Source organism: Fundulus heteroclitus, chromosome 21, assembly GCF_011125445.2.
Source record: "Fundulus heteroclitus isolate FHET01 chromosome 21, MU-UCD_Fhet_4.1, whole genome shotgun sequence".
NCBI classification, from domain to species: domain Eukaryota; kingdom Metazoa; phylum Chordata; class Actinopteri; order Cyprinodontiformes; family Fundulidae; genus Fundulus; species Fundulus heteroclitus.
Genome location: NC_046381.1, coordinates 41624331 through 41695171, shown reverse-complemented (window position 1 = coordinate 41695171; position 70841 = coordinate 41624331). Strand labels below are relative to the sequence as shown.

Genomic DNA, 70841 nt, shown 5'->3' with positions numbered 1-70841 from the left:
TAGTTTTACAGTCCTGAGGCTCTACAGGGTTTAACATTGATTTGATTAAAACTAAAAACACAAAAGCTACAGCATTATTGTGAAAATAAGAAACTTATTAGAAACAATTAACAGTTTACAAACGATGATAGAAAAGGATGAATAAAATGGAATAACTCAGGTATTCCTACAAGAAATTTATTTATTTCATAGAAGACCAATACGGTTGTATTTAAACATGTTCTTGTCATCATACTGACAAAGATATTCATCTTAATGTCTTGGGATGACAGAACAACAGACGTGTGAAAGAAACATTTAAAAAAGGAGGTCTTAGAATATAAGACTGAAAACCACATTGACATTTAATATGAAAACATAATGTTAGAGCAACAAACAGACCAATGAAAATAAAATCCTCTTTTCCTGCTGTGTGTATTAATGTGAGCCATAAATTGTCTCTTCTGTCTTCTCTGTCCAGCTTTAACATTTAACAGCAAGAACTGCAGCAGCTGTTTTCTTTCTGCTTCTCACATGGCTGAGGATCTTCTGCTGCTTTTCTCTGACCTTTAAAGACTTTTGTTTTCTGGACAAACCACTGAACGTGAGCTAGACCTGATAGTCTGTGGGAGCTTTTAGTTCTGATCTGATGTTTCTCCAAACATGGAGCTGCGTACTATGAACAAACATCTCTACTTTGCTCTCATCTGCTCCTTCATCCAGATGCAGCTTTGTTAACCTGAGTCCTGCTGCCCTCTTGAGTTTAACAAGAAGAGGCTTTCTCCTTCAACCCTTCCACACAGCCAGACTGGCTCAGTGCCATGACCTTTAACCTTTAGCCTGCTGCCTGTAGAGTCCTGGACAGAGCTCCTGGCTTTCTGCTCATTTCTCAGAGCTTCACTCTCTGAAAGGTTGGAAGCTCTCTGAGATGTTCTCGTCTTGGGAATAATCTTCCTCTCTCCATGATGATGGACTTCCTCTGGTTTGGAGATGACCTTCTGACCCTTCTGGATTGATGGGCAGCAGCTGTTGCTTCGTTAAGGTCATTGCTGATGTCCTTCCAGCTTGGCGTTGTGTTAACACACACCTGTCTGCTCCAGGTGAGCAACCTGACAAAACTGCTGCTTTGACAGATGTTCCCAAGGACTTCAACTACGTCCTCAGCACGGATCTACAGAGTTTTTAACACAGCTTTTCTGTTTTTGGTTCATATTTGTTTAGTAAATAATGAATGTGTTGAATGTGTTGTGACTATGAATTGTGCAACTTCAGATGGAGAACTTAGCTTCAACTGGAAGCCTCAACTTTCATTTACCAGCAGATTTGGAAAAATACAGAATGCTAACAATTTTGCACACCTAAAGTGTCCTCAGTTTGCCTCTATTTTGAAAGAAGGGCATTTTTCAGTATTTATAGCTGAGATTATTTATAATTTAAATGCAAAATGTTGTCTTAAATATCTTTTTTAAAGGATGCAAACATAACTCAGTGCTTTCACAAGGGGGATGTGACGTCTTACAAACAGGCATCAATGGAAAATCCTGCTGAGTAGTGTTGAGAAAAATAAAATATCTTAGTGGGGGTTGCTGAGGAATGCAGAGTGTCCCTGCTCTCTGTTGCTGGGTAGAATAACATGGCGTTTTATTGCCCCCGAGGGAGGTGGTCAGAACGAGAGGGGTTTCTTTGTTCCAAACAAAGGGGCAAAACCACCCCTCTGAGCTTTGCAGGAGGAGCTGTAAGTTGATAAAAAGAATATTTTTCCAAAACTTACTTCAGACAGACTTCTACATTGCGCTGTTAAATCATCTTGTAATGGTAATGTAATACTCTGTCTCCATATTTAATTTCTGATCAATTAAATATGAATATTACACTGTTCTACCTCTTGATCAATGTTTTCTCATTTATTGTCAAATAAAAAACACGATTGAGAGGATTGAATGAAATTTATGTTGAAACCGAGAAAGGACTGAATGGGATTTATGTGTCCGCGTCAGGAAAACGTAAAATAAGATATAGAAAATAACAGCCAAGAAACCTTAAATGGTGAGGCTGTCGAAAAAAAAAAATAAAAAAAAATAAAAAAGATAAAAAAAACAAAGACAAAAAATATGTCCTGAGGATTGGCCACATGCAAACCAGATTGACAAACTGGTGATTTTAGGGCTGAGGGGCTGCGCTACCTCTTAAGAATTTGGGACGCTCATAAAGAAGCATGGAATAGAGAACGGCAGAGAATAGACCAGTTCATTGTTATTGTTTTGATCCGGGGTTTTCGCGCATGCGCGCCGGACTGATTGGCAAAAGACGAACACAAAGGCGGACGCAAACAGAGGAAACGAAGAGTTCTCGACGTATTTTTCTTCTTTAGATAATGTATCACAAGATCGTTTTAAGAGTAAGTTGATGGTTGATGGTATCAGATTGCCAGATCCACACAGCAAAAGCCTCAAGGGACGGAACGAGTCTGTGAAATGCTGGCCAAGTGTTCCTTACCGCGACATATACAGCTGCCTTATAAACACGCAGGCCAGTACAGACGAGAGAGCATGGAAGCATGAAACCACTGGACGGCTACAATTATTTCATATCGGGACATAGACCGCAACCCCCGCGACCACATGAGGGATTAAGCGGGTCAGAAAATGGATGGATGGATGGATGGATGGATGGATGTTCAGACATGTTTGTGTAACATCAAAAAGCGTATCTGACACACAGCGCCTCAGCAGAGAGGAAGACCCGCCTGGTAGGTTAAAAAAAACATTGTTCACTACGAATTATTTTGGTGTTTTTGTCTTATTAAAATGGGTGAGTGTTGTCATGTCAAATAAAAAGAGTGCGCTGAGTCAAACTGTGTCATCGTTCTTGGTTTATTCCCAGATCATCAAACTTCCAGCATGGCCTCCTGATAGCAGTCAGTGTCACCTGAAATACCTGAGTCCGATGCTCTCTTATGATGTCATCACAGGTGGCCATTTGTAGTTTCTAACCATGTGTAACATTAACACCACAAGTGTGTCGACAACGTTGCAGCGTAAACAGGCGCGTAATGCAGACGCTGTCTGGTGCACATTATTGCACACTGATTGCACGAAGAAAACTAAAATGACGCTCTAAATCACCCGTTTTGTAATGATAGTAGACGGGAACAGTTCTGCTTTTGCCCACCCGCAGGACCCGGATGTAGCGCGTACGTCACGCATGAACTGGTCTATACGTAACATCTTTAAAAGTTGAGGCTAAAGAACAGTAAGACCCTAAAATGGTGAACTGTTATAGAAGAAAGAGATTTTAAAGGGGCCCCAGGAGAACAATAGGCTTGTTTTCTAGCATCAGTACAAGGTTCTGATGCAAGGCAGTTAGACGAGGAGATATTAAAATAGGAATACGTTGCGTCGAACGGACAGGGCAAAGAGGTCATTCTGTGTCGCGCTAGGCTGTCTGTGTTCTGTCTTGTCCAACATTTTGAATGTCTCGGTTGTGAATGGGATCCATGCTGTGTGAGAGAGTGTTAGAGAAACTGGTGGGGCCTGCGGATCTGCAAAGTGTGGGTGTCTCTGTGTGTATTTCTGCTTGGGTGTGTGTGTGTCATCATGATAGTGTAAAATTCCCCATGTGCGTGGTCCTCAAGATAAGAGAAGTGACTGTGGAGCAGATTCGGTTAAGTAAAAAGTGTTCATTATGGAGCAAGAATCTGGCTAAGATATGGGTAAAAAACTAAGGGGAATTTGGAAATCATTGGGGGAAAAAAAGGTTGCTGTATTAATGTTGTTTGTTGAAGTGCAGGAGCAGTTTGAATGCAGAAAGTTGATTTGGGGTGATGGGTGAGTTACATTTGAGGAGAGAACGGCCGGCTGCATCTTGGTGAGTTTTGGAGAATTTTTTTATTTTAAACTTTAGCCTAAAATTTAGAAAGAGGTTAGAAGTTTGGAAGAGTTGTTGGAAATTTGGGAGAACATTAAAGGCATTAAAAATTGGGAAAAAACAAAAAAGGGAAGATACCTTTTGTAAGAGTATTATTTTAATTAGCGTTATCTATTAGAAAATAGCATTTTAACATGCCTAATGAACGTATACACTTTCAGAAATAAAATATAATTTGTGATTAAATAGTGATTAAAAGGTTTTCATTGTTTGATAGCCCTAGTTATAATAGATAAATAAATAGATATAATTCGTCAGACTTAAATGTAGCTGATTAATAGAGAGCAGAAGATAGCTCCCTATCAGCTTCTACTCATTTGCAGGCCTGGGTAAACATGAGTATGCAAAACTAAAAAAAGTTAAAATTTAAGGTTAAAATGAAGCTTAATGGTGTGGGCAAAAGGATATTGCGGTTGATTTGACAGATTTTGTTAACCCTGCATTTAGTCATGAGTCAGTTTTGAAGTTATTCTCAAATGAAGCAGCTAAAATTGAGGAATCTATGACAAATGTTAATGGCTTGCATAATTTTATTATAGATACTGGTATTGCAGAATGGCAGAAATGAGTAGAAACGGAAAATATTACGGGATAATCACAGGACGGTCCCCAAAGTATTCATTATATGTAACCACATTTTCATAGTCCCACAAAATGTAGATGCCCTTGTTTCAAAGTAATTTAGGGGCCGAGGAATCTTTTTTCTTTGTTAATTTGGTGATATACACTTTCTGGTGAATAAATTTCTCAACATCGTTGCTGGTGATCGATCGTGGCTGGCTGAATTAAAATTTTTCTTTTTAAACAAAGACACACAACTGATTTTAGAGCCATTTTAGGATGTAATTTTAGTGTTTTTTATAATTTCTTCCTTGATAGATGTAGTTACACAGCATTTTCTTTATACACATTAGCATAGCTGCCTAAATTTGACTGGGACTCAAAACATCTACCGGAAAAAATCAGTAGGATGGATCAAACACACAGGTGTGGATCCTAAAACAACTCAATCCATTATGGGTGGATTATTTGAAGAAATAATGTTAGACAGCGTGTTCTCTTCAGTGTCTCAGCTGATGAACTTAAATCCTGATAAGCTCGCTGGGACAATATTTGATACACCATTTGCCTGTGACTCAAAAGGAGGGGAGAAACACAACGATTGTGTTTGTTAATTACTAAAAGATACTACACTTACAGTTATTGGAAACTAAGCAGAGGGGGAGTAACAGTATGCAGCAGATTGCACCTAGCAATGTCTCTAATTTAATTAAAGATGGGGGCTACCTCCTCCTGTTCTGTTTGTCCTTCAGTTCATTAGAGGTCTGTGGATTCTGTAGCATGGACCCAGGTGGCATTGTGACAAATCAGCGCAGACATGGGGGAAGGAGCAGAGGATCGAAAGGACGAGGTGGACATGTCAGAACTTTTCAAACACCTACAGCTGCTTACACTTTGCCCTGGGCATGCGGCTGTTTAACATCATCAGCCAGTCGGCCTGGCATAGAGTCACCGACTCCTGATATGACCTCACCTCCAGAAGGTCAGTACCCCAGCAAGGGATAACGCTCCTATGAACAATGTTTCCGCACCCTGGAAAAGTGGCCAATGGTCATGAACAGTGCTGATCCCAAGCTGTCAGGGGAAATGACTGTATGAACTTTCTGCACATATTGGAGCCACTTGATTCATCAGCATCTGAGTTGTGAAAAGGGGACTTTGACATGGAAGCCTTAAATGTGAAGTCTTATGCAACAGATCAGGCAAACAGAAGATTGGAGCTGTCAATCTGAGTCCATCTCAGGAGCCACACAGACTGATACCATAACATCTTTAAGGTAAAACACAGACAGTTATTTCTAGCCATATACTACTGAATAATTTTAATGGGATGTGATCTGGATGGCCTGTGTTTTCATATTTTTTCTTTCACTCCATCTTTGAGCACCTAGGCGGATGGATCAGGAGATGGTTATACATTTCTTAAGGCGGCCGATTGAGTATATAACCAGCAGTACAGGTTTGCTGTTTTGTAAATATACTAATATCTATTAATTTTTTGCTATCTAACTGATATGTTCCTTTTAAACATGAGTTTTGGTTCTATTATGTCAAGGAGTATATTGCTCATGATTAAACAGCAGAAGGTGTACCTTACCATCTCATCTATGAGCAGGGACTCCACAGGGGTGGGAATACTTTCACGTGCTACACTCACATTTAGGTTTCTGTGAGTTGTCTCTCTGGTTAACAACTGCATGTCATAAATTTACGTAAGGGGGGTTGCAGACTTCCTGGGGTGACGGTTATACGACTCGGTTTTGTGATGTGGGGCCTCTCTCTGGTATGCACAGCGGTGCTCTGGGTGAGACGTCTTGTTTTTAGTCCAAATATTATTCATTACCAGACACACATTTTAGGTTACAAGAATTAGTTAGGTTATTCCTTATAAGCTCACAAGTATTGAGATTTTTCTATTGTACATATAACAGTTGCCAGCTCTGATATACCAGCTTTTCACCAGGATTTGCTATATTACCAGGTGTTTTATTCAGGTTAAACACAATGTTTTATAGCAACACTATCCTGATGTAGTATATTTTTATTGATCTCACACAATCTTTGAAGGACCTCTTGCAGATACATTGCATGGTTAACTCAAATAATGTTTTGATTTGAATTCAGAGTATAAGGCAGTGTTTTTCATACTTCAACACAGATGAGCACTTGCAGTTCAGTTTTTGTAACAAAATTATTTTTGATTACAAAGGAGGGAAAGAGGGACAATAAGTAAATGTTAGATAAAATAGAGTAAAGGGTACAGAATTTAATAGAGTGGTGACATACTATTAGATCTGGGGTGCTGAAAGGTTTTGTGTGGAGTGGTGCGATGTGTGGTCACTTTAATCCAAAGAACATTCTGACATTCTTACCGGAAAATGTACTTTAATTTCTTAACCAAATTAACTAATTTTTAATTCCACAGACACAGCGATCCCCACCAGAGGTCTAAAGTATTTGTGTGTGCTGCATGCATCCTCTTGCAGGACAATCAGAGGCCCGTGCAAGGAGAGGACAGAGAAATTGTGATAAAATGTCTCATTAAATATTAAAATAGATTTGCCGATAGGATGAAGATGGAACAATGGAAGGTGGTAAGGAGTAATGGGAATCTAAAAAAAACAGTTGGCTAAAATCTGTGCACAGACTAAATTGATACGGGGTAAAAAGCTTTGATGTTTGTTTTTTGTCGGAGTATTCAGTTAATTTCATTACAGGATACAATTCCATTTGACTGAAAGGAGTTTTTCGGGGCCGAAGTCAACCTCCGGATTTACAGGTAGCAAACGACATTTGATATCTAAAGATTGTCATGTAAGTTTCAGGTTGTGTTGGAGACATAAAAACTTGGAGAGTCCAGGAATGTGAAGGGAGTCAAATGTACCCTCGACCTCAAATGAGTGCGCGCTAAGGTGATCGGAAGACGGATGTGGGGGCCAAGGACCAGGGGCCCATTACATTCCAGAGTCATGTGTGGCAGCCACAGAGGGTTCAAGGAAAGATCACCAGAGCAACTTGAAGCGCCGATAGCCACTCACGGATGAGGCAGCTGGATTTTTATTTTGTTTCAGTTTTTTATTTTTAATAAAATGATTCACATACAGATGTGTGTGTCATAGTTTGAGTTCCTGCCTTAGTTTTAATTTCTGTTTTTAGGTTATTGTTTTCTATTTTAGCTTGTGTCCTGTTTCAGTCTTGGTTTGAGTTCCATCTTAGGTTGGGTCTTGTAATTTATTTTGTTTCAGATTGGTTCTTGAACTGTTTTAGATTAACCTGTTTTCACATGGCAGTTATTCAGTCAGTTCAGTTCCACCTCCAGCCACTTCCCTGATCAGCTCCACTTAGTCTGGTAATTAGTTTGATTCCTTTCACCTGCTCACTCCCCTACTTATGCCTGCCTCTGTTCCTTGCACTCTGCCCGATCATTGTGTTTGTGTTTCCTGCCTGGGGTAAGTCTGATCCTGTCTGCCTGTACCCAACCTGATTCTGTTAGTTTTTACCTGGATTATTTGACCTGTTCTGCTCTTTTTGTTAATAGACCAGCCTGACTTCTGACCAGTTTATTTTAGGTTGTTGGCTGTGGACTGTTTAAGTTTTTTGGACACTGCCTCTTTGCTTTTGGGCTTGGTGCCCTCTTTTGGTTTTTTGCTTTGTTAATAAATCACCTTTTTATTACAACCTTTTGCTTGTCTGGCTGAATTCAGGGTCCTCCGTTTCTGATTCATGACAGTGTGGGGATCGGCGGATGGAACAATTACTCTATAAACCATCTTTAAGGGCGAGAAGAAGACATCTCTGAGACGCAAGACATGACAACCATTGAATGCATTGTGTAAAAAAAGAGAATTTTGTAATCACTGTATTTGATTTATAAGTTACATATTCCTAAGATGTTAAATGCTAGTATTGTTAGAATCTTGGTTTTGCATTGCATGATAATTTGGTCTTTTATTCTGTGGTTTGATCGGAGTGTAGTGCTTTCGCAGGTTATATTAATTTCTAAAAACATATCTTGTTAATCTAGGTTAGGACTCTTAGAGTCGTATTTAGCTAATATAACAGTTTCTTGGTAGCTGCAAAGTTATTTTAGCCTTGCACCTCCCAGATAAAGAAGCTTACTTTTCTTAATTCTAGTATGCTTGGGATTCAGATAGGTTTAGTAGCTTATTAGCTTATACTTGGGTTATTTTACATTTAAGGGGTAAATTTGAACATAATTTGACTTCATAAGTCACCAACAGAGGGGACAGTAGGTTACATTATTGCATCTTACCATTTACACTTTAAGGGTTTCAAGACATGGACTTAGTTTAGCCTAGTTTTTGGTTTGATCTATTGGATCAAAACAGAGGGATTGTTGAGAAAAATAAAATATCTTAGTGGGGGTTGCTGAGGAATGCAGAGTGTCTCTCCTCCATGTTGCTGGGTAGAATAACATGCCGCTGTATTGCCCCCGAGGGAGGTGGTCAGAACGAGAGGGGTTTCTTTGTTCCAAACATAGGGGCAAAACCACCACCCCCCCTGAGCTTTGCAGGAGGAGCTCTAAGTTGATAAAAAGAATGCTTTTTGAAAACTTACTTCAGACAGACTTCTACATCGCACTGTGAAATCATCTTGTAATGGTGATGTAATACTCTGTCTCCATATTTAAATTAAACATGCATATTACACTGTTCTACCTCTTGATCAATGTTTTCTCATTTATTGTCAAATCTTAAACCGGGGAAAAAAATGGGCCTTTATTAGCTAAGCAGGATTAGGCCAATAATACTACTTTAACACTAGTTTTCTATGGAGGACCAAGTCTTCCATAATTAAAAATAAATACAGAAATAAATAAATGCTCAATAAATAAATATGCATACAATTATGTGCCACCAAAAATATAATAAACAAATGTAGGTAGAAAATAAATTATACAGTGAGACAAAATGTATATATCTCCTTTAATTAGCCACTTTATTTATTAATTACTTATTTTTTTAAGTATTTATTTATGTGCATGTTATAATATTTTTGTCTGTTTTATTCTTTCTTTGTATTTTTTTGTCCTATTTATTTCTCCGATGCTATTTATTTCTGCCTGTCCTTTTTACATTTCTGTTTGTCTTTTTTACATTTCTGTCTGTCCTTTTTACATTTCTGTTTCTCGTTTTTACATTTCTGTCTGTCCTTTTTACATTTCTGTTTGCCGTTTTTACATTTCTGTCTGTCCTTTTTACATTTCTGTCTGTCCTTTTTACATTTCTGTCTGTCCTTTTTACATTTCTGTCTGTCCTTTTTACATTTCTGTCTGTCCTTTTTACATTTCTGTTTCTCGTTTTTACATTTCTGTCTCTCGTTTTTACATTTCTGCCTGTCCTTTTTACATTTCTGTATGCATTTCTGCCTCATTATGCAAATGAGGAGGGGCTGTGTCTTAAGGGCTCAACTTCTTCCCATTGGTTGGTTAGCATTTTACTGCATCGGTCAAATCTACATGGCTTTCCCCCGCACTAAAGAATTGTTTAGTAATGTCAAACTCAGCAGGCAGACGTTCAGTGGCCGACCTCTTACGGGAAGCTGCTAATAGACTGGAAGAATTAGAACGCTGTACATTTGGGATCTGAAATGTTTTTCGGTGGTTTCAGATTCGGCTTTCCAGATCAATAACTCATCGGCGGATGATTTATTCTACAAAACAGACACCTCAGTAAAATGCTAACCAACCAATGGGAAGAAGAAATGGGAAGAAGAAATAATTCTAAAAGGATCCAGTGATAGTCTCTTTATTGTCAAACTGCTGTATCTTCAACCTCTGGATCATCAGGACAGCTCAGCTTTTCTCCTCTACTAAGATCATCACCTCCGACTCCTCATCCTGCAGAGAGAAGAAGGAGCAACAGAGGAGATCAGTGAGTGTTTCCAGCCTCTGGAAGCTGAACATGAACATCTCAACTGTTTGTGAAACATCAGCTGACTAAGAAACATGGAGGCTGTCCCTGAACACATCTGGATGAAACTAATGAGAGAAGGACTCATGTCCAGATGTGCTGAGTGGACTTCAGCAGAGCTTCTGCTCTGTAGAAAGACCACATGGTGACTAAATGTAATGATGGGCTGTGAAATCAGTGATTTCCAGGCTGCAGTCAGATTGATCTCAGAGCTGTGACTAAGAGGAAACTGATCAGCTGTTTGCTGTTGAAATGAGAGAACAAAGAGTCTGAGATCAGATCTGATGCTCCACAGCTTGATGAATGAGGACCAATGTCTCTAGACATGGTGGAAGGCTGTCAGCTGGAATCCAGCTGCATTTCCTGGAGACCTGAACACAACAACAACAGTCATCTTCACATGGACACAAAGACAGTACCACAACAAGCTGCTGGCTCCTCTGATTGGCTGATTGTTGTCTTTGTGTCCAATCAGGAAGCCTTTCACCATTCTCTTCCCACTGAGAAGCTGCAGCTTTACTGGAAACACGGGATCTTTGCTTTGGTACCAACTGGGTTCAGAACGGTTCTGATGACAGCAGCTGGACTCACTCCACCCATCTACTTACACAGATTCCAGTTTGTAGTCTGGACTCTTTACAAGATCCTGCAACTGCTGAACATCTGACTCCTTCAGGTTGTTGTACATCAGGTCCAGTTCTGTCAAATGGGACGGGTTGGACTTCAGAGCCGAACACAGAGAATCACAGCTGATCTTTGACAACCTGCAGCCCCACAATCTGAGTAAAGAATAAAAGATGTTAGCTGAAGCCACCAGGATGCAGGTTCTAACAGTCCAACAGAACCAGTTAAAGAACTCTCATTAAAATTAATGACAACAAGCTGCTGCTTCAATAAAGACCTGCTGACTTCAGCTCTTCAACAATCAACAATATTAGAACTTTCAACAGTTAAAACTTGTTTAGCAGTTTTTACAGTCCTGGGGTCACATTTATAAAACTTTGCGTATAGCAAAAATATTCAGATTTATAAAACCATGTCCACACACACCAGCAGCCATTTTCCTTTATAGGACACAGCTGTACCTGTACATTTGGTACCAGGTTCTGGCTCAGGTTCTGCCCTCTACACACCCAGATTCAACCATAAACGGTCGATGCAAAGCACCTCATGAATGTTAATGTGTATATGTTTTTCTGTGACGTGGCAGCCACAGAGAAAAAGCAAAGAAACGTTGGGAAAATTTCCCAGAGAGGCGTTTATTAAATGTGGAAATCAGAGGTAAAAGCTCAGATGTTGTCCACATTAAAACATGTTGTTAATAAGCTGTTAAAATAAGTTGTTAAAAAGTAAACCACGCTGTGCTCCGTGTTGAAATTCCCCTGTGGCTGTGGGTTCAGATCCATATTCAGAGAAGAGAGGTTTCCCCTCTATTATTACCCCCCCCCCCCACCCTAAAAAGGTTATGACTGCCTGGGTGTGAGCAGAAATCCTCCTTCTCTGCTTTCTGGGGTTTGGAGAGCTGCCTTTCAGCTCCTCAGAAGGAGGTGTAGCCACTTTCCCCTGTGGGTAACAGCAAAATGCATGCTGGGAGTCAGAAGAAGGATATTGGCCAATCCTCATTATTGGCCAGGAAATATTTGATCCCTGAAAGCGCGTTTCCTCACTTCTCCATCTGCACGGTCTTCCAGCAGTGCCAATGCATCCACCGAGCAGCATTACGCACGAGTGAGTTTTATTTAAGATTTAAGATGGCTTATGGGCATTTTTATTTATTTGAAATGTCCCGTGTGTATTTAAGGATAAGAATCAATAATACTGTGGGTATGAATGCTTCTGATCAATATGATCTATGATTAAAGTCTGATATGGAATGAAACTGGACGTCTGAGAGGAATCCTCATGCAGGTTGGCTGTAATTCACCACTTCACCATCTGCGTCACCAATTTCCCTGTCTCCAAAATGAGTGTATGCCTGGGTCAGAGTTGGCATGAGGACCACACATTTTCCCCTCAAGTTCATTTTTTATAGATCCCAACCTTTGCGCCGAAAGTGGTGTACGCACATTTCAGGTCAATTTTGTGCATAAGCAAGCTTTCTAAATGACAGCCCTGCTGACTTCAGCTCTTCAGCTCTGTCAGCTCCACCAGCAGCTCCATCAATACAAACTCAGGTTCTGCAGCCAAATTATTCAAGTTTCACAAAAAAGTCAGCAGCAATTGTGGAATATGAAGACGTGGAGATTAATGAAGATAAATTAACTATTTTAATTATTCCACACCCATAAAACATGATGTCATGGAGAATATTTAATGTAAAACTGACTTTAGGAGCTGAAAGCCCCAGAACCAGAACCTGGTACTGTGACATGTTGTGTCTGAGTGTTTTAGTCAGTAAAATCCTTCCAGAGCTTCTAAAAGTGCTGAAGCATCAATCAGGGATTATAGATTTGTTCCTGTCAGACAGATTCCAGGAGCTGAAATTCACTTTTCTAAACTGGGTTGAATCCCCTCTGACCCGCTTCACATGAGGGGCATTTATACACACTGGGGGTCCAAATGCTGTCCGGTTCTGACCTGAGATCAGGGCTCAGACTCAGTTACACAGAGACAACATGAAAAACTGTCTCCAAGTCCAGGAACAAACTCAGAAAATATTTATTAGAATAGAAGATCTGAACTTTGTTTTTCAGCTGAATTTTATCCAATAATTCAGAGAAATATAAATGTAACTATTTTAAAATCAACTTAAAATCAAATTTAGAAAAACTGATCTGATGAAGTTTTAAAGAGATTAAAAACCTTCAGATAAATGAAACATCAGTATTGTTAATTTTTTTCTATCTTCCTCTTCCTCAGTCCTGGATAAAAGTTGAAACCCTAAAATGAAATTCAACTCATTGTTTCGTGTTTTCTGCTGATTATTTAATAAATCCTGGAATAAGTTGAAAAATAAAGAAACTTTAACTGGACCAAAATAGTGAAGAAGAAAGTAGACTTTACCATGAATATCCTCAGTGTGGATCAGTAGAATATTAATCAAATGTCTGCAGTTTAGTGTCAACACAACTTTCACATCACAAATATCAGAACTAGAACTAAAACATGGAGTCTGACCTCAGTCTCTGTAGTTTGCAGAGGGGAGTCTGGAGAAAACCACAGAGCTCCTTCACTCCAGCATCTTTCAGGTCATTGTAGCTCAGGTCCAGTTCTGTCAGATGGGAGGGGTTGGACTTCAGAGCCAATACCAGAGAAGAACAGCTGATCTCTGACAAACTGCAGCGCTCCAATCTGAATGAAGAATAAAAGATGTGAGCTGAAGCCACCAGGATACAGGTTAAAACTGAAATATGAACAAATAAATAATAAAATGTAGAAAATTAATTTCCCTGAATGTAAACGTTCCAGAAACATGATGAACTGATGTCTGATATTTGATCCAGTAGAACTGATTTAAAGAGTTAAACCCAGCAGAACGCGAACCATGCTCCTGGAAGGCAGCATATGGGCTCCGACTCCCCTGGACTCTCCTGTGATGGAACCTGGCTCTCCATCCTTCTGATTAGGTCCACATCATATAAATCAACTGGACTCCCAGAATTTGCTTTTTCCTCCCTGGTGGTTTCCACTTTCCCTCAAGTAAGCAAACTCAACCAAACACATTCTCCAGATTTTTCAGCATTTTCATTAACTTACATGTTCTGTTTGTGAACAGTTGAGGATCCACTCAGTGTTGCCGGTTCCTGACAACATCTTCTCAAACCTATTTCAATAAACCTTTTAATCTTCACCAGTCTCCTGACTGTGTTCTGCATCTGGGTCACAGCTCTTAAAACCATGACACACACCAAATGTGATCTTAGCAGTGTCACAATAGTTTCTAACAGTATTCACCTCTCAGGTTTATCATGTCAAATGGCTCTCAGTCCAAAACCTCACTTATCAGGTCAGCTAATATTGACTCAAATACGGATAATTGAAGCCAGAATAAAGCGCTGCAGGCATGAGTCGTTGCTTGGGTTTGTTGTGGCTAAAAACAAACATCCAGTTTACTTGCTAAGCAAACCAACTAAAATCACGTGAACTTGTTTGGTTCATGGAGCCCAAATCCTTTAGAGTTTGGACTGGATGGGGAAGGGTAGATGGGGGATCCTTTTAATGTGCAGCTGGTCCAGATGAAGAGGCAGGTGAGGGAAAAGGTCCACTCTCAAGGTGGTCCAGGGCAGCAACATGTGAAGCCAAAGCAGCTGATTAAATCCAGGGTTAACAGACTTTCACTCAGTTTCTGTGAAAACGTTTCAACACCTGATCCAGGAGTCGCTGACAACCCCGGAGGCTCTCAGTTGGGCAACATGGAGTTTAGGAGTTGCTGTTTTAGGCAGTTGGAAACAGAAAGAAACTTTAACTGAGCCAAAGCAGTGAAGCAGAAATCAGACTTTACCACAAAGATTCTCAGTGTGGATCACTAAAATATCAGCCAGATGTCTGCAGTTTAGTGTCAACACAACTTTCACATCACAAATATCCGAACTAAAACATGGAGTCTGACCTCAATATCTGTAGTTTGCAGAGGGGGGTCTGGAGAAAACCACAGAGCTCCTTCACTTCAGCATCTTTCAGGAGGTTGTAGCTCAGGTCCAGATCTGTCAGATGGGAGGGGTTGGACTTCAGAGCAGAGACCAGAGAACAGCTGATCTCTGACAACCTGCAGCTCCATAATCTGAACAAAGAATAAAAGATGTGTCCTGAAGCCAACAGGATGCAGGTTAAAACTGAAATATGAACAAATAAATAATAAAATGTAGAAAATTAATTTCCCTGAATGTAAAAGTCCCAGAAACATAATGAACTGATGTCTGATATTTGATCTAGTAGAACTGATTTAAAGAGTTAAACCCAGCAGAACAAGAACATGTTATCATGACGTGTGAAGGTCAGGATCAAGGTGTATTTCTCAGCAGTGGCGGCTGGTGATGAAGATGTTCTGGGGTTAGGGTTGAGGGTCATTAGAGGTTGGAGATTACCACACAACTATAAACTCTACTTGAACATAAATCCATCTATGATCACTTCCTGCTGCTGGATATATAAGTCTGATCGCTCTGGCATCTGTTTAAAATGCTGCTGTCTTCTAGTCTGGGTCACGGTTCTGGTAGAACAGTGGTGCTCAGACCCATAATGTTCTAAACATGGATCATTTAACAGTTTCAGGTAGGGGTGGGTATTGCCAAAGAAGTCACGATTCGATTCACCATTCACATGTCATGATATGATTCTATCACGATGCATCACGATACTTAATTATTGCGATGCATTGTGATATTTTCCCTGAACACTGTTAAAAAAATACAGACATTACCAGTGGCTGACTGGCTATGTATGATCTGAATAGTGTCTTCAATTGATACATAACTAAAAGCAACTGAATTCATACATAGCTGTATTTATTGAAACAACTTTTGGAGGTATTGCCATGAAAAAAATATTACTGTTACTGGACACAAATATTACTATTATTGGTGTGGAAACACTGACAAAAAGTGCTTAGGATTTATAAAACTAAAAATAAAAAAATAAGGATAATTAGTGCCGTCCTTTAAACCAATGAAATGAAAACACTCAAATGTATGCGCATGTAGATGTTGGGGCTAGCTTGCAATTGAATGTTGTTTCTTTAATCGGTGCTTGCGGCACTGGCTGCAAGGGTGCTTGGAGGGTCCAGGTTTTCTGGACCCTCCAGAAAACCTCCATAAACTACAACTAGTACAAAAGACAGCAGCTTGCATCATTACATCATCTATGTCACATCTGAATTCTAACTCCCCTGGCTCCTTGTCACATTCAGTATAAATTAATCCTATGAACATACAAGGTCAACCACAACCTAGGACAAAGCAGGACACTCAACCAACACTATGATCACGTGTTAGAAAATGGATGGATGGATGGACGGATGATCTGGGCTATTTCTTTTTTCTTGCCATCAAGATCTCAGCCAGCTGGCACCAGAAAATGCTATTATTGGGCTTTCTTCGTCTGGAAACAGATGCATACAAACATCTTACGAGCGCAGCCATGATGAACTGGTGAACGCGCACAGCTGACAATACAGCGATCTGATTGGCTGAGCAGCAAAAATCGAATCACGTGACCTCTTCGACCGGAGCGCCACAGTTTAGATTTTTTATCGGCTATAACTTATTAATGTGCAAGTGAAAACGTGGGAACATTGGTGTTTTGAGTTCACTGCTATGTGTAGCAACTTTTCCCGGTGGAAGAAACTTGCCCCCTGACAGTTCATACGAAAGTTCTTAAGGAAGCGTCCTACAGATTCTGGCCCACGGACTACAGTGAGCTGACAGGAAGAGGGTGGAAGACAGACGGCAAAGTGCCATGGGTCGATCCCGGGCCGACCGCGTCAATACTAAAAGCCTCCTAACATGGTTCGCGCTAACCGCTCCACCACGGACAGTAAAATGGGTCCAAGAAATCACTTTCTATGGGGGAGCTCCCAGATGGATGTGAGTGGAGCCAGGCAGAGCGAAATCCATCTGGCTAGGGTCAGGTTAGCTCAACGGCTTTGAACGGCTAAACCTCTGAGTCCAGAGACTCAGAGGCGTAATCCAGGGTATACGTGGGTACACAGCGTGTACCCGCCTATTTTTCAATCAGCATTGCGTACACCCACTTTTAAACAGATTCATCAGTCTGCCCGTCTGTATCACAGCACTTTGCTGCTCCCCCTCCCCTTTCGTACCGTCACATGGCTCAGTGACTTGAGCCAATTAGTACGCAGGCTCAGCCTGGCCCACCCACTCAGCTCTCTCTCCACTTGACACAATCATGCTGGATGTTGCTTCTTCTCATTACCACGACAGAAAGCGTAATTAAGACCTTGACAGAACCCAGTACATTTATCCCATTAAAAAGTGTTTAGGATAAGATAGGATCTAGGCCAGTTCTTACAAAGCCTTGTGAACAATTTAGAGAAATGCTTGTTCTTCCAAGATGAGACCATCAAAGACCTCAGCATCCTTGAGCAGAGTAAATGACCATTAAAGCCCAGCATCCCCCATGGTGAAGAACAAACTACGCGACTGTGCAAGAAATTAAACTTGTGCACATAACAAGCCCTTAATGGGATGCGGGACCTACTAGAGGAGCCCAGTACTGAGCCCAAGGATCTAAAACCACTCATGAACTGCCTTAAAACATTCCCTGTAAGTACAGCAGAGTGTGAGAGGAACTTTAGCCTAATGAAAAATATAAGCTCTGGCAACAGGGCTGTCCAGCTGATCTCAAACATATCAAATATGATTCATATTCATAATGATGATTCATATTAATGGCACACTTTCAAGTTTGATCCGAGAAAGTATAAAAGGACCTGGTTGAAGAGCCATGGTGCTGCCTCTTCTATGCATTCTAGACCGCCCCGATGGCAGCGGCTGTGTGTTTACATCAACAAAAACTGTTGTAAAACTGGTTGATCAGTTGCCAGCTTTTGCCCTCCAGACATAACGCTTCTGACCGTTAACTGCAGACCTTTCAACCTGACTAGAGAGTTTATTGTTGTTAGCAATACTGCGGTTTATGTGCCTCCCAGCACTAATACAAAAGAGGCTATGAGTGTTCTCTATCGGACTATCTCCGAGCTGCAATCTGCACACACGGAGGGGGTTTTCAACATTGCTGGGGGTTTTAACCAGGCCAATTTGAAGACTGTTCTCCCTCATTTCAGCCAACACGTGGATTTTGCAACTCGGGGAGAGAACATTCTGGACTTGGTTTACACTAATATAAAGATGCATTCAGAGCAGTTCCTGCATACAAGCCCCCGCTAATCGGAGCTAAACCCACAGTGAGGCAGGCGAGGGTGTGGACTGAGGGGGCCATGGAGGCACTCCGGGATTGTTTTAAGTGCTCTGACTGGGACATTTTCAAAGCTGCAGCAATATATGAAGACAAGATTAACATTGATGAGTACGCCATGACTGTGTCAGCCTACATCAACAAATGGATCGAGGACATCAGCACCACTAAGAACATCATCACCCGAGCCAACCAACAACCCTGGATGACTGAAGAGGTTCGACAAATGTTAAGAGCATAGAACTCAGCCTTCAAGTCTGGTGACAAGGATGCACTGAGGACAGCGAGAGCCAACCTGAACCGTGCCATCAGGTTAGCGAAGCGGAACCACACTAAGAAAATCCAGGAGCTTTTCCATAATGCCAGAAACACCAGGAGCATGTGGAAAGGCATACGGATGATCACTGAATACAACGCTGAATTGCTTTGAAGGCTGGTGAAACAACACATCGTCTCCAGTCTCCCCCCAACATTCGACCCATTCCAGTTTGCTTACCGGCGAAACCGCTCCTCTGAGGACACCATCTCTGCTCTTCACTTGAGCCTGGCACACCTGGAGGAGAAGAACACCTATGTGCGGATGCTGTTCCTGAACTTCAGTTCAGCGTTCAACACCATCATCCCACAGCATCTGGTAGGAAAACTGGAACATCTGGGCTTCAGCACACCTCTTCGGAACTGGCTGCTAGACTTCATCACCAACAGACCTCAGTCAGTCCGGGTCGGACAGAAAACCTCTGATGTCATCACCCTCAGCACGGGCTCCCCTCAGGGCTGCGTCCTGAGCCCCCTGCTGTTCACCCTGATGACACAGGACTGCGTCCCCAGGTTCACCACCAATCACATCGTGATGTTGGCAGACAATACAACGGTGGTGGGCCTGATCAGAGACGACAACGACCAGGACTATAGAGAAGAGGTTAAGCAGCTGGTGGACTGGTGCAGAGACAACAGCCTGATTCTGAACATGGAGAAGACGAAGGAGCTCATCATGGACTTCAGGAAAAACCGGCCTCGCCACGCTCCACTGCTCATCAACAGCTCAACTGTGGAGGAGGTCAGCAGCACCAAATTTCTGGGGTTTCACATCACAGACAACCTCACCTGGTCTGTGAACACCATGTCACTGGTCAAGAGGGAACAGAAGCACTTGTACTTCCTGCAGAAGATGAGGAGAGCCCACCTGGCCCTGCCCATCCTCACGACTTTCTACAGAAGCACCATAGAGAGCATTCTGACCAGCTGTCTCTCTCTGTTTGATGTGGAGGCTGCAGCGTCTCCTACTGGAAGAATTTGAGGAGAGTGGTGAGGACAGCAAAGAAGATCATTGGGGCTCCTCTTCCCTCCTTTAAGGACATTCCACCTCAGCGCTGCATGTCCCAAGCCAATAACATCAGTGAACGCCTCACACCCCCACCATTGACGGTTCTCCCTGCTGCCCTCTGGGAAGAGGTTCCGCAGCATCCGCTGCAGGTCCACCAGGTTCCGCAAAAGCTTTTTCCCTGCTGCCATCAGTCTGTTGAACTGTTGAACTCTAAACTGGACTCTACATCATAATCACATTCGTATTTGGCCCTACTAACATTGCTGAACTTTTATTATCCATTCAAACAGTACCCAACTCAACATTTACTGCATTTTTGCACATATTATTCACACTGCACCGTACGTTTCTACTCAAATGCCTATTTACACCATTATTTTTGCATATAAACAATGGTTGAACATACTTCTGCACACTGTTTTTTGCACAGTTTTTCTCCTGCATTTGTGATGATTTGTGTATTGATGAACCCAGAGTTCAGCCAGACGCGATAGTAATTCTTTTGTGGTATTTATTGAAGGAGATGGTGAGGGAATTGGACAGGCGAACAGACAGGTTCCAGGCCGATAACGTAACAGACGCCAAAAACTGGGCAGAGTCAAAAAACAAGAGCAGATCAGACATGACCAAAATACTGGAGACTCTTACCGATGAGAAGAATGCGATGATAGTGAAGTCCCAGCAACAAACAGAAAACAACGAGAGGTTTAAATAGGCGGGCAGACAAGGTAGCAGGGAGGGACCAATTAACCAAAACCAGGTGGAAATAATCAAGGGCGCAAACAGGGCAAGTCTAAAGATAAAAATAAGCCTAAACAGAACAGAAAAATCAGGAAAGAACTAAACTTAACCAAATAATAAACATAAACCAGAACAGAACATTACAGCATTGTTACATCCGATCACTGCTGCACTTTATATTGTAGTGTTGCTTTATTCCACCTGCAATCTCTTTACACTGTCGTAAGCTATATGCAACAAAATTTTGTTCTGTATGCACCCTGCACATACAAAATTACAATGAAGTTGTCTAAGTCTATGCCAATGCAGTCTGAAAACTCCTGCAGAAAGCAAGTTTGTCTTATATACTAATATAGTATCTAATATACTGTAGTATCAGCAAAGGTTACTGGGTTCAGAGAGTATATTACAGTTGATGTGTTGTAAATGCATATCCATCCATCCATCTTCTGACTCGCTTTATCCCTCATGGGGTCGTGAGAGGTGCTGGTGCCTATCTCCAGTGTTCAATTAGCGAGAGGCTGGGTACACCCTGGACAGGTCGCCAGTCTTTCGCAGTGTAAATGCTTTTTTTTAATGTTATTTTTTTATTACATATTGTATTACATATTGTTTTATTGAATAATTTGAATGATGATGTTGAATGATTTTACTTTCAAGTAGGCTGCCTGTGTAATCAGTAATACCTAACAAACTGTTTCTGATTAAGTCATGTTAATTTTATAAACAGTGACACTCCGTCCCACGGTAACTGTTGCTAATCAGCTTACGAAAGAGTCCATCCATTGACTCAGGAATAAGGAATAGTTCACTCAAATGTATAGTTGCCTCTTACTAGTTTGTGGGCCAGTATAGGTTTAGTTATTTTAATAATACTTCTTCCCAGAGATCAAGTAGCAAAAATTATGTGAGAATAAGCAAACACTACTGACGGGTAAACTAAATAGAGCAGTCTTTCATGTGATTGTTTCTTGAACAGGGCATTTTTCTGGCCTGCGTTAAAAAAGGGCAAAAACTGTGAGTATACCCATTTCTCCAGGGATCACTACACCACTGCGGAGACTGTCTGCTACAGTAGAGGTTTTTACTTTTCAATATTGTGGTGTAGTTTTAATACCCACACCGCTGTGTCCTGGCATGTTGAGTTTGTTCCGGTATTGTCTGACTGAGCTGTCAGATTGAAGAGGACTGTTCCTCTCTGACCCAGACCAACAGAACAGCAGCCTCCGGACAAAGCTGGGGTGGTGGAACCTAGTGGCTCCATCGGTTTTATTTATTTTAGATTTTCTGTCTTTGTTCTTCTCAAACAGTAATTTTTTTTAGATATTACTATTTTATTATTTTTAATTAACTTATTTATGTGTCTGTATGTGGTCCTAGCACTACTCCTCTATCTTATCTTGTCATCTGAACCGTTCCAGAATCAAACTAAAACCTCTCCATCATTAATTTACATCATTTGACCTATTTTCATAAATTTTGTTCATCAGTCCAAAACATTTTAAGTGTGAACTGAAACAATCCACCCATCCATTTTCAAAGACGCTTATGCTTTGTGGGATCGTGAGGGGTGCTGTTGCCTATTTCCAGCAGTCAATGGGTGAGAGGCGGGGTTCACCCTGGACAGTTCAGCAGTTTTTCACAGGGCAACACAGAGACAGACAAGACAAACAACCATTCATGGACACACTCACACATAAGGAGAATTAACCCAACAGTCATGTTTTCGGACTGTGGGGGGAAGCCAGAGTACCCGGAGAGAACTCATGCATACACAGGGAGAGCATGGAAACCCAGAAACCCACCGTGAAAGACCCAGGGCAAGGATATGACTTACACCCAGGACCTTCTACTACATGGCAACAGCGCTACCCACTGCCCCACTGTGCAGCCCATCACAAATTCAAACAAGGGGGGAGGGACATAGGAGTATTTAGTACCAGGGCAATTTTGGTTCATGACCAAAACCTTTGAACATATCAGATAAAAAAATAAATGAAAATTATTGATTAAAATAAGTTTTAAAGTAGCAAGTGAAGATTAAACCAACCCCAGCTTCTTTACTTTACAGACTGGAGTCTCCAGGATCTCACATAGATACTGCATTCCAGAGTCTGCAAAGGTTACCCCTCCATGGATCTCATCTATTTCCAGTTCAGTCAGATGGGAGGGATTGGACGTCAGAGCTGAGGCCACATCTTCACATTCAGTCAGTGAGAGAATACAGCCCACTAGTCTGTGGTTAGAGAAACAATAACATCCGTTAGTTAAATCAGACTGATAAACACTGATAAACAGACTAAAACATGATGACTAAACAGTGATATCATCATCAGATGAACATCTGCTCTTCACATCAATGTCCTTGTTTGACCCACACACACAGAATCCCTTCAGTCTCTTCAGGTCTTGGTTCTACTGTAGAGCTGCTGTGTCTCTGGTTTAGTTAAAAGCTTCTAAATATATCTGGATGTCCATGTTAGGATTTGGCCGTCTCCTGTATGTAAATTCTCACCAGATTATCTCTAGACATTTTCAGTCTAGTGATAATATTAATAAGGGCCTGCTCCTGCTTATTTCATAAGGCCCGCCTTTCCCCGGTTTAAGATTTGACAGTAAAGGAGAAACAATGATCAGAGGCAAACATTTAAAAAATGCATATTTAAAGGAGAAGTCCGGTCAACAAGGTAAAATCAGGGGATCATTAGCTATACCTAAAATTAATTCATTGGTGGTGATTTAATGAATTTAGCTTTAATCAATAAGAAAAAAAAGCATAAATTGTCGTCTGGATTTATAAATTGCCCCCCTGTGTATGGGGGCGGCCATTACTGCCCAAATATGGGCAGTAATGGCCGCCTGACATCACATCCTGTGACGTAACATCGCGGAGAGATGACGGCAGTTTGCCGCGCTTTACAAACAAACTCAATAGGAGCTGTTGTACACAGCTGCGATGAACAACAATTATTTCGGATTTCCAGAGGACTTTACCATTGAAATTCACGAGAGCTATTGTTGAAGCAACAATGCTCAAGTGCATGGCAGTTGGATGTAAAAATACATCGGGTAAAATATGAAAAAAACTTTAGTTTTTTCACCTTTCCAATTCATCATCCACCATGGGCTGTTTTGCTGGATTACCAACGAGAAGAGGGAGGATTTTCCATCGTACTTCTGGCCAGACAGAAAACAAGTCGTCTGTAGCCAACATTTAGAAGAGGAATGTCTTCAAGATGAAATGAGAGCGAGACTTTTCGGTAAGTTTTTCTTTTTTTAATGTAGAATTTGCTGGAACATTTGTTTACCCGATCAGAGCGGCGGAGGGATACGACACACTTAGAAAGTATGCTCACTGTTGTGAAGCCCACTTATTTTATGCAACTTTGGTCTTATTTTTTCAAAAGTCGCTTGTAACTTTCATGAGTTGTGGGTTGTAGTTTTTTTTGGGCTTGTTTCTGAAAGTGAAGTTGATTGTTTGGGCTCTAAACTAAGTGACGCCGAAATTTCCCTCCACCTCATCACGCACTGCAGCTCATCCTGACAGGAGCAGAGTGAATTCAGAAAGAGCTGCTCTGACCGTATTTTATGCAGTTTACGGTTGCAATAACTGATGATAACTCGTGAAAGTAGATTAGGCGGTGCAGATCACCATTTTGAGCAGAGATTGGTTCTAAAGATGAGTTTTATACTCATCTTATAACATTGCAGAACCCAACCCATTAACCGTAATTTAATGTTTATTTGTTGTCTTTTTATGTCTCTAAAATATAAAATTAGTAATTTAGTAATTAATATAACAGATAACGGCATTACGTTAGTTACAATATAACACAGTGTGTCACTACAACTCCATCAATAAAGCAACTTTAATTCAGAGCATGCTCTTCACTGCAGGAGTTTACCACTGGGTGACTTAGTTTTGCACTTTACTTCTTCAGTGTGGTATAATAGCTGAAGTACATTCTACCTGGCTGCTATCTGCAGTGTGGGACCCCAATTTAATTTTACTATGTGTATTTTAGTTTGATTTATTGCTGGAGTAAAATATTTTGTTACAACCATTTTATAGCCAGTTCTATCTTGGTAATATGCAATAATTATCAAGTTCAAAACATTTGGTTTATTGTATTGTTCTTCTATTATAAATATTGAGTAAAATAATAATTATCATCATCATATCTACATAATTATAATGTAATTGAATATATATTATATAATTACGTTGTCTTTACTCTTGACTCACTTGTGCCACCACACACTAAAATGACAGATTAGTGGACAATGTTTTTAGATTTATACTCTGTTCATTATTTATTCATTATTAAGTATTTTATATTTGACACTTGAACTCAGAATTTCTCTAACAGGAAAATTGTCCAATTGCTTTGACATTTTATAAGTACAAAAAGTAACTGAATAGTTACTTTATCAAGTGCTTAATGAGAAAATTCTGGAGCAAATGCCTCTTGTGTTTACAAGCCAGACCTATCAGCTCTGAGCCACTCTGAGCATTAAAGCAACTCACACCTGCAGATGGAGGGAAAGGAGAAGGCCGGCTCAGCTTCAGATAAGGTCCAGGCTGCTACTTGTGGTAAATGGATGGTGCCACGGATGACCTGCCTAATGAGACTGTTGGGTTATCTCTACCTTTGAGAAGTCACTTTTACACACTCACATCACTCTCCCCTCAAAATATGTGAGGATAACTTTATGTTGTTATGACATGTCAGACTGTAGCTCCCAGCATCCAAAACAGTTTGTGGTGACCGCCCACATAGATATTATATAAGAGTAGACCCCGCAGTGACTGTCTCGGCACAGAAATTACGGCCGCCATCTTGGGGCGGTTGACCTGCTACCCTAACCTGCTGGTTTAAGCTGAACAGACGATGGACGCCTCAGCACTGTGTGGCGGATTTTTGTTTGAATCAAAAAACTACTGATATCAGGGCTCACGGGATAACCTGTCAACACTAAGATGAACAGACATTGTTTGGGTAGAAAATCCCTAAATAAAACTAATTATATTACAAAATATATGATGTTCAGTTCTATCAATTGTTTGATTTCCCAATATTCCTCTTTTTCAGTTGTCCTGCATTCAGTGTATTTCTGCTGAAGAGCAGAGCAAGTTTAGACAGTGATATATATATATATATATATATATATATATATATATATATATATATATATATATATATATATATATCATGGGTTAAAGCAAAATTAATCAGTTTGACTAAAACTAAATTTCAAGTCAGCGAGCCCATATATTTCCTGGGCCGTGGACGTCATGCCACATTAATTACTTCATTTGCTTATTGTGCAAAGTCAACTTTAACCAAATCTGGTACTAAATATTCATTGACAATTCCTGTACATCATCTACGTAACACCTGAACATTATCTCCACTGGCTCCCTGTCACATTAAATATAAACCAATCCTATTATCATACAAGGCCAACCACAATCTTGGATAATGAAGGACACATATCCAACACTACGATGACGTCATACATTTTAATTTAACACAGATCGCACATTAGATCAGATTTTGAAGTTTAATCAAACCGTCATATTTTAGCCCTGTGACTGGAGACCTGTCCAGGGTGTACTCTGGTCCTCGCCTCTCGCCCATTGACTGCTGGAGAGTCAACCCCCCCCACACACACACCACCACCGGTGTTACGTCTATCTGCGTTTCCTTATCAGATATGGCATGACGTAACACCTGTACGGAAAAGCGGGTAAAGAAAATCCATGGATGGATTGATGGAATGTCACATTTTTAAAAATTAAACTTTTTTAATAAAATTGCTAAAAGTTTATCAGAAAAAAAGCTAACTTGCTATTAAATACAAAAAGAATTTTAACTAGAAAAATGTTATTAACGTTTTTGCGTTAAGTTAAATATTTTTAAGGTAATCTTGGCTACTGTAGCTTGTCTGTCTGGCAGGGGTTTTTGGTTAGAGTAAAATGAATCCATAGATCCACAGACAGGAGGCTTTTCCAGCTGTTTCTGGTGCGACATGTTTCTATAATGTCGCTTCCCATCGCGCTCCTCTCCATGTAAAAATTAAAAAGTAACGTCATAAAAAGCTCTCTGAGAATCACCTTTGTCTGACCTCACCCAGTTAGAACCCATTCTCCTGTCCATGTTGTAGCTGCATGTATTTTATTTATTGACGTAATTTTCTTAATAATCTGTATGCATCAAATCCTTGTCATTTTATTTAAGGAGTGTCCTGGTTCAGTATCTCATCAGGTGAGACGCTGCTGTATGCTAACAGCCGCTCTGACTGCAGCTCTGCCTTCTTTGTTTCAGAAAAGCACATGTGGAATATTTTATTTTATTTTACTTTTTCTGAATCAGACCCAGTAAAATGCGGTACATTGTTTAACATTCCGACCCTTCAAAAATAAATAAATAAAATAAAATAAAATAAAACATGTCATGCTAAATTAGCTGAGCTAGCGCATTATTTTTCCTCAAGTTTTAAATAAAACATAAAAGTGAATCATGAGGAGATCGCTGGTTGGTCACCATGTTTACCAGTCAGGTTACTGAAAGCCAAGGAATAAACACTGACAGGCGACATGGCCACAGGTGGAAATAATTCATTAATTAACTTAAAGAACAGAGAGACGAGCTTGCCAAGGAAGTTGTTGTTAGTTGTTCTATCCGCTGAACTTTCTGACCTGCTGGTTCATAAATCCAAAGAAACCTTTGACCACCGCTACTTTCATTCATTCCATCTGTGGCCAGTTTGACACGCTCTTCTAAAAGTTAAAATGATGAACACTGATAAACCTCAGACTGGTAGATGTTTGCTTTGCAAAGATCTGCCCTACTCTCCTTCTGATTGGTTAATGCTCTGGCTCTGCCAGGTTTCATTGGTTGAGAACAGCTTCTGTTTAAAATCTTTAATAAAAAGGTCTAGACGGAACTTTTTGCGGTCATTTTCCAAATGACGGAAATCCGTCTCAGCGACGGAGAATTTTAACCCCTGACATATATACATTAGGGCTGTAAAAATAACGCGTTAATTTCGATTAATTAAAAAAAAATAACGGATTAAAAAAAATAACGCAAATTAACCGTATAGGGTAGTTCACTGCTATTGTTTTCATCCGGGTTTTTCATGCCTGCGCGCCGGACTGGAAGGCAAAAGGCGAGCACAGCGGCAGACGCAAACAGAGCAAATGACGAGTTCTCGACGTATGTTTCTTCTTTAGATAAAGCATCACAAGATCGTTTTAAGAGTAAGTTGATAGTTGATGGTATCAGATTGCCAGATACCATCCAGATAGCGAGTCTGTGAATGCTGGCCAAACGATTTAGTCCGGCCCGGTGGCCGAATGCATTATCATTATTCAACGGCTGTATCTCCTCGCTGCATCGACCGATCTGCACTAGATTTTTTGTGAGTCGTGGGCGAGCGCTGGCCAACGCGTTCGTGTGTATCGCCCGGTGGACGGGCCGGGAAAATGCGTGACAGCTTCTGCGGTGGCTGGCGGCCGGCGGTGCGCGAAGGCGCTAGGCTGCAGGGCCGATCGACGCTGCTTGCGGCTTTAATTATTTAAGCAGAACAATGACCAGTGCAAAATTAAGTTGTATTTACTGGAGATGAAGTGTAGACTGCAAATTCTGTCGGGGTATGACGGCTCGATAGGGATTTGTCTGCCTGGGTTTTTTTTCATTGAAATTATCCATTTCTTTCTTCTTTCTTCGTCCTTCGGCAAACGAAAGAAACGTACATCCGACGATTTGGAATGCCTCTGTGTGCAACCGAGAGCACAACAAGTCGTAGTTGTTTACATTTCGAAAATAAACTAAAAGCACGCTCTAATTCACCCGTTTTGTCACGGTGTTTGGCGAGAACAGTCCTGCCTTTGCCTACCGGCGTAACCCGGAAGTAGCGCAGACGTCACTTTACTGTTGTAAAGTGTTGATATTGAGGGGAGTGTTCATTTATTTTCATTGTGTTCCCTACGTTACTGTGTGCCACATATGCCACAACCACATGTTAAAACATCTAAGGGCATGAAATGTGAATAAGAGTTTTTGAACATAATGTACCTAATGCTGATTATTCATTGAATCATTTTAATTTAAATATTTAAAATACTTTCACAGCAAAAATTATATGCGATTAATTTAGATTAATTAATTACAGAGTATGTAATTAATTAGATTAATTTTTTTAATCGATTGACAGCCCTACTAAATACCAAAAGCTGCAACAGAGCTGACCTGAATGAGTTGAAGATTTAGAAATCTGAATGGTTGAAACAGTCCAAAGTATGAAGAAAGTGCACTGCAAAAAAGTCAACTTGTATCTTTTGGCCTAAAACAGTGATTTAAATTGGTTAAACTTGAAAATAGAAATTATTGACATTTGAGGCAATAAAAATAGTTAGCACAACAAAGCAAGCCAGTTGTATACTGTAAAACAGTTTGGTGAGTTGCTAATACTTAAATCTTTAAGTTGGAGTTCAATACATGGGACAAGAGTTCTGCAAACTCTTATTTATTTGTTGAAAACAGCGGGAAAGCCAACTTTCCGAGTTGCCACTTGAAGTCTCATTGTGGCTGTGCTGCCTCGAGCTGAAGTCCACACAGATAAGTAACCTTTTATTAAATTAAGTTAAATTGATACGAGAATGTTATTCTAAGTTGTGTTGTGCAGTATTGCCAGTCGTTTAATGAAGAAGGCAAAACACATTTTTAACATTTAAACACCAACAGCTTTACAGTCAGTAGCGAAAGCTAGCGGCTAGTAGCACTGCATCAGTTAGCTGCTAGCTTGTCTGGGCAAGTCCCATAAAACAGGATAGGCACGTTATCGTCTGACTGGTTGGTACTCTGTTAATTCATGTTCATTATCAGTTCTAACTCAAAATTGTGGTCGCAAAATTAGACTACATTCCATGTAATCTCTCACTGTTAGAAGAATTGGCGGTGTTATTATACTGTGGTAATAACGCTGCCAATTCAGTACCTGCGTTGTTCCCTTTATGCAGCAGAAGAGCAGGTTAGTTTTACAGTAGGGGCAGTTAGAGAGCAGAGCCGGAGCCGAAGCCGCACACAAGCTGCAGCTCGGTCCGTTGGGCCTATTTTACTGTCTGTCTTCACAGTATATACAGTGCACTATTCAAACAAGGGAGAGTGCAGCTGTCGGTGCTGCCTGTTACGCTATAGTGGTCCGCTATATTATACTTCTATATGTAGTATATAGTAGGGCTGTCAGTTTTAACGCGTTAACTTTGTTAGACCATACTGCTCCAATTTTTAAGGCGCGTTCCATGAATGCTACAGACATTAGCAAAACAGACCGGCGCGCACTGTTGCCAAGCCCGCTTATTTCATGCGACTTTGGGCTTCTTTTTTCTAAAGTCGCTTGCAAATTTCATGAGTCACTGTGTAAACATCAGGGCACTACGATTATTGATTTAGCCATTATTGGCAAGAGTTTAACATTTTATGGCACTAGGATGTTTTCATTCCAATTCTGAAAAGTCCTTGAAAATAAAAAAAACATTCAAATATCTTTTGTACAAGCATGTTTTTTACTAGTGTCATTTATTGCCAATTTGCATATTAAAATGCCCAAATAGGCTTTTACACTTTCAGAAATAAAAAAATTAAATATGCGATTAATCTTGAGTTAACTATTGAAATTATGCAATTAATTGCAATTACAATTTTGAATCGTTTGACAGCACTAGTATATAGTAAATACTACTATATACCAGTGGGTACAATCGCAAAAATACAGACGATCAGTGAGTCTAATGACACTGATCACCGCCTTAACAGTTTGACAGTATAACCTCATATGAACCCAGCTCAAACTGACCCAATGCCTCAGCACGGTGACCAAGCTTTGATAAATATGCCGGATCTGCGTCGGTAGAGTGTCCCCTTTGTATTTTAGCCGGGTCGCTAGAGGAGATTTATTTTTATTTAAAAAAGACCTGTCCCTGAAAATCACACAGGGACAACATGGAGCTGTTTGTGTGACTGGTTATTGAGTTTTTTGAATGTTTACTTTAGGCTGTGTTCATATTTTATATTTTATACTGACTGTTGACTTTCTTAACCTCAACTGTTATAGGTGTTGGTTGGTTAAGTAGTGTCCTTAATTAATATACGCTAATTGTAATTCATCTTATTGCAGTAAAATGTATTAAAATTTAAAAATGGGACAGAATATTACATTTCCAGTCTTGCCAACCATAATGTCCAGTCTATTCTTTATGTTGTCATTAAATTGATTATGTGTAGGGTAGGGCTGGACGATAATTCAATAACAATATATATTGATCGATAGACGTGTGGCGCGATAGAAAGGAATAGGGTCGATAAAACTTCGATAGAAACAGTTTTCCTTCCTTCCTTTCAGCCTATCATATTAGTTGATGCTACAGGCACTACTTCCTCTCAACCAATCGTAATCGCGGACCCAGGCACGCCGTCACTAAGCTCCGCCCTCTCAAACCACAACACAGAGCACGTGAATATGTCGCAGCAAGGAGTGGCGGAGGAAACGGTCCCAAAACGGGGTTTTACTAGTTCGCCAGTCTGACAGAAATAAAGCATAGTGATTTGTAAAACTTGCAAGGAACTGGTAAATGGACGGAGATGAAGGGTGCAGAAGCTGGCTGACAGGAGGAGTGTGAGGTAACTGACCAGGAGGAAACTCTGGAGCAGAGGACTTGAGACCGTGGAACAGCTGCGGAACTTGAGACCGTGGAACAGTTGCGGAACTTGAGACCGTGGAATAGTTGCGGAATTTGAGACCGTGGAACTGAGTTGTAGAACTTGAGACCGTGGAATGGAACTTGAGACCGTGGAACTGCTGCAGAACATGAGACCATGGAACTGAACTTGAGACAACTCTGGAGCGGAGGACTTGAGACCGTGGAACAGCTGCGGAACTTGAGACCGTGGAACAGTTGCGGAACTTGAGACCGTAGAATAGTTGCGGAATTTGAGACCGTGGAACTGCTGCAGAACATGAGACCGTGGAACTGCTGCAGAACTTGAGACCATGGAACTGAACTTGAGATAACTCTGGAGCGGAGGACTTGAGACCGTGGAACAGCTGCGGAACTTGAGACCGTGGAACAGTTGCGGAACTTGAGACCGTAGAATAGTTGCAGAACTTGAGACCGTGGAACTGCTGCAGAACTTGAGACCGTGGAACTGCTGCAGAACTTGAGACCGTGGAACTGAACTTGAGACCGTGGAACTGAACTTGAGACCGTGGAACTGCTGCAGAACTTGAGACCATGGAACTGAACTTGAGACAACTCTGGAGCGGAGGACTTGAGACCGTGTAACAGCTGCGGAACCGGAGATCGTGGAATAGTTGCGGAACTTGAAACCGTGGAACTGAGTTGCAGAACTTAAGAACGTGGAAATGAAATTGAGCCCGTGGAACAGCTGCGGAACCAGAGACCGTGGAACTGAGTTGTAGAACGTTGGGCCGTGGAACTGCTGCGGAAATTGAGACCGTGGAACAGTTGCGGAACTTGAGACCGTGGAATAGTTGCGGAACTTGAGACCGTGGAACTGAGTTGCAGAACTTAAGAACGTGGAACTGAACCCGAGACCGTGGAACTGCTGCAGAACATGAGACCGTGGAACTGAACTTGAGACCGTGGACCTGCTGCAGAACGTGAGACCGTGCAACTGAACTTGAGACCGTGGAACTGCTGCAGAACTTGAGACCGTGGAACTAAACTCGAGACCGTGGAACTGCTGCAGAACTTGAGACCGTGGTACTGAACTTGAGACCGTGGAACTGAACTTGAGACCGTGGAACTGCTGCAGAACTTGAGACCGTGGAACTGAACTTGAGACCGTGGAACTGCTGCAGGATGTGAGACCGTGGAATAGTTGCAGAACTTGAGCGGAACGGAACCCAGGAGACGTGAACAGGAGAAGAGAACTTGAGCAGGAAAGGAAGCGTGTCTAGAGTTGAGGCTGGCTGGAACAAAACTGAAATGAAGGCTTCTGACGGAGCAAAACATGAAAAACTGAGCTGATACAGGGTTCTGGCAGAGACTGAGCAGGGAGAAGAACACTACGGACCGGCGAGCAAGAACAGACTGAGGTGAGTATAAATAAGGGTGGAACCAGGTGAGAGCAGTTGAAGGTTGATTGCAGCCTGACAGGTGGAATTAATTATTCTGAGCAGGGAAGGGAGAGAGGCAGCAAGGCTCAGACTGCAGCCTACAAGCTGCATCCTGACACATAGTAGTTTACCCTGAAAAAGTAGCCTTTGTTGGCAAAAAAGCTCACATCTTGGTACCTTGAACATTTTAGGTCTTTTGAACTTGTGGAGAGCATCTACGCAGACATTGAGATTTTTGATCCTCAGGCTCTCAACGACCATCATCCACTAGTGGCATACACAGTGGGGGGGAAGGTGCTGGTGACTCCAAAAGTGTGCCTCCTCCATTGAAGTGACACAGAATGGTCAGTGGACTCTCATTACACTCTATAGACACAACTCTGTTGCTCTCATTCACATTTTCACCGTTTCTTCTATTCAAACAAGATGTTGTCACAGCTTGTCTGTCATTTTATTTTGAGAGATGTCTCTGTTAGTTTTACTTCTTGTGTTTTCCCTCCTGAGTTGATTTCCTGATTTGTTTCACCTGTGTCTTGTTTCATTCACCTATGTCCTGTTTGCAGTCACCCCTTATGTTTGTGTATAGGTTTGGTTTTCAGTTCAATTTTTGTTGAATCCTTGTTTATATTATGTGCTTTTTGGCTGCTCAAGCTTGCTTTGCCTATGGAGACATCTGCTTTTCTTGTTAATACTTGATCTGCTTGTTAAAAGCACATATCTCATTTATTATAATGATGATTTGAAGGTAGAATTAACACATTGTTAGACCTTGTTACATTATTTATTAATTTAACTTTCAAGAAATTTTCTTTAACCTGACCCCACTGTGTTTTGTCCTTATTTTTTGTGACACAGGCTGGATTAGTACTGCTCGTGAAAATCTCCCCAAGAATGTCCCGTAAAGTGGCACTTCCTAAAGTACCTGGATCAGTTGAACAGTCGCAAAACATTCTTCAGGAAAATCTTTAACTTCAAGGCAGCTTTACACTACACTATGAGGACCCAGGCTTTAATAATGCTCTCTGTAATTTGATTGACATCCATGAGTTGCCATCTGAGCGTGCTATCTTGCACATTCTTTGGGATGACTCTGCACTTGTTCAGCAAGAGTCAGACTCTCTTGATTCAGGGTCTTCCCTGGATACAGCCAGTTTATCCAGCAGAGAATTACTCCAGAGTCCCTCAACTTTTATTAAGAAATATCTGTGAAGTGGCTCAGATTGGCCTTCACCTTTTCCAATCCCACCCTTCTCCTATGATGTGGTGCTGAAGCTGCGTAAAGGCAATGAGGCATATAGAGAGACCAAGAAAGGTATCAGCTTAACAAGAGACATGAAGACAGATATTTTGGACAAGATTGCTCAGGCAGTTTTTGAAGTGAAAGCCTATCCTGATCAAGACCAGATTGAGTTAGTTGCTTCTGCTCTCATCAATAGACACCCCTGCCTTCGAGAACTAGGCAGTGAAACGGGGTATGAAGGATGGAAAATGAGCATAAAATACAAACTTGGCAATTACAGGTCCAAGCTGCGTCAGGCAGGCTGTATCGAGGTGAGCATTAACAAGAAAAAGAGGAGCAGTGAAGATGATGGTGCCAGTTCTCTGAAAATAGCAAAGCGAGGAGAGATTAACCACGTCCCTGACCATCCAGAAGACCATAATGATGACTCACTGGAGGATGAAAGACTGGCTCTGGTTGAAGAGTTTAAGAAGAAGAACAAGAATGTTGCACTAATCAGGCAAGAGATGGAGCTGACCTTCTCCTTGAGACGCAAGGAGATCGTGGAGCTGCAGCTTATGGTTTCAAAGGTTCTGGTGCGGTAGCCTGCTCTGTTTTGTGAGGCAGAGGTAAGCAGGTGGACCAAAAATATATTATGTTGTGTTTATGATTTACTCGTTTTCAAAAGGGAGTAGAGGAGTTATGCGTGTTGATTAGAATGCATATTTTAACATGACAATGATGTTGAAATTGTATTGACTTTGAATTGAGGATTTAAATTTCCTGTTCACATTTTTCAACAGATAAGGGAGGAGTTTTATCACATCACAAACAAGAACCTAATGGACAACTTCAGAGCTGCCCTTCATCAGCACACTTGCAGGCTCCTGAGATTCTATCGGGGGAGGAGGACAGCTTTTTCCTCTGAGATGGATCAGCTGGATCAAGAGGTGAATTCTAGATGTAGTAATTTTTATGGAACATTATGGATATAAAAAAGGAATTTTGTCTTTTTATGAAGCTGTAGTAATAATGCTGGTAGCAATTGTTACAATGTTAAGTGATTCTTGTCGTAACAAACCCTCAAAATAAATGTATGGACATCTAAGGGACTGACTCAATAGCACAAGCAAGTAGGGTTGTCACGATACTAAAATCAACTCGATACCGATACTCAGGAAAATATTTGATACTCGATACCATTTTCGATACCACAAGAATAAAAAGAAAGACCCCAAAATTTAACAGAAATGTTTTTATTATTAATAGAATACAAATAAATAAATAAACAATAAGAACAATATTTTGAGGTTGTATGCTGTGCACAATATCAAGCAAGTTTGATTAAAAAAAATTTAACTTAAGTGTTCCTTCCTTGGCTATGCTTTACACACATAACAATGACACTGGCCAAACCAGTTAACAAACAAAAATAAATGCTGTATTTTAAGCAGCTGCACCTGTTACAAAAAAAGTCTGAAACTGAAAAGTGCACAGAATTATTCAATCACACAGAAAGTGCATTTTTCTTTATTCTGCACTATAGATGAATGACTGTTTAGGTGCCACTGGTGGTAGCAGTGGCCTGAATTTGCTTTGCAGCTTGCAGATTTTTTGCTACAAATACAAGCATGTCAATGTGTTCCCCTGTAAGTGTGTTGTACAGCTCTGGGATTTCACTGTACATAAAGTGATTCCGGGTGGGAAGAGCGTACCTTGGGTTTAGCTGCTTAATAAGTTGTTGGAACCCAGGTTTCTCCACAGTGTAAATAGGAAACTGGTCCATACATATGTACTCTGCCCCAACTCTATTTATTTTCATAGCTTCTGGGGACTTGGCATCATATTTCCGTTGTTGGTCAAACATAGATGGTAGCTGTGTTTGGTGTTCGGACGCAGGTCTACCTATCTCTGCTTCATTCTGTGTCTTCAAGAGAGAAAATAACACTTTTCAGTCACCAACATTTATGTAAACGTATTAACTCTATGCTTATGTATACTGACACTGTGTTAATTAACGTAATATGGGCATACTACGTGCCTGATTTATTTATTTAAGTTGTTTATGATCATTAACGTAACGTTAGCCTTGAATTGCTAGCTGCGGCAAATGGCTAATAATAACACACCAGCATTAATGCGGGCCACCAGCCACAATAACATCAGTAATAGGTAAGTTTGAAACGAAAGACACCAACCTGTCGAAATTCAGTGAGAAAGCCAGGGTGTCGGTCCTTCAGATGTTTCGCCAAGTTTGACGTACTGCTAGACTTGGTCGCCACCGTCTTGAAACAGTGTTTGCACACTGGTCTATTAACAGCCTTCGGTTTTCCTTCCATGTCAGGCTCGAAGGCAAAATACCTCCAAACAGCACTCTTGCCTCTATAATTTTCCACCAAAACTGCTTGTTTTGAACGTCCTGCAGCAGCACTGGCCATGCTCTCTACTGTTATTGTGCGTCACGGTGAGGGGGAGGGTGCCTGCTGCTGTGTGTGTGAGGGAAGAGAGAGAGAAGAGCGCAGCGCCGAAAGGTCTGCGTCGCGCGTACGCAGGGGGGGTATCATTACTTATCAAAATGAGTATCGTAACCAGATACAATGTTTTAGTATCGGAGTATCGGTACTTTTTTGAGTGTTGATACTTTTGACAACCCTACAAGCTAGTGAACCAGTGGTTGAACAAAGTGGTTAAACAAAGACATGAAATTACTGTGATACAGTGGCTCTTTCTTGTTAAACAAAGGTTAACATAATCTTTAAAAATATATCTTGCCCTGTAGGGATCATAATGTTGTCAGACAGTGACAATAATATTAGCCTGTCAGTGACACAAAAAGTACTTATAGTGGACATACATTGACAGTGAGCAATCGCAGGGCCCAAGCTGAAAAATGTCAAAATACCCATTAAAAGCAGTAAACCTCTGACGTTTTGTAGATATGGAAGAGGACAGCATGTTTAACCTACTTTATCTTTGTCAGTTACATCTTATAATGTTTCATGCAACTCTTTGTTTCAGACATCTGACATCACTGCACTTCGACAAACTGCAGCATTGAAGGGCCTTCCCTTGTATCTCCGTGACAGTCAGGTGAAGCTCTTCAGGAACTGTTTTGTAAATAGTTATAAGTAGAAATTGTAAAAATAATATTATACTGTATTTATAGTGCCAAATTTAAAGGTATACTATGCAACCGGGGTTGATTTTCCAGCGAGGCTCCCCCCAGAGGGCGAAAGTAAAAGTGCACTGTCATAAAGATGCTCAGCTGTTGTGGTTTCTCCGTCAAGCCAGGCGCGGTTGTTTTGAGCTTAGCAGACAGGCGAACGCAACGAAAAGTAAAATAAACGGCAGTACAAACAATGACTAACACAGTGAAAGTATGAACATTAGGCTTCCCGCAGCGCTATCTTGGCGAGGCGGCCGCCACAGCCGCTGCGGTAGCGTCTCGCCAACATTAAAAAAAAAAAACATTCAAAAATATAATAAATAAATAAATAAATAATAAAACTCGATATGCTTGCATGTTTATTTGACGTTAACACGCGGTTCTTTGTTGTTGCTTTCACGCGTGCATATAGTGAATAGCAGGGCAAAAACACATGGAGTTCTCGCCGTAAAGCAAGACCGACTCTCGCGGTCTTGCACGAGACTTCTGAGCCTGTGGGTGCGGGCCGAGGGCTCCTGCAATTGCAAGTACGTATTTCCCCCACAGACCACCAGGGCGGCCGAAAAAAACCTTTGTTCCACCTGAAATTACTCATTTAATCATCCAAAACGGTATGGAATACATTAATTAACTGAAAAATGTTGCATAGTATGCCTTTAACGTTGACTTCAACCATTACGTCTCTGTCCACCTTGTTTCTTTATCTTTCCTTATGGCCAGAATGTCTTCAATAGCTGTACTGTCCTGGTTATGACTTTCTGTAGCCTAGGTGATGTCAATTGATGTGTGTAAGGAATTAAATATTTAATTGTGGGGTATGGGATGGAAATAGTTCACATGTCCAACTCATAATTAATTAAATTTGGAAAAAAATTGTATTCAATAATTTGTGATTATTTTAGCGTAATGCCTTATTTCTATTCACAGTAATTTAATGACTAATGTCTTTTCCTGTCTGTCCACACAAGGACACTGACCGAGAAGAGGAGCAGACGAAGGGCCTCACTGTGGGTGTCCTCACTGTGTTGGAGGATGATGACAGCGCAGCCAGCTCCTCAAAGTGTTGTGAATGTTGCTGTTGTTGTGGAAGAAGAGATTGTCCTTTAAGATCTCCCTGACCTGCCAACTGCTTTTGCTTACCTCTTTGGACTGATCAATGCTTTGAACCTTAAGTACCCAAAGGATCTCAGGTACACATTTGAAACTGTTCAGAAGGTTTTCATGGAACTTGGTACAGATCTCTCTGCAAGGGTAAGATCCCTCAAAAACAAACTCCTTGAGTGAATCCGCACGCTAACTGATACTGTTGGGTCTGAAATTGTTGATCTCTGAAAGGTTCCTTCTGTCCAGCCCCCACATGTTCATTTTCTCTTCCTGTTACTCTCACTCAACTCTGGTGTACCTCAAACTCCCACTGTCTTACATTTATTTTGCACTTTATTGGGTTTTCCCTAAACATCTTAAATGTTGAGGTACAGTGTTTGTAAAATGGCACATAGTATTGAGCAAAAGCTTGTGCTACGCAATATAGCACAAGTTGACTGGGACAATTGGGTGTCATTAGTTTGCATTTACTTGGCCCTCTTGAAAGGGCTTTGATCCTGGTACACTTCAAATAAAACAAAAGTTTTGAATGTATATGTTGCATCTGTAATTATTTATACAAATCATGATTTAGTACAACTTACATGAGAGTTAGTAGAATAAAGAATGTAAAGTTATTATAATTTAAAATTAGAAGTTAGTACTACTAACAGGATAGTTGACAAAAATTAGAATTCAGAGTTGAGCAAACTTAAAACCAAAACTTGAAATATTTATTTTGATTGCCCGACTTAAAATTTTATCGAAGTTTGTTGCCTCATCTAGCTTTTTTTTTTTACAGTTAGTTAAAGGGCCAAAAACGTCCAGAACCGACTTGAATAATGAAGAATAAACCGGATGGAAATAGTGCTGAATCAGCATCACTCAATGAAGACATCTGGACTCACCGAGCCTTTCTGCAGTTCCTCACAGCTGGAATCAGTCTCAGTCGTCCTGCTGCTGATGTGTTGTACTTCTCCAGGTCCAACTCATCCAGAACCTCCTCTGACATCTGCAGCATGAAGGCCAGAGCTGAGCACTGGATCTCTGAGAGCTTCTCTGATCTGTTCTCTGATTTCAGGAACTGTTGGATCTCCTGAAAAACTGAGAGGTCCTTCATCTCCATCAGACAGTGGAAGATGTTGATGCTTCTGTCAGGAGAGATTTTATCATCAGTGTTCATCTCCTTCAGGTTGTAGATGACTCTCTGGATGGTTTCTGGACTGTTCTCTGTCTGACCCAGCAGGCCTCCTAAGAGTCTCTGGTTGGACTCCACAGAGAGGCCATGAAGGAAGCGAGCAAACAGGTCCAGGTGGCCATTTTCACTTCTGAGGGATTTATCCATGATTTTTTTCATGAACTCATCCAGAGATGTTTCATTGTATTCTTGTCCCAGGAACTTCTCCGCCTCCTCTGTGTTCCTGCTGGTGAAGCAGTGGAACATGTAGACTGCAGCCAGAAACTCCTGAATGCTCAGATGAACAAAGCAGTAGACTGCTTTCTGGAACATCACACTCTCTCTCTTGAAGATCTCTGTACAAACTCCTGAGTACACCGAGGCCTCTGTGACATCCAGACCACACTGCTGCAGGTCTTCTTGGTAGAACATGATGTTTCCTTTCTCCAGATGTTCCAACGCCAGCCTCCCCAGCTTCAGGAGAACTTCCCTGTCAGCCTCCATCAGCTCCTGTGGACTCCTCCCATGTCCTCCATGGTACTTGTTCTTCTTCCTCCTGGTCTGGACCAGCAGGAAGTGAGAGTACATGTCAGTCATGGTCTTGGGCAGCTCTCCTCTCTGCTCTGTGGTCAACATGTTCTCCAGAACCGTAGCAGTGATCCAGCAGAAGACTGGGATTCCACACATGATGTGGAGGCTCCTGGAGGTCTTGATGTGGGAGATGATTCTGCTGGACAGCTCTTCATCACTGAACCTCCTCCTGAAGTACTCCTCCTTCTGGGCGTCGGTGAAGCCTCGTATCTCTGTTACCCTGTCAACACATGAAGGAGGGATCTGATTGGCCGCTGCAGGTCTGGAGGTGATCCAGACCAGAGCCGAGGGAAGCAGGTTCCCCTTGATGAGGTTTGTCAGCAGAACGTCAACTGATGACTTCTGTGTGACGTCAGAAACAAGCCGACTGTGGTTGAAGTCCAGAGAAAGTCTGCTTTCATCCAGGCCGTCAAAGATGAAGAGAAGTTTGTGGGCAGCCAGCTGCTCTGCTGGGAGCTTCTGGAGGGTTGGATGGAAAACATGGAGCAGCGTGAGAAGACTGTGCTGCTCACCTCTGATCAGGTTCAGCTCCCTGAACGACAGCAGAACCACCACACGGACATCTTGGTTCTCCAAGCCCTCGGCCCAGTCCAGAGTGAACTTCTGCACTGAGAAGGTTTTTCCAACACCAGCCACGCCGTTGGTCAGAACCACTCTGATGGGTCCATGTTGGTCAGGTAAGGCTTTAAAGATGTCGTGGCACCTGATTGGAGAGTCATGGAGGTTCTGGATCCTGGAAGCTCTCTCCAGCTGCTTCACCTCATGTTGGGTATTTACCTCTTCACTCTGTCCCTCTGTGATGTAGAGATCAGTGTAGATCCTGTTGAGGAGGGTTCTACTTCCTGGTTCATCACTTCCTTCAGTCACACGTTCACATCTCCTCCTCAGACTGATCTTATGTTCCTCTAGAACCTCCTGCAGACCAACATCTGCTGGAACAGAGAAGAAAAGACAGCTGAAGGAAAAACCTGATTTAGTGATGAAGTTGGAACAGAAACATCTGGAACATCAGGAGGTGTCATCATTAGAAGGTCTCTTAGTTCACATGATGTGATGCTAACCAATGGGATCCATCCTTAGAACCAGAACCTTGTTAGATGGTCAGACAGCAGAGTTCTGCCTCTGCTTTGTGGCCAGTATCTGTTCACTGTCAGGATCTGATTCACAAAGCAGATCAGATGAAGAAATGCTGACAGAAACATGCAGCAGCTTTCAGCAACATGAACTCTTTAGCATCAGGTCACCATTGTCCTCATTTCTCTGTTTCTATCTGACCTTCTCCCACAAACACAGCAGCTACAGAAGAGGCAGAGAGACAGAAAATGTTTCCTGGCAGCATTTTCAGCCTTAATGAAGGAAATCTGGAGGAAATGCTCTAATCTGCCAGAGAAACAGCTCATTGGATCAGGTAGTGTTCACATTTCAGATGCTTTTCTCACTCAGAGACTGGATTGGATGTTTTTAAAGAATAATTACAGATTAGAAATGACATGGACTGATTTGGCCCTTTAGAAGTAAACAGCAGATAGAAATATTCCGTGTTTCTACAAATATATCTCCTGTAATCTGGGATCTATTGTCAGAGTAAATAAAGGTTTCTGTCTCTCAGACTTTCCTTCCCTCTTTCTGTAAAGCAGCAGTGCAGCAGGTTGTTTTCTCCACCTTTTTGTTTCCATCAAAATGAGCAGCAGCTTTAAGGAGATGTTCAGTTTTAATGCATTTAGCACAAAGGGCTGAAAACAGAACCACTTCAAAGCAAACCCAATAGGTTGTTGGGTTGAACACAGACGTTACATTTACAGCAGCTGGAAATCCAGAGATTCAGGGGAAATAATTGATCACAGAAAGACTTTAAACACTTAAATTTTGAAATCCCAACTAAAGACGTGGAATTAGTTCAACAGAGACGATAGAAGGAAGTTCTGATTGGAGATGTTCAGTCTCACCTGGAGCACAGCTGCTCTGATTGGCTGCCAGCAGTCCAGCTCCTGTTCTGAAGAAGTAAAACATGTAATCACTCCCCTTCTCCTTCCTTGAGAAGTAAACAGGAAATAATCTTCCACATTCCTGCTTTACTTATGAGTTTATACAACTCTAAAGTCAATTTTTAAACAAATTAATCAATATGAATGTAAACATATATTTACACATTTACATCCCAACAATTACAGCCAACGTTACCAAGACCATTGTACATTTGTGTATAATGAATACTACTGGTTTATTGACTAACAGCTTATCATTATGTCAATTTAAGTTAAGTTAAAATAAAAATATAATTAATTTTAGTTTATAAAGTGAAGACTGAGTCATTATTATATTTTTATATCTCTGCAGAGTCACATCCATCAATTAGAAACTGGTTCTTACTCTGAGTCTGAAGGTCCAGGATCAGCACTGAAGTCTGGAGGGTAATCTTTGGACCGGTCACTCCTCATAGACGGACAGCTGGATCCTGGAGGTTCTGCTCTCTGTCTGTGGTTCTGACCTCTGAAACACCAACATGTTGTTATTCAGATCACATCAATCACTGAGAAACTGTGATAAAAACCAGAGAAGAAGCTCTGAACACAAACTGCTGCAGAGAAGCAGAAGGTTAAAGATCCAGAGTGAAACATTCAGACGGATCTGGTGGACCAAACTGAACATTATCTTAATAACCGGGTTCTACTGGTCTGGATCACATGGGTCCAATCAGCACCTCGAGAGTCACATGGATCAGTTAGAAACTGGGTTCTTACTCTGAGGATGCAAGTTCTTTCAATTCTGAAGGTTTATCTCTGGACCAGTCACTCCTCATAGACGGACAGCTGGATCCTGGAGGTTCTTCTCTGTCCTCCTTTAGATCCTCCATCTTCTGGACTTCAGACAGCCTAAGAGAGAAACCAGAACCAGTCAGTTCCCAGTGATTTAGCTCTAATAAATATCCTGTAAAGCAGAAAGCTTATTCTATTAGGATTTATCTAGGTATTTTTTATATATCTGACGTTTTTTATGCGCCACAACTTTCAAAATTTCTCACCACCACCACCTTTTAGTATGAAAGCCAGAAATCTAATGCTGACTTCAGTATTTTGCAGCAGTACAGACAGTTAGCTGTTTTACAGGTCCAAATAGGATGTTTTGCTAAAAAACTAAAAATCATGTTTAATCTCCAGCTTCTCTCCGAGATGCATTGATCATGTCAAACGGAGGGAACTCAAATTCCTTCCATCTGATAAGTGACAAGTGAAGTTGTCCTCTTCACAAAGTGCTTTAAAAAAAGTATGCAAACTTATCCGTAAAACAAATAAATACATTTTTATGAACTTAAAACACATTGTTTGCACAACTTTATGAACTTAAATAATTTTTAGCAGAATTAACTTAATAGTGACTGTAAGCTCTTTTTGGTGAGTCAGATTTTAGAGCTCATTTGCTAGCAGGTAGCATCCTGTTTGGATCCTAAACTACTTTGTATATTTCCCCATTATATTTCCATCAGAATCAGAATCAGAAATACTTTAATAATCCCAGAGGAAAATTATTTTTGTTAATCACGCAATTCTGCATTTACAATTTGACAAGACTTATCAGTCAGGACAATTGACTCTTTATCTGGCTGAAGGATTTGTTTGAGTCATCAAACCACCAATAGATCACATGTTAGACTTCTTAGCAAGTCCTGTATTCCATAATATTAAATATTTCCCGTTAATCATGACAGCAACTTTACGCTAACCTGACAACAGCCAGCTGTATGTCTCGCTCCGCCTAGCTCCACTCACATACATCTGGGACACCGTTCATTGAAAGTGATTTCCCCAACCAAATTTATGGTCTGGCCAATCAGGACGCAGGGCGGGTGTTTCCTGGATGTGACGTAGTGGAGAAGTGACCGTGAGATTCCAACAACAATGGCGGCTCGCATCGAGGAAGCAAGCGTTAACATTGATGCTGCTATTTCTTCTGTGCTGTCCAATCTACCTAATATTGTTTCATTAAAAGAACATCAGAGAACGGCTCTTAAGGCTTTTGTTGGTGGAAACCATGTTTTCGCCCTTCTCCCGACCGGATTTGGCAAGTTTTGTTTTCAGGGACGCGTCCGCGGACGCGCAACGCGGAAGCGCCCCGGAGCGGTTAGCGGTTAGTGCGAACCATGTTAGGAGGCCTTTAGTCCTCAACGCGGTCGGCCCGGGATCGACTCCGACCCGCGGCGCTTTGCCGCCTGTCTTCCCCCTCTTCCTGTCAGCTCACTGTCAATAAAATGCGTGCCACTAGAGCCGCAAACACAAACACTTTTTTTCCTGCGTCGGTCTCATCAGCGTCACGGGTTAGCTTCGGTGTGAGTGGTTGAAATAGCACGTCGATAAAGATGACAGACAAGTGGCTTATCCAATCATATGCAAGGAGTTTTGATAAGGCCCAGCCTTCAGTAAAGGCAATTCCTATCGCGGTGTCCCAGATGTATGTGAGTGGAGCTAGGCGGAGCGAGACATACAGCTGGCTGTTGTCAGGTTAACTTTACGCATGGTTTTGACAAACCTCACCCATGGCTAAAACAATCTGCCAATGAGGTTAAACTGATCTGCACAAGTCCCCACCTCTTTCAAATACTTAATTTTTATGCATGGACTCTATTTCAATAGTTTAGGATTAAGCATTTTTTAATCTAAACAGCTCATAATACTTATTTGAAATCAGTATAAACAACAAGGTGGTGAGAATTGAGTTCTGTTCACTTGACATTTTTAAATGTTACATTTTACAGTGTACAGGTTTTATTGCAGCAATTTCGGGATTCTAATAGCAACAACTAACAATGTCTAGATTTGGTGAAATCACAAACAAAAATTGTGCTCAGTAGGAGTTAATTCATGCTTTACCAAGCAAATAACTGTATTTCCACATAGCACCAAGACAGTAATGAAAAATTCTTCCTCATTGGAAATCATTGCTTTAAAAACAATATTTTTTATAAAATGTATAAACTTTATTATAATAGCATTTGTAAACAGCAAACTAACAACAAATTTTAAAGAAATTTGAACAATCTCAATCTTGTTTATTTACATACATCTCTAGTCGTCATTGTTTTTTTCTTCATGCTTGTATTATGTTACGCGTACATCTAGGCTTTTATTTTGAAATATTTTCCCGCACTTCGGGGCCAGCCGTGAAACCGTGTTTGTCTTTCAACTCTGAAGAAGAAAATGCTAAAAGGAATTGGCAAAATCCAAAAACGGGCCATTTTTTTCATTACGTTTTTCTGGTTTTTCGTTTCTAAATTCTGGTGACAGGAAAGGAAAAACGGCGTTGTTTTGTTTTTACGTTTTTGATTTGTAAATGGAAAAACGGAAGTAGTATCCGTTTTTGGTATTGGTTTTCAACAAAAAAAAACAATTGCCTTGTCACTACCATAGACATTATATACGTAGACGCTAGGGCTGGGTATCATCTAGGATGAGCCGATTCGATACGATTCTCGATACATAGCTCAGCTTGATTTGATTCCAATATCGATATTTATTACTTTGAATTAATGCTCAGTGATTCAATCACCAAAATCAGCCAAATATTATGTTTATGTTCTATTTATTGATCACAGACATATTAACAGGAAAATAAAGTGCATTTGCTTCAATGCATTTAACGTGTCACAGAAACCAAAAATGTGCCCAAACATCTGATTTTAGGGACAAAGGAGCTTCTAAAATCCTGTCGGCCGTTCCACAAATTCGTCTCACTTGCTCTCCTTCGCTGTGAACTGTAATGGTTGCGCTGTAATAACGCCCCCTAGAGGTTGAGAGGTATATCGATATTGAAAGCCAGAATATCGATATTAAATCGTTTTTAAAAATATGGATATTAATCTTTATATCGATTTTTATGCACAGCCCTAGTAGACGCCCCATTGGACGCAGCCGGCCGCTAGGCCCACGTGCATATAGGGCGGCCATCTTGGATCAGACCACAGATCAGACAGCTGCTGTCAAAATGAATAGGAGACAGCTCTGATCTCATTTTAATCATATGTTCACAATGTTCGTGACCTTTCAGACAGATTACATATATTTATTCCGAACCAAAACTATTTGAACTGAAGTCAAACTGGATGAAAAATGTACACACACTTACATATTTTGCAGTTACATATTAGTCTAATTTACACACAAATTATACACACATAAATCAATCTATCTATCCATCCATCCATTTTCCAAACCGCTTTATCCCTCATGGGGTCACGGGGGTTGCTGGTGCCTATCTCCAGCGTTCACTGGGCGAGAGGCGGGGTACACCCTGGACAGGTCGCCAGTCTGTCGCAGGGCAACACAGAAAGACAAACAGGACAAACAACCATTCATGCACACACTCACACCTAAGGACAATTTGGAGAAGCCAATTAACCTAACAGTCATGTTTTTGGACTGTGGGAAGAAGCCGGAGTACCCGGAGAGAACCCACGCATGCACAGGGAGAACATGCAAACTCCATGCAGAAAGACCCAGGGGTGGACTCGAACCCAGGACCTTCTTGCTGCAAGGCAACAGCGCTACCCACTGCGCCACTGTGCAGCCTCAATCTATCTATCTATCTATCTATATCTATATATATATATATATATATATATATATATATATATATATGGACCGCGGAACGCATTTTAAATTGGTCGGGCCCATCAGTCCGGCGCGCATGCGCGAAAAACCCGGATGAAATTGAACTACCAATTTATTTAACTTTTTTTTCTGACGTTCCAGCACACACGCCCCGTATTTATTTCCACTTACAATCATTATATTACAGCTAACACAATATTTACAGAATAAAAATACTTTGAAAAGAAAAGTCAAACTCACCCCTGCTCTAAATATTCCCGAAAAAGTGTCCCCCTCTGTCATTATGCTGGATGAAGTGCTATCCTCAAAGCATCCACTATGGTCAAAAGATCCCTGTGTGTGTTGGTGCACATTAGGGATGCACGATACCTATCGGGCCGATTAAATATCGGCTGATTTGGTGGAATTTTTTATCGGCCCGATAGGTAAAATTTTCCGATAAAAATAGCCGATAAATTATTTAAATTTGGTGGTATTTTATCCAGGCAGAGTAGCCCCAAAGCGGGACAAGCCCTGTGGATTTTGCGCTCCTCACGATCAGGACCCAGGCTTGGCTCCGTTATTGCCTGACTAAATAGTCAAACATGTCTTCACCAGTGTGGTCGTTTTTTTCTGTATTGGAAGAAGACAATAGTATTGCAGTTTGCAACACCTGCTCTGCAAGGATTTCGAGAGGAGGAAAGAAGACTTCAGGTTACAACACAACAAACCTTATAACACACCTAAAAAATCGTCATCGTGGCAAAGCAACATGGAAAGAATACGAAGCAGCCGCGGCAGCAGCCGGTGGTGCTAAGGCTAAAACAACAACAACACGGAGCGCAGATGTATCCATTCAGAAGGCATTTGAAAGCTGTAAAAACTTTCCAAGAGACAGTGAAAAAGCTAAAGCTATTAACGACAAAGTGGTTGAATTTATAGCGCTCGACAACCACCTTTTTTCTGTGGTCGAGAACCCGGGTTTTCGTAATTTAATAGCACTTTTGGAGCCACGTTACACCATCCCTAGCCGTCGCTTCTTCTCGGACGTCTCGCTGCCTGCCCTCAATGATGCCGTCGCCACACACGTCCACAATTTGATCAATAAAAACGGACTTCATGTGAGTTTTACCACCGACATATGGACATCAGATGTTAGTCCCGTCAACATGTTAAGCCTAACGGCTCAGTGGCTGGATCCAGATTTTAACATGCAAAAAGCAATGCTGCACGCACAGGAGTGCCCCGGGTCGCACACATGATTAAATTTTTGTAACTGAGGCTGACTATGTAAATGCATATAATTTTATATTTGATATACATATTTGACTTCACAAATACCTATGCAGGCATGGATCTGTTCAGTAATTTTCAAGAGATGCTCTTTGTATTGTGAATTGATTTGTGTCTTTTGTTATGTAAAGCAAATTACCACTTTTTGTGTGATAGCATAAAAAAATAAACATCTGAAGAGCAAAAACCTTTTGTTTGCTGTTATAAATAAGACAGAGCTACTAAATGATTGTTTTTCATAAATGCATCCAGCATAAGCTGCTGATTATGCAAAAACTATATTAAATATGAACTTATCGGTATCGGAATCGGTATCGACCATGAAAAGCTGATAGTTATCGGTTATCGATATCGGTTTAAATTTTTAATATCGTGCATCACTAGTGCACATCAAGCTATTTAGTCTTTTCTGGGTCATTGTTGATCTCAGATAGGTCTTGATACGACGGAGGGACGAGAAACACCTCTCAGCACTTGCAGTGGACACAGCCTTAAAGCTAGCTAAGCTAACGAAGCAAACGAAGTAGCCATAGACATAATATAAGAGTAGACGCGTCATTGGGCGGGTTCTGCCTATGCTGCGATGCGTCAGAGCGTCCGCCATCTTAAATGTGGCAAATCGGCAGTTACTCAGTCACTTAAACAGTATCAGAGGGACTTTAATCTCTGAATATACTTTGTATTCGTAGTATTTCTTTTTTGTAATATTACAAGTTTATTTTCGTATCCCTTTAGCTTCATTCTCCTGAATTTATTCTCCTAAAGAATAAAAATAATTAAAATAATCTAACCTGGCCCTATTACTCCAGGAGTGAAATAATTCTGCAAACTGTGATTATTCTGGAAATGTTCCCCCTTAATTCTCATAATATGATGTTTTTATCATAACATTATCACTTTTGTGTTTGTTAGTTTATTTTTACTTTAGGACTTTTTTTTCCTCATATTATTAATTTTACCTCTTTAATACTCACCCAAAAAGTCTGTTCCTAAAGGTTCACATGTGACACGGGTTTATGAAATAATGAAGACCACAATGTTTAGATTTAACAAATTTATCCTTATATTCATTACACATAAACACACACACACATTATATATATATATATATATATATATATATATATATATATATATATATATATATATATATATATATATATATATGCATGTGTGTGTGTATTTATTGCAGCACAGGAGTGAGGCATCTTTTCTGATTCACGTTCACAATAACAGAACTCGACTTTTTTCTGCCACATACAATATGGCGGTGACGTTGACGTGCGAACCTGCGCCCTATGACGCGTCTACGTATATGATGTCTATGGAAGTAGCGGTCATTTTGTTTACATCACATGACACAATCAGCCAATAGGGTAGTTCACGCGTGATGTCAGCGCTACGTCCAGGTCCGGTGTTGTGCGCACACCACAAATTAATAAAACAGGGTCTTCTTATGCTATTTTTAAGTCTTTCACTTCACTTCTGATAGATTTCTCGTTAAAAAAAAAAAAAAAAAAAAAAAAAAACTCAAGTCAAGGTTGTAAAATTTACTTTAATCGGTAGCTGTTTCCAAATTTATAAAATACACACCACAAAGTAATAAAGCAGGCTCTTCCTACGCTGTTTTTTTAGAAGAAGTGGCGAGTTAACCCAGCGGACTTGCTAGTCCTTCAATCAATAATGCAAATGTGCATCACGTGATTTTTTACTGTTAAGAAAATGTTTAAAGATCTTGTTTTATTAATTTGTGGTGTGTATTTTATAATTTTGGAAACAGCTACCGATTAAAGTAAATTTTAAAACCTTGACTTGAGTTTTTTAAATTTTTGGTTTTAACCGAGAAATCTATCAGAAGTGACATGACAGTGTTCAGCCCAGCCTCCCTCGCTGCAATGCGCGCTCCCGACACAGGGGAAACAGATTTCCATGGGGGAACAGAATTCCGCACAACAAGGACGAAGAAAGAAATGGATATTTTCAATGAAAAGAGCGCAGGCAGACACTCCCAATGGACTGGGGGAGCCATCATATTACGACAGAATTTGCAGTCTACACTTCATCTCCGGTAAATACAACCTAATTCTGCTCTAGTCATTGTTCTACTTAAATAGCGGCGGAGGGGAGGTGTCGATCGCTACACGATCGCTGTCTGGAGCAGTTTTCTGCTTGCGTCCGCCATTGTGTTCGCCTTTTGCCTACCAGTCGCGCATGCGCGAAAAACCCGGATGAAAACAATAGCAGTGAACTACCCTCTACATTTTTAGATGGGATGATTTATCGCTTTCTCATTGGAGAATGATGCTGCTGCCATAGACTATTGTGCATTTGAAAAAATAGCCATTGAACAATTTAATTTTATTTATATATATTATTTTACATGTTTGGCCCTACCGGCCCTACCGGTTCCGCGGTCCTTGTATGTATGTATGTATGTATGTATGTATGTATGTATGTATGTATGTATGTATGTATGTATGTATGTATGTATGTATGTATGTATGTATATATATATATATATATATATATATATATATATATATATATATATATATATATATATACAGTGTTTGTTTGTAGGCAGGAATTTGCTTAGGCGAGGCGGTGAGTTGGGGGGGGGGGACGCGACGACAAGTTTTGCGCGGACCGAGGGGGCGTATCCATGTGTTTTTTCCCTGCCATTCAGTATATGCACGCGCGAAAGCAGCAACAAAAAAAAACTCGTGTTAACATCAAATAAACATGCAAGCATATCGAGTTCGTTTGTTTGTTTGTTTTTTTGAATGTTGGCGAGAAAACGTAATAATACTCTTTAAAAACAAACAATTATTTTACAAATGTGAAGGACACAAGACATGTATTAATATAAATTTTGAAAAATCCATAATATTCAGGGGTTAAAGCAAAAATATTCAATTTGACTGAAAACATTTTCTAGTCAGCCCATATATTCCCGGGCCGTGGACTTCATGCCACCTTAGTAACCTCATTCGCTTATTGTGCAAAATCCACTTTAACCAAATCTGGAAGTTCCATTGACAATTCCTGTATCTCTCCCACCTTCCAGCTTCAGAGCCTTTGCACCATTAAGGACAGCCCTCTCCATAATCTCCTTCACTTTCCACATCCATAACATCACCTGGTTAACTTACATATTTGCAGCATCAAGCAAGTTCTTCCTTCGCACTTTTGCCAAACTGGTCCACAGTCCACTCACCTTTCCACTTTACAATTTCAAAACCCTCCATAAACTGCAGCTAATTCAAAAGACAGCAGCTTGCATCATTACATCATCTTCTTCACACCTGTACATTAACTCTACTGTAACATTCAATATAAATCAATCCTATATACTTTGTGTCCCCACCTCTCGCTCATTGACTGCTGGAGATGGTCAACAGCCCCTCCACGACCTTTGTTGAGCGCAGCTTCTGTTTAAAATCTTGAATAAAAAGTCTACACGGGACATTTTGCGCTCATTTTCCAAATGACGAAATTCCCTCACAGCGACGGAGAACGTTAAACCCCTGATAATATTACTTATTCAGATCAGAAGGGGGAGGAATGTATCCCCCCCAGGGATAAAACATGTATGACCAGAGGGGGGACATCACAACCAGAGGGGGGGAAAATCCCCCCTTAATTTTTGTGTGTGTGTGTATATGTGTATGTGTTATGAATATAAGGATGAATTTGTTAAATCTAAACATTGTGGTCCTCATTATTTCATAAAACTTTACGAACAGACTTTTTGGGGGAGTATTAAAGAGGTAAAATTACTAATAAGAGAAAAAAAGACCTAGGATAATAAAGTAAAAATAAAAATAAAACACAAAAGTGGTAATGTTATGAGAAAAACATCATATTATGAGAATTAAGAGCGAACATTTCCAGAATAGTCACAGTTTGCATAATTATTTCACTCCTGGAGTAATAGGGCCAGGTTAGATTATTGTAATTATTTGTATTCTTTACGAGAATAAATTCAGGAGAATGAAGCTAAAGGAATACGAAAATAAACTTGTAATATTACAAAAATAAAAATATTACAAATACAAAGTATATTCTGAGATTAAAGTCCCTCTGATACTGTTTAAGTGACTGAGTAACTGCAGATTTGCCACATTTAAGATGGCGGACGCTCTGACGCATCGCAGCATAGGCAGAACCCGCCCAACGACGTGTCTACATATATGATGTGTATGCGTACCGGTAGCACGATCCGTACCATCAGCTCATTTGCGCAAGCGAGAACAGAATAACTTCCGGGTTGCCAAAAAAATAATGTAATTACGGTACTGGAAATACTTATTTCTATACTTAAATCATTAACTAATACTAAACTATATCGTAAATAAAATATTGAAGACTTTTCTGAAAGAAATTGATACGTTTTACATTCTCTCCATTGTCTTGCTTGACATCATCATCAGATATGCTCAGAAGTCCGGGAAGATATCATTGCGTAACGTTTATCTGTATTGTCTGAATGCACTCTGTTAGTTTTATTGCTTGTTCAAACAGGACTGGAAAAAAAATATTTCATCCTATATTATATGGTGAATTTCGTATAAAAAGCAAATCTTGTTCTAAACATTAATTTTATAAGAAAGTAAAAATTACCGATTGAGATGGTGTACACATCATAAACTGTAGAATACCTCATCATTATAGTAGCCGCATGGTTGCAAGGAGAGCAAATCTTGGGCTGTGGACAATTTGAAACATGTATTGTTCTCTGATGAGTCCACCTTTACTGTTTTCCCCACATCCGGGAGAGTTACGGTGTGGAGAAGCCCCAACGAAGCGTACCACCCAGACTGTTGCATGCCCAGAGTGAAGCATGGGGGTGGATCAGTGATGGTTTGGGCTGCCATATCATGGCATTCCCTTGGCCCCATACTTGTGCTAGATGGGCGCGTCACTCCCAAGGACTACTGAACCATTCTGGAGGACCATGTGCATCCAATGGTTCAAACATTGTATCCTGAAGGAGGTGCCGTGTATCAGGATGACAATGCACCAATACACACAGCAAGACTGGTGAAAGATTGGTTTGATGAACATGAAAGTGAAGTGGAACATTTCCCATGGCCTGCACAGTCACCAGATCTAAATATTATTGAGCCACTTTGGGGTGTTTTGGAGGAGCGAGTCAGGAAACATTTTCCTCCACCAGCATCACGTCGTGACCTGGCCACTATCCTGCAAGAAGAATGGCTTAAAATCCCTCTGACCACTGTGCAGGGCTTGTATATGTCATCCCCAAGATGAATTGACGCTGTATTGGCCGCAAAAGGAGGCCCTCAACATACTAAGAAATTATTGTGGTCTAAAACCAGCTGTTTCAGTTTCATTGTCCAATCCCTGTATGCAAATCAAATAAATGATTAAAAAAAAAAAAAAAAAAAAAAAATCTAAATCAAATACGTTTCTGTGCTCCTATATGTGTTTATAGCTGGGGGTTTATGTACTTTAAGAAATGGTTTATTTATTTTTATTTTCCTAACCACAACTGGGAAATATTTTTGCTATTAAAAAAATCAAATACCAATGTATTTTTCTATGTATTTCTGTTGTTTAGTTTTTAGAATATGCAATATTGGCGCAAATACAAAGTAAAGAAACCCCTGCCTCGAAAAAAGAATAAAAAAGTAAGAAAAACGAAATATTTCCTACCGGAAGTTATTCTGTTCACGCACGCGCAAATGAGCTGATGGTACGGATCGGGTAGTGACATGCCTGAAGGCATAGACATCATATACGTAGACGCTGCCGGCCGCTAGGCTGACGTGCCGACAGAGCGGCCATCTTAGGTCAGACCAAGCTGCAGTCAGACAGAATACACTTGCATGTCTGGTCGGATAAAAATAAGACAAAGGTGATTGGACCGCTATTCCAGCATACATACACCCCCTCTCGCCCCCAACCCGTGGCCAGAAACCATCATTATAAACACATTTGTAGCTTCTGACGCAGTTATTAACAGGGCTCTCAACTCTCACGCATTGACTGTGTGACACACTCATTTCACTGACTTCACACGCAACACATGGCATTTCTTACGCATAAAAATCACAAAGCCCATCTGGGCTGCAGACAACAAAACTGCGCCTTCTGCTGAGCTGTTTCAGCTTCTTTCACAGCTTTTGGCCATCAGTAATTCCTGCTGCATATCGTGTTAACAGAGCAGCAGGAAGAGTGATCAGAGTTATGAATAATTTTAGTCTTAACCAGCAGGGCAGACCCGAGGCAAAAGCGAACTAAGCAGCCGTTTGGGGCCCCCTTGTGGCCAAGGGGCCCCATTTTATTTTTTTTTTACAATTAACAATTCAATAACTCAAACAAGTGACATAATTGCATGAATGAATGATGATGAAAGAATTTATTTCATATGTTTTGTGACAGTTTGTATTCAGAAGTTTAAAAAAAAAGTACTTTTTGTATCCTTTATTAATTTATTTTATATTAATACATAACCTCACTGTATTCGTTTATAATATTCGCTACAGTCACATGCTATGATTTCGGTAACCCTTAAGAAAAATAAAGATCCACTTAAATGTGAACCATTTTGTCCAGTGTGTCTATTCGGATGTCAATATAGGATATTGACCAAAGTCCTAGCAGCAAGGATTGAGCCTGTTATAAGTAATATAATACATCCTGACCAGACAGGATTTGTTGCTGGTTAATAACTTCCCAGTAATCTCTGTCGCCTTTTTAATGTGATATACACTGCTGATGATAACATTGATCAAGAGATTGTAATATCCCTAGACACCCACAAAGCCTTTGATAGAATAGAGTATCTTAATTTTTTTAACATCCTTGAGAGATTGGGATTTGGTCCTAAATTTCGTTCGTGGATTGAGTTAATATATGCGAATCCCCAAGATATGGTAAGAACGAATAACATAATAATTGAACCATTCCCTCTGTTTCAGGGGAACAACACAGGGGTGTCCTCTGTCAGCCCTGCTCTTTATGTGGCAATCCAGCCTCTTCCACTAATGTTGAGGAATGCTGCTGAACTGGGGGGAATACGCAGGGGGATGAAAAATCATAAGGTTTCCCCTTAAAAACTAATTACTTCATATACTTTCAGATTTGAGATTTTGTGAAAAGACATTCTCATCTCTTGAATCACCACAGAGTGGGTGGACAGATGGGCTATTGGATATGAATCTGACTACTAAGGGGTCGGTTTCTCAACCTGACAAAAGCCAGACGTATGTCGCTCCGCCTAGCTCCACTCACATACATCTGGGACACCGCCATAGGAATTGCCTTTATTGAAGGCTGGGCCTTATCAAAAATTCTTGCATATGATTGGATAAGCCACTTGTCTGTCATCTTTATCGACGTGCTATTTCAACCACTCACACCGAAGCTAACCCGTGACGCTGATGAGACCGACGCAGGAAAAAAAACTTTTTTTTTTATGTGTTTGCGGCTCTAGTGGCACACATTTTATTGACAGTGAGCTGAAAGGAAGAGGGGGGAAGACAGGCGGCAAAGCGCCGCGGGTCGGAGTCGATCCCGGGCCGATCGCGTTGATGACTAAAGGCCTCCTAATATGGTTCGCGCTAACCGCTAACCACTCCGGGGCGCGTCCGCGGCGCCGACGCGCCCAGAAAACGAAACTTGCCAAATCCGGTCGGGAGAAGGGCGAAAACATGGTTTCCACCAACAAAAGCCTTCAGAGGCGTTCTCTGATGTTTTTTAATGAAACAATATTAGGTAGGTTGGACAACACAGAAGAAATAGCAGCATCAATGTTAACGCTTGCTTCCTCGATGCGAGCCGCCATTGCTATCAAAACAGTCTCACGTCATGGTCGCGTCTCCACTACGTCACATCTATGAAACTCCAGCCCTGCGTCCTGATTGGCCAGACCATAAAATTGGTTGGAGAAATCACTTTCTATGGGAGATGTCCAAGATGTATGTGAGTGGAGCTAGGCGGAGCGACATGCGTCTGGCTTGAGTCAGGTTATCGGTTTCTATGCTCTATGTAAATATCCATAGGGTGGCTTCCCCCTCCCTTGCCCACATAAAAAGGAAATGGGAGGAGCTGGACATATCAAATATCAAATAATGAATGGAGGTGGGCAGTAGAACACATACATTCGTCGTCTATATGTGTTAGACATGGACTAACACAGTTTAAAGTGGCACATAGACTTAATTTAATGAGGGACAAATTGGCAAGAATTTACCAGGGAGATGATCCGACTTGCCCTAGATGTAAAAATGTTCCAGCCAACACATCTCAAATGTTCTGGTCTCTCCCCAGGTTTAAAGAATTCTGGATCAAAATCTTCAAAACCTTTTCATCCATTTACAAGACAAATATTGAACCCGTTCCTCTGGTAGCCATTTTTGGCGTAGCACCGGAGGAAACGGAATTAACGACTGTCAAAGGAAAGCAATGGCATTTTCTTCATTGTTGGCCAGGAGATTGATTTTATTTAATTGGATAAAGGCAGCACTGCCAACTCACAAAAGATGGGTAGAGGAGGTGATGGCACACCTAAAGAATTACTTTACTGGGCCACACTAAGAGATATTTCAAGGTCTGGCAACCTTTTATTTCCTATTTTGAATCTGAATTTTCATCTGCTTCAGCATAACTAGCAGCCTCTCCACCCCCCTTTTTTTCCTCAGGTTTGAATGGCAATAACAACCACAATGATAATAATTATATGTATCTAGTTTTAACTGGAACATGGGTGGTATGTATGGTAGTAGTAGGATCTGTCTTGTCATTAGTTTGTCTGTGTTTTCGAGCTGTTTTTGTGATGTAAATTTTGAGTCCTAGGGTCCGTTCTTCGTACGTCGCTAACTCAGTTAGCAGGATTTCATTGTTGACGATTTGGCATGATCTTGGATCGTTTGGTTCTTCGAAAGACATCATGCATTTGTTGTCATAGCAACATGTGCGCCAGCTTAAACCTGCTCGAGAGCAGGCTTATTTCATGTAAACAAGATTAGATCACGGCTGTATAAGCGGAGGAGATGGGGAAGTCTGCCGTAGCCATGTCCATTTTTACGACTGCAACCTGTTGCGGAAGGTGCAAGAATAATTTGCAGAGTTTTTCGAATTAATTGCATTTACATCATTTAACAGTGGCTTTTAAAGAGGAAAGATTGGTGTTGGAGCCATAAATCTAAAATATTTAACTTATTTGTATGATGGTTTGCTTTTTATTTTTATCCTATTCAGTAAGAAGATTTGTTCGGGCCTTTTTATTGTGAAGTTTAGTTTACTTTGAAAGGCTTGCTTCCTGTCTAGCCGTACATTGTATTAGAAAAAATTATGGATGGATTATCTAGACACGGAGCAATACAGTTTTACCGTGTAAACTGTGGATGACTTGGAAAAGGAAAATTTAAATTTTTTATGGATAAAGATTTTTTTTTGTTAAAAATCCCAGTTTGCACGTGTCCTTTACTTCCCGTATCTAAGGAATGACACTGAAATTTGGATCTCTTGACATAACAAGTGCCTTTTTAAAATAAAGTATAATAAATAAAGGCTACCATTTTGTAAAATATTCTATTTCCCTTTTACTTGTGCCCATGTTCTTGTGGGTCCAGTGGAGGCGCTGACATAAAAGAACAAAGTAAATATGAGATTTTTAAAATGCAAAAATTCTAAAGTGATAGAACAATCTACCATGGACAGTGTTTACGCATTAATTTGTCTGCTGCTTTTTGCCAGCCCTCTCTCCTGGCTTTAACAGATTTTTATTTGTTTTAATCAATGACTCAAATTCGGCATAACCTTCCATTAAAAGCTCTTGTTCTGCTTGAGAGAAAAACTGTGGGCGTTCTTTGGCCATGCTGAACAGCCAGTAGCAGCGCTGCTGATCATTGTTTCTACTATCGATACATTTCCCCTTTTAAACAAACGCATGAACGTGCAGTTATCTCAGATAACTCAATCCAGCCATACTAATCATAAACAACAGGTGTGTTCGAAGAACCCAATTAGCCGGATCAGGATTAGCCGGATGAAATCATCTTGGATGTGTCATTTGATCTTGGATGTTTTAAGCAACGTACGAAGAACGGACCCCTACTCTTTTGTTCTGTATGTTTTGAATGGAATGTCTTTTGTTTCAATATGAAAAATCAATAAAAACAATTTGATTATTATTATAATATTCCCTATAACATTATAGCGTGACATTTGTTTCAATCATCTTCTAGCATAGGTAATTCTGCATGGTGGGAGGGGGGCCCCCAAATCAAATTCTGCTTAGGGCCCCCAAGAGGCTTGGGCTGGCATTGTTAACCAGTGGTGAAAGAAAGCAGTTACGGTCCTATACCGCGTAGTGCGTACAGATATTGCCTTCATTCAGAACCAGGCATGGCTGCACTCTGGATCATAAAACAGTTCTGCTAACCAGATGCAGTTAAAACGCCACTTAGTCTGTTTATAAGTTTTGTTTTTATTAATTCTGCATTTTTAACTACATGCACCGTATTTCTGTGCCTCAGCGCTTGGTCCTGTTCCCCCTCCTTTCCCTCGGAGCAGGTGCTTTTATCACTATTCACCATTCAAAACGTGAATCACTACCTTTAATGTCCTCACATCCGTAGCAGTGTGCCAGTTAAAGTCAATAGGAGAGTTACTAGCTGTTTTTCATACTCTTTTGTTTTTAATAACATAGAACCAGTGGTGCTTCGGTGGGCTGCTGTCTTGCGCTTTAATTCAGGTGCGCAAAATTATGTTACATGTAATTTTGGTGCGCACTTTTAAGGGTCATTTTAAAGAACTTGTAACATCAGGGGCTTGATCTCTGACCCGTCAGTCCCCCTGTTTCCTCTATAGGGGCCCTTTACAGTCTTTATTTATGCATTTTCCCCACTGTTTATCCCTCGCACGCAGCGCACCAACGGGGGTAAAATCCGCACACCTCACTGTCCAGAGCGCTGACTAGACCAATGTAGATTACTGCCAGTAGATTACTGCGGTCAAGTGAGCCCTCACTTGATTTTGTTATTCTCGCAAACACTAAGGATTGCGGCACAGACGGCTGAGACTACTTTTCAAAATAAAAGCAGCATGTTCACGGTTTTTCGACTACGTCTTTTCACACATATTTACATCATTTATGATATATTTACATTCATGCTTCATGTGTCATTTTCTCCATTATTCTGGCCTGCTGCTGAAAATGGAAATATATACTTTGGTCACACTCTTGAGCCTCAAACAACTTATTTTTTCCAGGTGTTTGTCTTCACTTACAGATGACAGATGATGATCTCCAGAAGTCCATCTACATGATTTGTGATTTAAAAATAAAAACATTTAAAAACCCTTACATTGACTCAAGTTAACCAGTTTTGACAATATTAAACTTCCTAATGTTGCTCAACAACTTACATCCAAATGTGATGTAGAATTGAAAAATAAGAGCCACTTGAAATCAGTATATATTAAGTAATTATTAAAGTTGCTGTCGCTCTAGCAACTAAACCGTAGATAATCAATCTATGCAACCACTTCAGCATGACAGAACACCCCGAGATGTGGCTCAATAAGTTTCAGACAATTCTGATGTAGAATTTCAAAATAAGACCCATTTCAAATCAGTATATATTAAGTAATTATTAACAAAGTTGCTGTCGCTCTAGCAACTAAACCGTAGATAATCAATCTATGCAACCACTTCAGCATGATAGTAGAACACCCCGAGATGTTGCCCAACAAGTTTCAGACAATTCTGATGTGGAATTTCAAAATAAGAGCCATTCTAAATCTCTATATATAAAGTGATTTTGACCAAAGTTGCTGTCATCATTTAGTCACTCTGAACCAAGTTGTTGTTGAGGTTGCTACTTTTGTATACGTTTTCAGAGAAAATTTTAACATAAAAGCAATCATTGATTTGCCCTGGGTAGGTCAGCAGCACATTACCCCCACTATACACAGTTTTGGAGTTTTTGCCTCAGCAACCAGCCTGGCGCCTGCCGCTTTGACTGCTGGTACCTATCAGCTGCTTCCAGAGTCCCACAGGCCAGAAAGCCAGACAGGACTCCTTCAGCTTGACAGCTTTCCTCATCAGCGGTGTACACCAGAGTGGCCCACAGAGTGGGGGCCCGGTGACCTGTGACTGGGCGAGGGAACATTGCGTTCATTAGTTTCATTTATCATTATCAAGGGGTCTTTGGGCTGCTCTTTGTCTGGTCCCTCACCTAGGACCTGTCTGCCTTGGGTGACCCTACTAGGGTCATTAAGCCCCTGACAACATAGCTCCTAGGGTCACTGAGGCACTCAAACCCCTCCACTATGATAAGGTGGCAGTGCAGGGGAGAGGTAGTGCAATACAGTTACTCTTAATAACAAAATTAATAGTTGTCATGGTTTAGTTTTGGTCTGACTTTGTTCCCTGTTATTTTCCAGTTACTCTTCCTCTCACTCAGCTCACCTTCCACTCCCTCAGCAAACAGTCACACCTGTTAGGCATTAATTAGTCAGAACTCACTCCACCTGTTAGCCTCCCTCAGTCTTCTCTTCCCTGCCGGTTCGTCATCATTCTCCACTCATTCCATATCTGTGAGCCTACTTTGCTCCCTGTTTAGTTGCTGGAGTTCCCGCCACTTCTGTGTCTCAAGTGAAGCCTCTGCTAGCTGCTGGATTTCAGGCTACCTCTCTGCTTTACGTAAGGCCTCTGCTAACTGGACTGCCTGCTACCCCTGTGCCTCAGGTTGGCTCTTTGCTCTGTTGCTGGACTGCCTGCTACCCCTGTGCTCCAGCAGCCCTACATCTCAAGAACTCTCTCTGGTCCTCCAGCTCCTGCTCCCATCTACGCCCCAGTACAGCCTCTCTGGTTTGCTCATCCGCTACTCATCTTTCTTTCAATAAACTCTCAGAAATAAGCTCTGTGAGTGTGTGTGTGTGCTCTGTCTAGGTTCATCAAGACTAATCACGACAATAGTGGTTGCTACAAAAGATAACTTACCCAAAAAAATAAAATATTTTTTGTTCATAAGGAAAAATAACAGTAAACGTTTGTATGCTACAGATTGTTACAGTAGATTGCAGATTGTTCCTTCTGTCACGCTTGGCCCTATAGGGGCCAAGCGTGACAGAAGATGGATAGATGGATGGATCCACTGACCCCGCTCTGAAAGTTTACGTGGCCTAACACTTCGTGGCGGAGGTGCTGTCATTGCCAAACGCTTTAATTTTGTTGTGATGCAGTTGACTGAAGAATATTTAGGAGTGAGGACATTTCATGACTGGATTTGTTGCCCAGGTAGCATCCTGACAGTTCCACGCTGGAATTCACTGAGCTCCTGAGAGCGACCCAGTCTTTCACAACTGATTGTGAAAACAGTCTGTGTGCATAGATGCTTGATTTTACACAACTGTGGCTATGGAAGTGATTGGAACAACTGATTCCAATAATCTGGACGGGTGAGCAAATATTTTTGGCAATAAAGTGTATGACCAATGCACTTAATGTTTTAACAGTCTTTTATTTTGAAATTCCACATCAAATCTTAATGAGCTTTGTTGAGCCACATCTGGATGTGCTGTACTGTCCTGCTAAAGTGGCAGCATCGATTGATTATCTACTATTTAGTTGCTGTAGTGACAGCAACTTTGGTCATTATTACTGTATATATACCGATTTCAACTAGCTCTTATTTTGAAATTCCACATCAGGATTGGCTGAAACTCACTGAGCAATATATTTAGGTGTTCTGCTGTCCTGCTGAAGTGGCAGCATCGATTGATTATCTACTATTTAGTTGCTGTAATGACAGCAACTTTGGTCACTATTACTGTATATATAGATATTTCAAATGAATCTTATTTTGAAATTCCACATCAGAATTGGCTGAAACCTACTGAGCCACATCTGGAGGTGTTCTACTATCATGCTGAAGTGGAATAATCGATTGATTGTCTAGTATTTAGTTGCTACAGCGACAGAAATTTTGTTAATAATTACTTAATATATACTGATTTCAAATGGATCTTATTTTGAAAGTCCACATCAGAATTGACTGAAACTTGTTGAGCAACATCTGGGAGTGTTCTACTATCATGCTGAAGTGGAAGGATCGATTGATTATCTACGGTTTAGTCGCTAGAGCGACAGCAACTTCGTTAATAATTACTTAATATATACTGATTTAAAATGGATCTTATTTTGAAATTACACATCAGAATTGACTGAAACTTGTTGAGCAACATCTGGGGGTGTTCTACTATCATGCTGAAGTGGAATCATCGATTGATTATCTACGGTTTAGTTGCTGCAGTGGTAGCAACTTTGGTCAAAATGAGTTAATATATACAGTTTTCAAGTAGCTCTTATTTTGAAATTCCACATCAGAATTTTCTGACACTTGTTGAGCGACATCAGGAGTTTTTTTTATTGTCATGCTGATGTAATAGTATTCACAGAAAACCAATTCTGTAGCAACATTTACAACAAAACAGGTCAAATTGAGTCAATGTAGAGATTTTTAAATGCAATTATTTTAAATCCCAAATCATGTCGATTGACATCTGGAAATCATGATCTGTCATATGTAAGTGAAAGTAGTCACCTGGGGAAAAAAGGTTGTTTGAGTAGTTTTTGAGGCTAAAGAGTGTGACCAAAGTATATATTTCCATTTTCACCAGCAGACCACAATAATAGAAAAAAATGACACAAAAAACATGTCATATAACTGATGTAAATGTGTAAAAACACTTGGTCTATACACGGCTAACATGCTGCTTTTATTTTGAAAAGTAGTTTCAGCCGTGACTGCCGTAATCCTTAGTGTTTGCGAGAACAACAAAATCAAGTGAGTCAGTGCGGTGACTGAGATGAGAAACCTGTCGCTGTGAAAGGTGATAATGATAATAAACTGTAACAGTCTAGAAGTGCATTGAGCTGAAAAGAGGGAGACATCAGCAGCTGGATCGTGCGTAAAGACGCAGCGGGAACCTCTGTGTGCTTTAGTGTTGCTGCTGAGGGAAAACTGTCGGATATGCCATATGCCATACAGGCTTGATGAAACTCAGCCTGATTCACCAATCAGGTTATAGATCTACAATGATAAACCCATAGATGAATGTGTAACAGTGTAATAATTCGGTCAATAACTTTAATTAGCATAATCTTACTCTTAACTTTTGATAAAAGTTGAGAGGTCTGGTTATTAAGTAGGGTGACCAAACGTCCGTATTTCCCGGGACATGTCCGTATTTCACGTCCTGTCCCGGGCGTCCCGGTTTTTTTTTAGAAAGTGAGGAAATATCCTGCTTTTTAAATTACCTTCATTGGACCATTAAATTGACAGGCACTAGGGCACTGCGCACGGCGCTGCGTGTGACGTAATCCCTGAGCCGCATCAGTGCGGGCAGCCCTGTTCTTAATCAGAAGATAGATAGCGTGGATAACAATCTATCGATCGATAGACGTGGGGCGTGATAGGAAAAAATAGGGTCGATAAAAAGTTCGATAGACAGTTTTACTTCCTTGCTACAGTCAGCACGCCGTCACTAAGCGCCGCCCTCTCAAACCACAACACAGAGCATGTGAATATGTAGCAGCAAGTAGCGGCGGAGGAAACGGTCCCAAAACGGGGTTTTACTAGTTCGCCAGCCTGATAGAAATAAACAACAGTGATTTGTAAAACTTGCAAGGAACCGGTAAAAGCAGAGTCTGGTAACGCAACCCACCAGTATTCATCACGTAAGCCGCTCAGCCGCTCACACCCGCAGCAGCGCGAGCTGCGCGGCCCCGCGAGCTGCGCCTCGTCGTCGTCGCGTTCTGTAACTTCTTCCAAAACGAAGCAGGTACAGCAGCTAAACTGGGCTCCCTTCTTTGTGATAAAATGACAAAGCGTCCAAGCGGCATAAGGACATAACGCATGCAGTAACGTGCTTCATAGTGATGGATATGTCTGCTGTTCTCTGCAGCTGAAAAACCTGGCTTCAAACAATAACCTGCCACTCTTGATCCGCGATATAAATTTAAGTTATTTTTCTTAAAAAAAATCTGTTATGGTTAAAAAAGTTGGTTGAATAAAGATTTAATTGGAATTCTGTGTTTTTTTCTATATCGCCCAGCCCTATGCCACATACATGGGAACAGAGATTCCACCCCCCCCCCCCCCCCCCCCCCCCGCTCATAGGTGTCCTGCTTTTCCCAAATGAAAATATGGTCACCCTATATTAAGTATTCTCTGTAACAGAGAAATAGGTGTCAACAGAGGATCAAACAGCACTGATTTCCCATATAAAAACTCACTAAGCAGAAGAAAAGTTGGAATAAAATCATTTTACCTTTAATTCTGACACACGCGTGTTTTTTCTTTTTGTTCTTCGGAGACAAAATGGAGCCTGAGCTTCTCTTCCTGCCGCAAGTACACATGAGAAACAGGAAGTGCTCAGCCTGCCCCTCCCCATAGACATGATATAATAGTAGACGCGTCATTGGGCGGGTTCTGCCTATGCTGCGATGCGTCAGAGCGTCCGCCATCTTAAATGTGGCAAATCTGCAGTTACTCAGTCACTTAAACAGTATCAGAGGGACTTTAATCTCTGAATATACTTTGTATTCGTAATATTTTTGTTTTTGTATTATTACAAGTTTATTTTCGTATCCCTTTAGCTTCATTCTCCTGAATTTATTCTCCTAAAGAATAAAAATAATTAAAATAATCTAACCTGGCCCTATTACTCCAGGAGTGAAATAATTCTGCAAACTGTGATTATTCTGGAAATGTTCCCCCTTAATTCTCATAATATGATGTTTTTATCATAACATTATCACTTTTGTGTTTGTTTGTTTATTTTTACTTTATTGACCTAGGACTTTTTTTCCTCATATTATTAATTTTACCTCTTTAATACTAACCCAAAAAGTCTGTTCCTAAAGGTTCACATGTGACACGGTTTTTATGAAATAATGAAGACCACAATGTTTGGATTTACCAAATTGATCCTTATATTCATAACACATACACACACAATATATATATATATATATATATATATATATATATATATATATATATATATATATATATATATATATATATATATATATATGTGTGTGTGTGTGTGTGTGTGTGTGTGTGTGTGTGTGTGTATATGTGTGTGTGTGTGTGTGTATTTATTGCAGCACAGGAATGAGGCATCTTCTCTGATCCACGTTCAGAATAACAGAACTCAACTTTTTTCTGCCACATACAATATGGCGGTGATGTTGACGTGCGAACGTGCGCCCTATCACGCGTCTACGTATATATGGCCGTTTCTCAATATGCGTTCTTGAGCGTTCTCGTGTGCTCGTGTACTCGTGATACGTCATCAGCCTCAGCCCGAGCACTGTTCCAATGCTGAGAACGCCAAATCGAGAACGCGCCGAATTCCCCGGATGTTGTTCTCGCCCGCCCTCTTTATCGAGCATGCATCAGAGCAGACTTGTGCGTTCTTCAGACTGACCGCTTGCCCAGAATGCACCGCGGCCGCAGCTTGATTTGAGACAGCGCAAACAGAGCTCACAGCGGTAAGTTAAAAAATTTCCTTTTCTGCTGCTGTTGTTGTTCAAAAGTACGTTTTAAGATCATTTGAGGCGAGAACATTATACTTTTAAGCTTCTCTATGTGGCCTGTTTACAGAGTTGGTGCGTAATTAAAAAAAAGTAGTGTGCATAGTACCGCTGGTTATGATTTATTTGTTTTGTGTTTATCTGACTGACGTGTGTTGCTTTATTAACTCAATACTTGCTGGAATAAATTGTAAATGTCTCCCTAGGACGGCAGCAGCATATAAAATAAATAAATAAATACATTCTATGAATGTTTTTCCTATCTAAGTGAGTTTCTTCTGAGTCAGGACACGAATAATTGAGAGGAGAAAGAGGGAAAGAAAATAATAGTAATAATAGTATATGAAAAAACAGAAATTTATTTTATACAAATGTTTTATCTTTGGAACAGAATGAAGGTGTAATATATTCAACAAATTATTAACAGTTACTAACATGGTTTAAAACAACAAAATAACTCATTAAGATCTTATACAAACAGACAATGCCTATAAACTTACAATTAAAAATAGTTGGAATGGAAATTAATTTACGCATTATTTTATGTATTTTTCCAGGTGGTTAAAAATGAAATGAAGCAGCATGTGAACAAGACTCCAACTGATCTACATTAGGTCAGGTGTAGTCATGTTCACTTAAACATGCAGCCAGCTGGAGCAGCTCCCTGTCTTCTGGGTCAACCTCCTCATCCTCCTCTGGGTCGACCTCCTCATCCTCCACGTCCAGCTGGTCACCTGCTGCTGTACTAATATTGTGGAGGATGCAGCAGGCGGCGATTACTTTTGGGGCAAACGTCAGGCAGACCTCCAACGCCCTGAAGAAGATGGAACGCCACCGTGTCTTCAGACCACCAAAGACACGCTCAATGATGTTAATCAGCCTTGGCGTGGTGTCTGTTGTAGCGTGCCTCCACTTGACCTGTACCAAATATAAAATTAACTTGTAATTTAGGTAATATGCTGATCTGTCTTAATCTTCTATCCAATTGATATAATCTATGTATCAATTGTGTGTCATTGCTGGCTCTATTTAAGGACAAGAAGGTAAGAGATCTTACTGGCAAGCTGTTTCCCTATAGGATGCACCACAGGCCAGCCAGCAGAGGGTCACCAGCACCTCTATCTCCTGTGGCCATCCATGGACCTTCTGGATGGGCAGCAGCTGAAGGAGGAGGACGATGGTGGCCCTGTTTAGCTAGAAGGCTGGTTTCAGGTCCCCTTCATTAAAAAATATTTGGAGGATCGGCACAGAGGTGTTTATCCTCACATATTTTGTTTCTGTTTCTTCCTGTAAATAAAAAATGCCAAATGTTAATTGTTTTTTGTCACGTTTTCTATGCATAAAACTATACCTGTTTAACATGCAGATTATTATAGTTCTCAAGAAAGAAAAGATAAAATGTATAGTGTTGTATAGTAAATGTAACAAATGGCTTCCCTTCTCTGGTATTTTTACCATTTCACTGAAAAAATGGGCTGAACTAACTGCACATAATTTATAGATTAATCACTGTAAAGGTGGACAGACATAAAAATGTTTTTTTTTTTCCTTCCTTAATGATCAATGCTGTGAAGGTCAGGAGGTGCAATAAAGTAGCTTAACCCTACTGTTATTAATGTTAAAACTGGGTCTTCATTTTTATTAATATAGGGAAAATAGTCACAATCTCAACCTGATCACGTTTTTAATATCATCATCAATGTTTTTTTTTTTAAGATAAAAGTAGGAAATAGGCTGTCAATCTTAAAATGCCTACCAGTTGGCAATAGATGGGTGAGCAAAGCCTGCCTTCTGAGCCTCCTCTGCTGCATCAAGTTTCTCCTTGCTCGGATTTTCCTCCTCAACTGCATCACCTCCTCTTCAGCCTGCTGGTAAAGCTGACCAACGACCAGAGCAACAGCAATATTGCTCGTATTGCTCATTTTGCTTCTACAAAGTGCTTATTTTTTTTAAAGAAGATTCAATTGCCTCTACAACTACAACAATTACAACTCCCAAAGAAATTCCCGCTATTGCTGGTTTTATACCCACAGTTCTGTAATTATTTTAGATATTTTTTATACTTTTTAGAAATTAATTTAAATAAAAAACGTTTTCAATAAGATATGATGGTGTAGTGTATAAATAGTTTTGAACGTTAAAGGAATGCTCAAGCGCTGTGGGTGTGATGACGTTACGAGTATACTTCTGTTCCAATGCACAATACGTGCTGCGTGCTCGCGTTCTCGTCAAGTCCGATCTTCCTGTGTTCTTACCGAGAACAGACTTGACGAGAACGCGAGTACGGACTCGCGTTCTCGTGAATTGAGAAACGGCCTATGTCTGTGGCCCCTCCTGTACTCATTTACAGGAAATCATGCGGTTTGTTACCAAACACGATGTGTTCAAAGACATCCAGTAATTTAGAGGTAAATTTTAACTTAAAGATGACATGAAGCCTTTTAAGGAGACAAGGAGATACTTTTTTAGTTAGTTTAATATTTCTAAAACTGCTTAGAGATATTAAATAGACATTACAAGTATAGCTGCTCTAAAATCATCACTATCTGTACCTGGTTTCATAACTAGTAAGGTGAATAACTTTATATTTTACTTTAATCAAAGTCTGCTCCATTTTTCTACTACGAATCTTGATATTTCTATTTAAAGTATTTGTTAATTTTAATAGAGAAAACCTTTGCCTTTTACAATATTTCTAATATAGACAATTAAGCATTAAAATGTTATGTGATCTGATAAACACCAGAAGTAGCCATCAATTTACTGCCAGACTATTAACAATAAGGCAGAGATTGATTTATTATCAGCATCTTCTCTCGATTTTTTTTATAATTAAAATGTTGTCATTTCAACTTCTGTGTTTTCTGTTGTTATGTTTCTCGTTTTAATGCTTTTTCTTGTTGTTCTTTGTCAGTTTTTTTAATTTTCCAGGTTATTTGTTGTTTTCCATGGTCTTCCTGTAGCACAGATTGAACAATCCTTTGTCTCTAAGCTGCTAAATAAGTCAACACCTTTCACTTCACCATGTTGCTGGGATCTATAAAAAACAAAAAATTTGTTTTTTGTGAGAACGCTCCCAACTAAAATGTTTCTTTGAATAACAAATCTACTCTATAGGACATTTTAACTGTTGTTGTGATCTGTTGGAGATTTATCGCAGGTTTGTCTAAAAGTAGGCTTACAGGAAGGGGTTGGAAGAGGTGGAAAGACATGCAGCGAAGGACCGCAGCGGGTGGAAGTCTGACCCGCGTCGAGGACTAAGGCCTCCAAACATGGGTCGCGCTACCCGCTGCGCCATTAGGGCACCCGTTTTGGTGTTTCACAAAAGTAAAACATATCTACTTCCATGTCTGGTCAGATAAAAATGAGACGAAGCTGATTGGACCCCCCCCCCCCCCCAATATGGCCAGAAACCATCATTATGAACACATTTATAGCTTCTGACGTGGTTATGAAGTATTCTCTGTAACAAAGATCTGGGTGTCAACGGAGGATCAAACAGAACTCTGGCTTTCCTAAGAAAAACTCACTAAGCAGAAGAAAAGTTGGAATAAAGTGATTTTACCTTTAATTCTGGCACAAACATGTTTCTTCTTTTTGTTCTTTGGAGACAAAATGGAGCCTGAGCTTCTGATTACTTCCTGCTGCAAGTACACATGAGAAATAGGAAGTGCTCAGCCTGCCCCTCCCGTACTTATTTACAGGAAATCAGGCGGTTTGTTACCAAAAATGACACTTCTCACTTCACCATGTTGCTGGGATCTATAAAAAATAAAACATCTTTTTTGTGAGAAAGCTCCGAACTAAAATGTTTCTTTGGATAACAGATCTATTCTATAGGACATTTTAACTGTTGTTGTGATCTGGCATTATATAAACATGTAATTACCTTTATCTTTGAGGGGGCCTTTTCACTAACATTATGGCTGAAGAAACACTGATATTCAAGACGAGCCTTTTTGCACAATTATTTTGCACATAAACAGTGACTGAACATTCTCCTGTACACTGTTTTTCTTTTGCATTGTTACATTCTGATCAATGCTGCACTTTATATTGTAACGTTGCCTTATTCCACCTGCAATCCCATTACACTGTTGTAAGCTGTATGCAATGAAATTTCGTTCTGTATGTACTCTTTACATACAAAATGACAATAACTTAGACAACTTTATTGTCGTTTTGTATGTACAGAGTGCATACAGAATGAAATTTTGTTGCATATAGCTTGCAAGAGTATAGTGAGATTCCAGGTGGAATAAGGCAACATTACAATATTATAAAATAAAGTGCAGCAGTGATCAAAATGTAAACAATGCAGGAGAAAAATAGTGTGCAATCACAGTGTGCAGGAGAATGTTCAAAACGTTTTTATGTGCTAAAGTAATGGTGCAAAAAGGCATTTGTGCAAAATTGCATTTACGTTAAGTTGTGAATAATTAAAAAGGAAACTAAAACTTTTTCTCCCTGGGCTGCCACCTTACTGTGGTGGAGGGGTTTGAGTGTCCCAATGATCCTAGGAGCTATCCTGTCAGGGGCTTTATGCCCCTAGTAGGGTCAACAAAGGCAGACAGGTCCTAGGTGAGAGACCAGACAAAGAGCAGCCCAAAACCCCTCTTATGATGAATACGAACAACGGAGGCTGTGTTCCCTCGCCCGGAAGCGGGTCACCGGGGCCCCACTCTGGAGCCAGGCCTGGAGGTGGGGCACGTTGAAGAGCGCCTGGTGGCTGGGCTTTTGCCCATGGAGCCCAGCTCAGCCCGAAGAGGAAACATGGGTCCCCCTTCCAATGGGCTCACCACCTGTTGGAGGGGCCAAAGGGGTCGGGTGCATTGTGCAACGGGTAGCAGTAGAGGGCGGGAACCTTGGCGTTCCGATCCTCGGCTGCAGAAGCTGGCTCTTGGGACGTGGAATGTCACCTCTCTGGTGGGGAAGGAGCCGGAGCTTGTGCGCGAAGTTGAGAGGTTCCGACTAGAGATAGTCAGACTCACCTCAACGCACGGCTGTGGCTCTGGAACCAGTCTCCTTGAGAGGGGCTGGACATTCTTCCACTCTGGAGTTGCCCCAGGTGAGAGGCGCCGAGCTGGGGTGGGCATACTTGTTGCCCCTCATCTCAGTGACTGCACGTTGGGGTTCACCCCGGTGAACGTGAGGGTGGCCTCCCTCCGCATACGTGTGGGGGGACGGGTTCTGACTGTTGTTTGTCCTTATGCACCAAACAGCAGTTCAGATTACCCACCCTTTTTGGAGTCCTTGAAAGGGGTACTGGAGAGTGCCCCTCCTGGGGACTCCCTCGTTTTGCTGGGGGACTTCAATGCTCACGTGGGCAATGACAGTGAGACCTGGAGACGCGTGGTTTGGAGGAATGGCCCACCTGATCTGAACTCGAGTGGTGTTCTGTTGTTGGACTTCTGTGCTCGTCACGGATTGTCCATCACGAACACCATGTTCAAGCATAAGGGTGTCCACATGTGCTCTTGGCACCAGGACACCCTAGGCCGGAGTTCGATGATTAATTTTGTTGTCGTTTCATCTGACCTGCGGCCACATGTCTTGGACACTCGGGTGAAGAGAGAGGCGGAGCTCTCCACCGACCACTACCTGGTGGTGAGTTGGCTCCGATGGTGGGGGAGGAAGCCGGTCAGACCTGGCAGGCCCAAACGTAC

The 70841-nt window shown here is 40.8% G+C and overlaps 1 protein-coding gene across 1 annotated transcript; it reads right to left on the bottom strand.

Annotated features, from left to right (window-relative positions):
- Positions 1 to 10219: 10219 nt before the first annotated feature.
- On the bottom strand, positions 10220 to 40647 carry LOC105923907 (NACHT, LRR and PYD domains-containing protein 3-like; the record flags this gene model as incomplete). Its single annotated transcript, XM_036124977.1, has 6 exons — positions 10220 to 10327; positions 11009 to 11179; positions 13518 to 13691; positions 14950 to 15120; positions 22388 to 22573; positions 38861 to 40647. Coding segments are annotated over 6 exons (2508 nt in total), but the record flags the coding sequence as incomplete, so codon positions are not given.
- Between the last annotated feature and the right edge of the window lie 30194 nt (positions 40648 to 70841).